This window comes from Mesoplodon mirus (assembly GCF_964341445.2).
Source record: "Mesoplodon mirus genome assembly, chromosome: 5".
Taxonomy (NCBI): domain Eukaryota; kingdom Metazoa; phylum Chordata; class Mammalia; order Artiodactyla; family Ziphiidae; genus Mesoplodon; species Mesoplodon mirus.
Genome location: NC_138980.1, coordinates 42,533,176 through 42,605,264, shown reverse-complemented (window position 1 = coordinate 42,605,264; position 72,089 = coordinate 42,533,176). Strand labels below are relative to the sequence as shown.

Genomic DNA, 72,089 nt, shown 5'->3' with positions numbered 1-72,089 from the left:
AGGTGCGTGTAACAGACCTCCCCAAGTGGAATATGGCTGGGTGTGTCCTAATCTAATCCTTGGGCATCAACATCACGTGTTCCCAGAGCCAGTCTTGAGACCATTTCCAGCTTATATTTCCCATCTCTAGCATACTCTGTGCCTGCTTACCAGTAAACACGTTTAAATGCAACACTGTCTCACTCTGGCAGTTTTCTTTGTTGTAACTCCAGGTGACTGTGAGGTGAAGCAGTGACAAAACCAAGAACCCATGTCATGAGGCTCAACACCCTCAGACACAATATTCCCCATTGTCACATAAACAACAGCGTTACACCAACAAGCACAGTTCCACAATAGTCTCAAAACAATAATGTCAAAAAGGGACACCCTGCCTTGCCCTAACTCTAGTAATCACTCAGGCAGACCCCACTGTCAGCAAACCACCCTCCCTTTGTTCTCTGGCACATACTACCCCGTGCTTTCTGCAGTGTATGCACCGACCACGTGCGGCTTCCTCACCTCAGTATCTGCCTCCACAGAGAGTTGGCGCTCTGCTGCTGAGGCTGGTGTCTACCCTTTCCTGGTGCAGGAAAATCTCTGCAGAACTCCTGACCCGTGGCCTGTGGGAAATGGTGGTCTCAGCCAGACCCTCCGCCGCTGGGGCCCCTTTGCTTCCCAAAACTCTAGAATGCAACGCGACACTGTCTCCAAATAAGACGCAGGAAACGCCCGGGATCCCTGAAGTGCACAGGCGCAGGAGGTGGTGCCTCCTCCTTAATCGGAGGACAAGCTCCGGATTTCTCAAGAGGCAGAAATGGGCGGAGCCATGTCCCCACCTGCTCTTGCAACAGCTTTCAGTGCTTTCCAGGGTCCCAGAAAGTGCTCTCTCTGTGGCTGGGAAACCTGGGGTCCGAGGTCTGGAGGCCGCCTCTCTCCCATCAGTGGAAGTTCAAGTAGGGGACAGCGATCAAGGGCTCGGTGGGGACGGCCTGTGAGGCGGACCGGAGCGACCTCAGTGCGCAGGTGAGACCTGGGGGCTGATGGATACCGTACGGAGGAGACCTCCCAGAGGACATGGAGGCCGAGTGAGAACACACAAACCTTTGTCGCCCTCACTGAGCTTCCGATGGGAAAGCAAAGTGAGGAACGGTCACATTGTGACCGGTGCTTTTCTGGAAGTGATTATAGAAGCGTGAGTGCCCTACTAGTAGGTGCTGTGGTGAACAAAGCCAAAGAAATATCCCTGTGTGCTTAAAAGCTGACATTCTAGTAGAGAAGAAAGAAGATATCTAAGTAAAATGATAACATATCTGATTGTGATTGGTCCTAAACCGAGAAAGAAAACTGGGGAGGAGTGCAGAGGGCTTGGGATCCATGTGTCTGTGGGAGCATCTGTGTGTCTGAGCCATTGACTCTGAGGATTTTGTGCCTCTGTCTGCGTGTGTCCTCCTGTATGTGCCATGACATCTGTATGATTTTGTGTGTCTGCCTGAGGAGTTACGTGTATATATCCTATGAAATCTGGAATTCTTTAATTTCACATTCTTGCCTAATTTCCCTGGTAGCACTTTCCTTACAATGTTAAATAGAACTGGTTAGAGCAGGTATCTTTGTCTTGTTTCTGACCTTACAGAGAAGGTGTTCAGGCTCACTGTGAAGTATGTTGTTACCTCTGAGCTTTTTAATGATGCCTTATTTCAGGTTGAGGAAATTCTCTTCTAGTCATAGTTTATTGCATTTTCCTTGTCAAGGGGTACTGAACTTTGTCAATAGCTTTTTGCATCTAATGAGATGATCATTTAGATTTTGACGTTTATTCTATTAATAGTTTATTAATTTTAGTAAATTTTAGGATTATTTGTTCTAGTTCTGTGAAAAATGTCATGGGTATTTTGATAGGGATTGTGTTAAATTTGTAGATTGCTTGCCATAGTATGAACATGTTAACTATATTAATTCTTCCAATCCTTTAACATGTGGTATCTTTCCATTTATTTTCATTGTCTTCAATTTCCTTCATCAGTGTCTTATCATTTTCAAACTCTAGGTCTTTAACCTCCTTGGTTAATTTTATTCTCAAGTATTTTGTTCTTTTTGATGCAATTGTAAATGGTATTGTTTTCTTAAATTCTCTTTCTGATATTTCATTATTAGTGTATGGAAATGCAACAAATTTCTGTATATTAATCTTGAATCCTGCAACTTTACAAATCTATTTCTTAGTTTTAATAGTTTTTTAGTGGAGACTTTAGGATATTCTAGGTAAAGTATATCATCAGCAAATAGTAGCAGTTTTACTTCTTCCCTTTCAGTGTGGATGCCTTTTATTTCTTTTTCTTTTCTGTGGCAAGGACTTCCAGTACTTTGTTCAATAAAAGTAGTGAGAGTAAGCATCCTTGTCTTGTTCCTGATCTTAGAGGAAAAGGTTTCAGCTTTTCACCACTGTGTTTGATATTAGCTGTGGGTTTGTCATAAATGGCCTTCATTATGTTGAGATATTTCCTTCTATACCAACTCTGGTGAAAGTTTTTATCATGAATGGATGTTGAATTTTATTAAATGCTTTTTATGCTTCCATTGAGATGATCACGTGATTTTTATCCTTCCTTCTGTTAATGTGGTGTATCAGACTGATTGATTTGCAAATATTGAACCATCCTTGCATCCCTGGAATAAATTGCATTTAATCATGGTGTTTGATCCTTTTTATACATTGTTAAATTCAGTTGCTAATATTATGTTGAGGATTTTTGTGTCTATATTCATCAGTGATATTGACCTGTAAATTTTTTTGTAATGTCTTTTTCTGATTTTGGTATCAGGGTAATGGTGCCCTCACAGAATGAATTTGGGAGTGTTCCCACCTCTTCAGTTTTTTGGAATAGTTTGAGAAGGATAGTTATTAGCTTTTCTTCATATGTTTGGTAGAATTTCCCTTTAAAGCTGTGCAGTCCTGGACTTTTGTTTAGGGGAGTTTTTTAAATTACTAATTCAATTTCACAATTAGTGATCAGTCTGTTCAGATTGTCTATTTCTTCCTGATTCAGTCTTGGAAGATTGCAAGTTTCTAGAAATTTATCCATAACTTCTGTGTTGTCCAATTTTTTGGCATATAACTGTTTGTAGTGTTCTCTTATGATATTTTTGTGTCTCTGTGATACCAGTTGTAATTTCTCTTCTTTTATTACTTAATTTTTAAAATAAATTTTTTATTTATTTTTGGCTATGTTGTGTCTTTGCTGCTGCACATGACTTTCTCTAGTTGCAACGAGCAGGGGCTACTCTTCGTTGTGCTGTGCGGGCTTCTCATTGTGGTGGCTTCTCTTGTTGCAGTGCACAGGCTCTAGGCATGTGGGCTTCAGTAGTTGTGACACGTGGGCTCAGTAGTTGTGGCTCATGGGATCTAGAATGCAGGCTCAGTAGTTGTGGCACATGGGCTCAGTTGCTCTGCAGCATGTGGGATCTTCCCAGACCAGGGATTGAACCCGTGTCCCCTGCATTGGCAGGCAGATTCTCTACCACTGCGCCACCAGGGAAGCCCTATTACTTATTTTTTGGGGGTCCCCTTTCTTTTCTTCTTGATGAGCCTGGCTAAAGGCTTATCAATTTTATTTATATTTTCAAAAAATCATCTCTTGGCTTCATTGATTTTTTTCTATTGTTCTTTTTTGTGTGTGTGTGGTACGCGGGCCTCTCACTACTGTGGCCCCTCCCACTGCAGAGCACAGGCTCCAGACATGCAGGCTCAGCAGCCATGGCTCACAGGCCTAGCCGCTTCGTGGCATGTGGGATCCTCCCAGACCGGGGCACAAACCCACGTCCCCTGCATCGGCAGGCGGACTCTCAACCACTGCGCAACCAGGGAAGCCCTCTATTGTTTTTTCTCTCTGTTTTATGTATTTCCTCTTTGATCTTTATCATTTCTCTCCTCCTGCTGACTTTGGGTTTTTTTTTTTCTAAGTCCTTTAGATGGTAGGTTAGGTTTTTTATTTGAGATTTTTCTTGTTTCTTGAGGTAAACCTATATCACTATAAATTTCCCTCTTAAAACTGTTCTTGCTGCTCCCATAGATTTTGGAAAGTTGTCTTTTTGTATGTGTGTGTGTGCCACACCACATGGCTTGTGGGATCTTAGTTCCCCAACCAGGGATCGAACCCGTGCCCCCTGCAGTGAAAGCGCGGAGTCCTAACCACTGGACCGCCAGGGAATTCCGAAGTTGTCTTTTTATTTTCATTTGTCTTGAGGTATTTTCTGATTCCCTCTTGGATTTCTTCATTGATTCATTGTTTTTTTAGTAGCATGTTGTTTAGTCTCCATGTGTTTGTGTTTTTCCCATTTTTCTTCCTGTAATTTCTAGTTTCATACCATGTGGTCAGGAAAAAATGCTTGGTATAATTTCTGTTCTCTTAAATTTGTTGAGATCTGTTTTGTGGCTAGCATGTGATCTATCCTGGAGTACATTCCATGTGCACTTAAAAGAATGTGTAGTGTCCTGTAGATATCTATTAAGTTCAATTGGTCTAATGTGTCATTTAAGACCACTGTTTCCATATTAATTTCCTCTCTGGAAGATCTGTCCATTGATGTAACTGGGGTGTTAAAGTCCCCTACTATTATTGTATGACTGTAAATTTTTCCTTTTATGACTGTTGAGATTTGCTTTATTTATTTAGGTGCTCCTATATTAGGTGCATATATGTTAACCGGTGTTATATCCTCTTCTTGTATCGAACCCTTTATCATTATATAATGCCTTCCTTTGTCTTTTGTTATAGACTTTGTTTTCAGGTCTATTTTGTCTGATATGAGTATTGCTACCCCAGCTCTCTTGTTGTCTCCATTTGCATGAAATATCTTTCTGTCCCTTCACTTTCAGTCCTCTGTGTCTTTGGATCTTAAGTGAGTCTCTCGTAAGCATCATATAGATGGGTCTTGGTTTTTTATCCAATCAGATAACATGTCTTCTGACTGAAGCCTCAGTCCATTGATGTTTAAATCATTATTTTTTTAAAATGATTATTGATTAGTATGTACTTATTGGCATTTGTTTCTTGTTTTCTGGTTGTTTTTGTACTTCTTCTCTGTTCTTTTCTTCTTCTTTTGGTTTGATGATTTTCTTTAGTGGTATACTTGTGTTCCTTTCTCTTTAGCTTTTGTGTTTTGTAGGTTTTGGGTTTGTGGTTACCATGGGGTTTATATATGTAGACTACTAACTAGATCTACTTGTTTTAAACTGATAGTCATTTAAGTTCTTTTAATCTTCATACTAGCTTATTTAAGTGGTTGATCCACAGCCTTTACTGTATATTTGTTTTTACTGCAGAGATTTTTCCTTTTCTATGAATTCTTACTTCTTATATCAGCCTTCTCTTTTCCACTTAGAGGAGATCTTTTAACATTTCTTTTAGAATCAGTCTAATATTGATGAATCTTTTAGTTTTTGCTTGTCTGAGTTCTTTATCTCTCCTTTCATTTTGAATGATAATCTTGCTGGGTAGAGTATTCTAGGTTGTAGGTTTTTTCCTTTCAGTACTTTAAATGTATCATGCTACTCCCTTCTAGCCTGCAAAGTTACTGAAGAAAAATCAGCTGTTAGCATTGCAGGGGTTCCCTTTTATGTGACTCTTTGTTTCTCTCTCTCTCTCTCTCTCTCTCTCTCTTTTTTTTTTTTTTTTGTTTTGGCCATGCTGTGTGGCATGTAGGATCCTAGTTCCCTGACCTGGGTTTGCACCCACGCCCCTTTCAGTGGCAGCATGGAGTCTTAACCACTGGACTTCCAGGGAAGTCCCCTCTTTGTTTTTCTCTTGCTGCCTTTAGAATTCTCTCTTTATCTTTAACTTTTGCCATTTTAATTATGATATGTCTTTGTGCAGGTCTGTTTGGGTTCAACTTATTTGAGACTCTTTGTGCTTCCTGTACCTGGATATCTGTTTCCTTCTTAAGGTTCAGGATATTTTCAACCACAATTTTATCAAATACATATTTGGCCAGTTTCTCCCTCTTTTCTCCTTCTGGGACTCCTATAATGCAAATTTTAGTATGCTTGTTGTTGTCTCAGAGGTCCCTTTTACTGTTCTTATTTTTTAAATTTGTTTTTCTTTTTGCTGTTCTGGATTATTTCCATTATTCTATCTTCCAGATCCCTTATCCATTCTTCTGTATCACCTGGCCTGCTGTTAATTCCTTCTAGTGTATTTTTCATTTTGGTTATTGTATTCTTTGGCTCTGACTGCTTTTTTATATTTTCTAGCTCCTTATTAAAATCGTCACTGTGTCTATCTGTCCATCTATTCTTTTTCCTTGTTCAGTTAGCATTCTTTTTTGGGGGGGGCCTTATTTGCGGCAAGTGGCCTCCTTAGTTGCGACTTACAGGCTCCTTAGTTGTGGCATGAGAACCTTAGATGTGGCATGCATGTGGGGTCTAGTTCCCTGACCAGGGATTGAACCCGGGCCCCTGTATTGGGAGCATGGAGTCTTATCCACTGTACCACCAGGGAAGTCCCCAGTTAGCATTCTTATTACTAATGCTTTGAACTCTTTAACTGGTAAATTATTCATCTCTGTTTCATTAGTTGTTTTTTCAGGGGTTTCTTTTTTGTTGTTGTTGTTCTTTTGTTTGAAACAAATTCCTCTGTCTTTTCATTTTGCTTAACTTTCTCTTTCTCTATGAAATTAGGTGAAACAGTTACTTATCCCAAGGTTAAATGTGTGTCTTGTATGGGAAGGTCCCTATACATTCTTGTGTGCCCAGTGGCTTTGGTTTGAGAGCTGGACCTGAAGTGACCACTAGTTTTATCTCATCATGTCACCTCAGGGTGTGCTGACAGCTATCACCTTGGTGGTCAATGGGGCTAGAGACGGAGGAGCTGAAACCAGAGCTGGGTGTGAGCCAGGGCTTCTCCTATGCTGAGTAGCCAACACTGCCCTATCAGGGTGGGATCAGGTCCAAAGGTGCTGGAGCAGAAACCCTCAGGGTCCAGTTCAAGTTGGTTCCATTCCCTCTAAGTGTGTGCTCTCCCTCCTCTCAATATTGGCACTTTTGCCCCAAAGGGGAGCAGTGCTGGAGCAAAAATGGGAGAAAAAATAGGTAGTTTGGACTTCATCAAATCAATGACTTTTGGGGTGTGGTGAAAATGGCAGAGTAGGAAGACCCTGAATTCACCTCCTCCCATGGGCACACCAAAATTACAAGTATTTACAGAGAAACCATTTATGAGAACAATCTGAAGACTAGCAAAAAAGATCTTCTAGGGCTTCCCTGGTGGCACAGTGGTTGAGAGTCTGCCTGCCGATGCAGGGGACACAGGTTTGTGCCCCGGTCCAGGAAGATCCCACATGCCGTGGAGTGGCTGGGCCCGTGAGCCATGGGTGCTGAGCCTGCACGTCCGGAGACTGCTCTGCAACGGGAGAGGCCACACAGTGAGAGGCCCGCGTACCAAAAAAAAAAAAAAAGATCTTCTACAAACTAAAGATATAAAGAAGAAAGCACAACACGATGGGTAGGAAGAGCAGAGATGCAGTATAGTCAAGACCCATGCCCATAGATAGATGACTCACAAACGAAGATAATTACAATTGCAGAGGTTCTTCCCAAGGAGCAAGGGTCCAATCCTCACATTGGGCTCCCCAGCCTGGGGGACCTGCACCAGGAAGAAGAGCCCCCAGAACATTTGTCTTTGAAAGTCATTGGGGCTTACTTTGGGGAGAGCTAGAGGGTTGTGGGAAAAAGAGACTCCACTCTTAAAGGGCTTACACAAAATCTTACATGCTCCAAGACCCAGGGCAGACACAGTAATTTAAAAGGAACCTGGGTCAGACCCACTTAGTGATATTGGAGAGTCTCCCAGAGAGGCAGGAGGCAACTGGGACTCATGCTGGGGACAAGGTGCTGGCAGCAGCCATTTTGGTGGGCTCATATTAGCATGAGGACACTGGTGTTGGCGAATACCATTTTGGAATCCTCCCTCTAGCTTATTAGTGCCAGGACCTGGCCCCCCATACCAGCTGGTTGGCACCAGTCCTGGCACACCCCAGGCCAAGCAGCTAGCCAAGCAGGGACACAGCCCCACCAACCAGCAGGCCAGGTGCTCTAAGACCCCCTGAGCCTCCAGCTGCCCTGAGACCTGACCCTGCCCACCAGAGGGTCCAAGACCCAGTCTCATGCACCAGTGAACTGGAAATAGTACCAGGATTCCTACAGGCTCACAGCCAGAGATTTCTGGACCTGGCTCCACCCACCAGTGGGCTGACACTAGCCCCAGGACCTGACTTCACACACTAGAGGGTGGGCACCAGCCTGGGAAACCCTGAGCCCTGGCCACACCCACCAATTGGCAGACACAAACCCCAGGACCACTGCAGCCAGCTGTGTGAAGACCTGGCCTACAATCAGCAGGCTAGTACCACTCTGGGTTTCCCTGAGCCATGGCCTCACTCACTGGAAGGCCAAGACCTGCTCTGGGACTCCCTGGACCATGCAGCCAGCTGTTTCAGGAACCAGCACCAACCACTAGCAGGCTGACACCAGCCCCAGGACCCCTCCTCTGTGCCATAGCCCTATCCACCTTCAGGCTGACACTAGCTCCAAGAACCCTGGCACTGCAGCCAGGCACCCCAGGACATGGCTCCACAAGCCAGTGGGCCAGCACTGGCCCCCAGAACCCATGGGCTCCACAGCCAGCCTTGTCATGACCTGGCCCTGCCCACCAATGGGCTAGGACCAAGACTCCACTGGATGTGCCATGACCTGGCCTCAACCGTCAGCAGCTGTCAACCTCTCTGCACAAGGCTTCCCTGGCAACCAACTAGACCATGGGCCAGCCATACCTACCAGCACGCCCATAGTAGTCATCCAACTAAAACAGAAAGACCCACACAGCCCACATGGATAGCACCCCTAGACCAGAGGGGAGTGTGCTGCTGGGCAACACAGGATGTCTTCTACATAAGGCCACTTCTCCAAGTTTGGGAAACATAAGCAACCTACCAAATTCATTGATACAAAAACAATGAATTAGGCAAAATGCAGCAATGGAGGAAAATGTTCCAAATGAAGGAGCAAGATAAAACCCCAGAAATAGAACTAAGTGAAGTTCATTTAAGCAATCTACCTGATAAAAAGTTCAAGGTAATAATCATAATGATGCTCAAAGAACTCCAGAGAAGAATAGGTGAACACAGTGAGAAGTTAGAATTTTCTAACAAAGGCAAAAAATATAAAGAATCAAAAAGAGCTGAAAATACAATAACTGGAAAAAAATACACTGGAAGGAAGGCACAGTAGTTTAGTTGACACAGAGGAACAGATCAGCAAACTGAAAGAGCAGTAGAGATTACTCAAGCTGAACAGAAAAACAAACAAAAAAAATCTTTTAAAATAAGGACAGTATAAGATACAACATACAGCATACTAACGTTCACATTATAGGGGTCCCAGAAGGAAAAGAGAGTGAAAATGGGGCAGAAATGTATTTAAAGACACAGTAGCTAAAAACATCCATAAACTGGGACAGGAAACAGACATACAAGTTCAAGAAGCACAGTGAGTCCCAAACAGGATTAACCTAAAAAGGATCACAAGACATATTGTAATTAAAATGGGAAAAATTAAAGATAAAGAGAATATTAAAAGCAGTAAGGGCAAAGCTCTAAATTGCATACAAGGCAACTCCCATAAGGCTATCGGCTGACTTTTCAGCAGAATCTCTGCAGGACAGAAGGGAGTGCCACAATATATTTAAGGTGCTGAAGAGAAAAATCTACAACCAAGAATACTATACCTGGTAAGGCTTTCATTTAAATTTCATGGAGAGATCAAAAGTTTTGTAGAGAAGAAAAATCTAAAAGGGTTTAGCACCGTGTTTTGCTGAAAGTTTTACTTTCATTTCAGGTTCATAGGATTCACTGGCAAATAACCACTCCACACTAAGTTAAGCAAAAATTTAAAGAGTTTATTGGATTAACACAAGAATAGAGTATATCAATTAAGAAAAGAATATTTTAACTAATTAAGAAAGAATAATAGAGGTTTATACATCACCAAATTGGTGGAGCACCTACATCCAGATCCAAGCAGCGCTGGGAAGTCCCTGGAAGAGCAATCTGGAGTCCCATTTGGGGAAAAGCCCCAAGCAGTGTGTCCACCCCACAGGTGAGACTTCAGTTTGTTACTCAAAGGAGTCCTGCTTCTAGCACCAGGCCGAGGGTGATAACAATAGGCCTACATGCAAATTTGCAGCTCTAGTTATTGTCATAAATGCCTTGGTCTTAACTCATAAAGTCTTGGAGTGTTCTCTGATCCCCTGGGGCTGGCCAGGCCCTCAGAGTTCAAGAAGCCCCCAGACTTACTCCCTGTCTTATCTAATGATTTACAAGGTGTGCTGGCACCACCCCTGCTGGCCTGCATGTAGCTCAGCAGTTTGGCACATAGCCAGTTTTTAGGCTTGTTGCCTGGTCAGAGAGAGACCTAGTGCCACCTCTGAAGCCTGAATAAGACTACTTTACTAGCTTCCCCAACACACCACCAAATCAACTTTACAAGAAATGTTAAAGGGACTTCTCTAAGTGGAAAAGAAAACACCACAATTAGAAATATGAAAGTTACAAAAGGAAAAATCTCATTGGCAAAGGCAAATATACAGTAAAGATAATAGATGAACTACTTATAAAGCCAGTAGGAAGCGTAAAAGACAAAAGTAGCAAAATCATCTATATTCACAGTAAGTAGTTGAGGGATACACAAAACAAAAGATATAAAGTATGATGTCAAAAACAGTAAACATTGATGGGGGTAGTAAAAATGCAGGGTTGTTAAAATGCATTTGAACTTAAGAGATCAGCAACTTAAAATAGTCTTATATGGCTACATATAAACCACATGGCAACCACAAACCAAAAATCTATAATAGATACACACACAAAAAGGATAAAGGAATTCAAACATAACACTAAAGATAGTCATCAAAGCACAAGGGGAGAGAGCAAAGGAAGAAGCAAGGAACAAAAAAGAACTACAAAAACAATCCAAAAATAAATAACAAAATGGCAATAGGTACATACCTATCAATTACTTTCAATGTAAATGGACTAAATTCTCCAATAAAGAGACATAGAATGGGTGAATGGATACAAAAACAAGACCCATATATATGCTGCTCCAAGAGACTCACTTCAGATCTAAATACACACATGAACTGAAAGAGAGGGGATGGAAAAGTATTACATGCAAATGGAAACAAACAAACAAAAAAGGGTAGCAATACTTATATCAGACAAAATAGACGTGAAAACAAAGACTGGACAAAAGACAAAGAAAGACTACGTAACAATCAAGGGATCAATTCAAGAAGATATAACAATTGTAAATATATATGCACCTGACATAGAAGAACCTAAATATATTTTTAAAATATATTAACAGACATAAAAGGAGAAAGTGACAGAAACACAAACATAGTAGGAAACTTTAACACCCACTTACATCAATGAACAGATCACCCAAAAAGAAAATCAAGGGACTTCCCTGGTGGTCCAGTGAGTAAGACTCCATGCTCCCAATGCAGGGGGCCCTGGTTCGATCCCTGGGTGGGGAACTAGATCCCACATGCATGCCGCAACTAAGACTTTGCATGTTGCAACTAAGAAGTCCGCATGCCACAACTAAGCCGCAACTAAGAAGTTCTCGTGCCACAACTAAGAAGCCTGCATGCCACAACTAAAAAAAAATCCCACATGCCATAACTAAAGATCCCGCATGCTGCAACAAAGATCCCATGTGCTGCAACTAAGGCCCAGCACAGCCAAAATAAATATTTTTAAAAGAAAAAAAAGAAAATCAATAAGGAAACTTTGGCCTTTAATGACACATTGGAGCAGATGAACTTAATAGTTATACCTAGAACGTTCTATCCAAAAGCCACAGAGGAACGTGTATACGTTCCTTTCAAGTGCACATGGAACATTCTCCAGGACACATGACAGGCTAGGCCACAAAACAAGTCTCAGTAAATTTAACAAGACTGAGATCATAGCAAGCATCTTTTCCAACCACAAAGCTATGAGACTTGAAATCAACTACAAGTAAAATAATGCAAACAACACAAACGTGGAGGCAAAACAACATGTGGGTCACTGAAGAAATCAAAGAGGAAAACAAAAAATACCTGTAGAGAAGTAAAAATGAAAACACAGAGATCCAAAATCTATGGGATGTAGCAAAAGAAGTTCTGAGAGGGAAGTTTATAGTGATAGAGGCCTACCTCAGGAAACAAGAAAAATCTCAACTAAACAACCTAACCTTACACCTAAAGGAACTAGAAAAAAGAACAAACAGAACCCAACGTTAGTAGAAGGAAAAGAATCATAAAGACCAGAGCAGAAATAAATGAAATAGAGACTAAAATAGCAATGGAAAAGATTAATGAAACTAAGAGCTGTTTTTTTGAAAAGATAAAAAGTTATTAAACCTTTAGGAAGACTCATAAAGAAAAAAAGAGAGGGACTTCCCTGGTGGCACAGTGGTTAAGAATCCACCTGCCAGTGCAGGGGACACGGGTTCAATCCCTGCCTCAGGAAGATCCCACATGCCATGGAGCAACTAAGCCCGTGCACCACAACTACTGAGCCTGCTCTCTAGATCCCCTGAGCCACAACTGCTGAGCCCACACGCCACAACGGCTGAGCCCATGTGCCACAGCTATTGAAGCCTGCACACCCTAGAGCCTGTGCACCACAACTACTGAGCTCATGTACCACAACTACTGAGCCCAAGTGCCACAACTACTGAAGCCCGCACGCCTAGAGCCCATACTCTGCAACAAGAAAAGCCACTGCAATGAGAAGCCTGTGCACCACAATGAAGAGTAGCACCTGCTTGCCACAACTAGAGAAAGCCCGCATGCAACAATGAAGACCCAACACAGCCAAAAATAAATTTAAAAAAAGAAAGAAAAGAAAAAAGAGAGGGCTCAAATCAATAAAATCAGAACTGAAAAAGAAGTTATAACCAACACGACAGAAAAAAAGTATCCTAAGAGATTACTATGAAAAATTTAAGCTAATTGTTAAAAGAAATGGACAAATTCCTAGAAATGTACATTTTCCCAAGACTGAATCAAGAATGTATGAACAGGGCCTCCCTGGTGGCGCAGTGGTTGAGAGTCCGCCTGCCGATGCAGGGGATATGGGTTCGTGCCCCGGTCTGGGAGGATCCCATATGCCGCGGAGCAGCTGGGCCCGTGAGCCATGGCCGCTGGGCCTGCGCGTCCGGAGCCTGTGCTCCGCAACGGGAGAGGCCACAACAGTGAGAGGCCCGCATACCGCAAAAAGAAAAAAAAAAAAAAAAAAAAAAAGAATGTATGAACAGACCCATTACCAGTAATAAAATTGAATCGGTGATTTTTAAAAATCCTGACAAACAAAAATCCAGGACCAGACAGCTTCACAGGTGAAGAGTTAATACCTAACCTTCTTAAACTATTTCTAAAAATTTCAGAAGAATGAATGCTTCCAAACTCATTCTATGGGGCCAGCACCACCCTGATACCAAAACCAGATCAAAGATGTCACAAAAAAGAAAATTACATGGCAATATCATTGAGGAACACAGAAGCCCGCGCACAGCAATGAAGACCCAACACGGCCAGAAATTAATTAATTAATTTTTAAAAATTCTAGGAGAGTGTTTTTTTTTTAATTTCAAAGCTTTAAATATTTTGTGCCATTCTGTTCCTGTTTGCACAATGTCTGAAAAGAAGTCCGATTAATCCAAATTTTTGTTTCTCTGTACCTAAGAAGTGTTTTCCCCTCTGGCTTCTTTCAATACATTCTTTTTGTCTTTGATTTTTCACCAGTTTGAATATGACATATAGTCGTCCCTTGGTGCCCTTGAGGGATTGGTTCCAGAATCTGCCACGGATACTGAAATCCATGAATGCTCAAGTCCCATAGTTGGCCTTCCGTATTCATGGGACGCACATCCATAAGTATGGAGGGCTGACTGTATATTTATTGAAAAAATACACATATAGGTGGACCCATACAGTTCACACCCATGTTGTTCAAGGGTCAACTGTACCTGGGTGTGCACTCCTGATGTTTTCATATTTAGTGTTCCTATATCCACAGTTTGCAGTCTGTCATTAATTTTAGGAAATTTTGGTGGTGTTTTTTTTTTCTGGGTTAATTAATTAATTAATTATTTTTTGGGGGGCTGCATTGGGTCTTTGTTGCTGAATGCGAGCTTTCTCTAGTTGCGGGAAGTGGGGGCTACTCTTTGTTGCGGTGCATGGACTTCTCATTGCGGTGGCTTCTTTTGTGGAGCGTGGGCTCTAGGCCCCCAGGCTTCAGTAGTTGTGGCACGCAGGCTCAGTAGTTGTGGTTCGCGGGCTCTAGAGCGCAGGCTCAGTTGTTGTGGTGCACTGGCTTAGTTGCTCCATTGCATGTGGGATCTTCCCGGACCAGGGCTCGAACCCATGTACCCTGCACTGGCAGGCAGTTTCTTAACCACTGCACCAACAGGGCAGTCCAAAATTTTGGTGTTTATTAATTCACTTATTTTTTCTGTTTCTTTCCATTTTTTCTTTCAGGTATCAGCATGTGTATTTTAAACATCTGTTCAAGAACATTGTCCTGGGGTTCATGGATGTTGTATTCTGTCTTTTTTGTTCTTTTTTGTCTTTGTATTAGATTCTGGTCTAATAAATAAATAGACTTTTTTGTCAGTATAGGCTTTATTAGGAACAGAATATTTGGGGCACCTTTCAAAATTCCATCTTCCTTTTCTCTTTCCCAATTTTGGAGACACTGGCTTGCCCTTTGACCTCAATGCGCTCATGGATCTAAGAAGGGTTGTTCATTTCAAGATCTTTCATTTTCTTCTAGTGACACCGAGAATGACATATTCTAAGTTCCCTAAATTCCAGACTGGAAGTTAGCAGGACACCATCAACATTGGCTGGTTGGGAATAGCTTCCTCCTGAAATTGGAGAATGGAGATTTTATATTCTTTTGGAGGAAAGCACTGCTGACGTTTTTACATATTTTATAATCATGGGCTAATTTACCATCAAGCCGTTGTGGACTTCAGTGAACTTTCAATCTGCAGCTCTTAACCTGTTCCTCAAGTGCAACAAGGACCAGGATGCACCGTTCAGGATTGACTGGAAAGAGATCTTTTGATACGTCATCTCATTAGCTGTTCTAAAAAATGCCTGGAAGCAGCCCCGAGGCACATGAGTTTAGGGATTCTTTCATTCTAAATTGTAATGCCTCTTCCTCATGTCTGAGCTCTAAGTTTCAAATAATATTTTAACCTATCAAATTAGGGGAAAAAGTGAGGAATTGTGTCTGTGACAAATATTACACAAGTTAAAAGCAACACTTCCCCCACAGGAATATTTACATTCAGGCAGCTGCCTCTGATTACATCTAATGGCCTGGAGGACTTTAGGACAGTGTGACCAGCTGGGCTTTGTTACAAGTTTGATTTCTACAGGCCTCCTGGACTCTCATGTTGGGTAATGGGACTAGAAGAAAAAGCTTCCAGTTCTTCACTGTGTTTTTATTTATTGAAACCTCATGCAGATTTGACCCTTTGCCTCATGGAGTGCTGTGAATGGTGGGGTGATAAGGAAGAGGATGAAAGAATCTTTCTCACAAGGAGTTAGTGGTCTTAAAATGATAATATTTGTTTCATTCCTATAACATTACCCAACCATTTCTCAACATGCCGTGCACCATGCTGTTAGAGAGAAATGAGATGTAATGTGAGTACAGTAAAAATGTGTAAATAATTTGCATGTGTTCATGATGTCATTAAACTTAACAAAGGAGTGGGACTTCCCTGTTGGTCCAGTGGTTAGGACTTTGCGCTTCCACTGCAGGGGGCCCAGGTTTGATCCCTGGTCGGGGAACCAAGATCCTGTATGCCGCACAGCATGGTGGAAAAAAAAACCCAAAAAACTTATGAAGGAGTAAGTATGGACAGAGAGTAAGCTTTTGATGATCATAGTTAGATAAAAGTCATAGATAAATGTTTGGAGAAGACAGACTCATACATAACCCTCCTATAGATGGAGTATAGATGTCTAGTGCTGTCATTGTCATGCATCTGACTGTACATTTATTTGGGATATTTTTAGGACTCAGTAGCTTTTGAGGATGTGGCTGTGAACTTCACCCTGGAAGAGTGGGCTTTACTGGATCCTTCACAGAAGAAACTACAGAGATGTGATGCAGGAAATCTTCTGGAACCTCGCCTCAGTAGGTAAGGACGACAACATTCCTTCTCTTTGTCAGTTTGAGAATGAGTTTTCTCACCCACCGATGTTCCAAGATGTGGAACGTGGAAGAGGAAGAATGTTGGTAAGTAAACTAGACATGGTCACAGCTCTAGGCATGGACCTAGACTCTAATAGTTTTTCTGTAACTTTTAATACTTTGGAATTATTTTTCTGGGTCTACATTTTAGGAAAAACATGGGAAGATCATGTCACTGAAGATCAGTACAAAAACCAGGAGAGAAAACTAAGTTGAGTTGCACTCACAATGAGAAGCAGTATCTCATGTGAGCATCCTAGTATGTTATGAAATTTTAAAAAGAAGTAAACACAGAAACTAACACACCATTGTAAAGCAATACTCCAATAAAGATGTTAAATAAATAAATAAATAAATAGAAGCAAACAACAAATAATCCCTGCTTTAAATGTATTTATTAGAAAATTTTCAAAAACAAAAACAAAAGAAAGAAAAATTTCCCCCAAAATACTGTCTGAAATGTGACATAGTTGTTCAGTGTTTGCAAAATATTTCTCTTGGAAACAGTATTAGTAAACCCTACATATGAATGTTACTGTTTAAATAGTCTCAAGGGTGAAGTCCTCTTGCAGAGCATTCAATATATTCAATTTCAAACAATTCAGGCGAGGGAGAAACTCTACACTATCTCTATAAATCATAATAAATATAATAAGTGTAAAATCATTAATAAAGAAATAACAGTGTGCTTCTCATTATTTACAGAAGTCATATGATTGAGGCACTCTGTGAAAATAAAGAGGGTAGTCCATGTGGAGAAAACTTCAGAAATAAGAAAACTTATTCCAAATCTCAGTCTGAACAAGAAAACTACTGGAGTAAAACCACATGAATGCGGTGCATGTGAAAAAATCTTTACATGTCATTCATCCCTTAATAGACATATGAGATGTCACACTGAACACAAACCATATGAGTATTAGAAATATGGAGAGAAGACGTATAAATGTAAGGCATGTGGGAAAGCCTTTAGTTATCTGCAGTGTTTTAAAAAACATGAAAAATCACAATGGAGAGAAAATGTATAAATGTAAAGACTGTGGGAAAGCTTTTATTATGTGTCTCAAAACCCTTCAAAGACACGTGATAACGCATACTGGAGATGCTCCTTATAAATGTAAGGAACATGGTAAAGCCCTCAGTTGTTCCAGTTACACTTCGAGTGCATGAAAGAACTCATACTGAAGAGAAACCCTATCAGTGTAAACACTCTGGAAGAGCCTATAGATATCAAACACATGACAGAACTGGCACAGTAGAGCAGTTCTATGAATGTAAGCAATGTGGTAAGGCTTATATTTCCCTTCGAGGTTTAAAAATACATGAAAGAAATCACACTGGAGAGAAACCCTACGAATGTAACAAATGTGGTAAAGCTTTCAATTCTCATCTAGGTTTCAAAATACATGAAAGAAATCACAGTGGTGAGAAACCATACGAATGTAAAAAATGTACCAAAGCATTCAGCTGCCCCAGTTCTCTTCAAAGACATGGAAGAATTCATACTGGAGAGAAACCCTATCAATGTAAGGCATGTGGGAAAGCCTACAGATGCCAGAGTTCCTTACATATACACAAGAGGACTCACAAAGGAGAGAAACCCTATGAATGTAAGCAGTGTGGGAAAGCCTTTCTTTCTCTTTCTAGCTTCTGAGCACACATGATCATTCACACTGGAGATGGACCTTATAAATGTAAGGAATATGAGAAAACATTCTTTTCTCCCAGTTCATTTCAAATACATGAAAGGAGACACACTGGACAGAAACCCTATGAATGTAAAATATGTGGTAAAGGCCTCAGTTGTTCCAGTTATGTGCAAGTACATGAAAGAATTCATTCTGGAGAGAAACCCTTTATTTTATTTATTTTTTTAAAACATTTTTATTCTTTTATTTTTGGCTGCATTGGGTCTTTGTTGCTGCGCATGGGCTTTCCCTAGTTGTGGCGAGCGGGGGCTACTCTTCGTTGCAGTGTGTGGGTTTCTCATTGCAGTGGCTTCTCTTGTGGAGCATGGGCTCTAGGTGTGTGGGCTTCAGTAGTTGTGGCTCGTGGGCTCTAGAGTGCAGGTTCAGTAGCTGTGTCACATGGGCTTAGTTGCTCCGCTCCGCAGTAGGTGGGATCTTCCTGGACCAAGGCTCAAACCTGTGTCCCCTGCATTGGCAGGTGGATTCTTAACCACTGTGCCACCAGGGAAGTCCTGAAAGAAACCCTTTAAATGTGATAAATGTGGAAAAGCCTTCATTTATCACACAAACTTTCAAAGACATATGATACTGCACACTGGAGAGAAACCATACAGATGTGAAGAATGTGGGAAAGACTTTAGTCGTCCCAGTTCATCCCAAAGGCATGAAAGGAGTCACTGGATACTCTTGAATGTAAACAACGTGGGAAAGACTTCATTTGACCCCATCCCTACATGTTAAAACTCTCATGGAAAAGAAAAAGAAATGTGGGTAACATTAGAAAACTTGCTGGAAATTAATCTATGTATAAAGCATAAGAAAAATTTCAATATGAAAGAATTATAAAAATTTAAATATGTTTGCTAAGCTTCTTTCTTAAAGGACATCATTGGACTGTGGATTTTTACCAATTATTGCTTTTATTATTTTTATTTTTATTGTATAGTTGCTGTACAATATTATGTTATAGGCGTACAATATAGTTATTCACAATTCTTAAAGGTTATACTCCATTTGTAGTTATTATAAAATATTGACTGTATTCCTTGTTTGTACCATATATCCTTGTAGCTTATTTTATACCTGCCTACCAATTACTTTTAGAAACGGTGATTGAGGTGAGGTAATTCTGTGAGTTGCCTTTCAATAGTAATACATAAGATTAATAGGTAGTTCTTTTTTGTTAAATGAGTTAATGATATTTTCTCTTTGTATTTTGAAGCCTCTTGAACTGATGGGTAAATTGAAGTGTATTTCCAATATGCAGTTAGGTTTAATTTTTTAATAACATTTTATTTGTTCTGTGTTAAGTGGCCACTGAAAAATGACAGTGTGGTATTTGTTGGGATTTTCCTACTGGCCTTGTGAAAGTTCCTTGATGTCTCTAGTTTATTAGGTATAGTCTACCCTTCTTACTGAAAAGCTCCTTTTTTAGGGTGACAGGTATAAGCATCTTTTTCCATTTTCCATACTAGTAAACAGTTGAATAAATATTTATGTGTGCCTCATTTATGAAAGAATATAGTTTCCTGTAAATTATTATTTTCATATTTGGGCCTTTGCTTTATATCTTTCCTTCTGACTATAATTTGGTGAATAGACTTTGAATTAAGAAGAGTGGCCTGTGGGAATTCCCTGGTGCTCCAATGGTTAGGACTCGGCGCTTTCACCGAGTGAACCCAGGCATGGTCCTGGGTTCAATCCCTGGTCAGGGAATTGAGATCCTACAAGCCGTGCAGCATGGCAAAGAAAAAAAAGAAGAGGGCCTGTGATGGGACAAAGAATCTGGAGTTGGAGATATCCAGAGTAATTTAAGGAACTAGATTTTCCAGAATCCATCCTCTTAATGGTTCCTTGTCAGAATTTCCCAATAGCCTTGCATGAGATTTGGAAGGCAGAAGCAAAGAAGGCATTACTCAGACTTTGTATCCAGCAGAGGGAGAGAGATATATAGGAGCTTTGAGAAAGCAGTCTTCTAGCCCATTTTCCAGATTCTTTTTCCTTCCAGTGAAGAGTGTACTCAAAACAATGACCAGCTATTTCATTTCCATTTTCTTAGAGGTATAGCTTTCCCCTGATGTCTTCACTAGTTCCACCTCAAAGATTCATGAGAGTTTGGATTTTTTTTGTAAGGCCTTATGTATCCACCAGGAAACTAATTCAGGCTTTCATGGTTGGGAGTATCTGCCCTGTCCTCTAGACTATATCTGTGGAAAGTCTAACTTGTATAGGAAACACCTTATGTTGTTAACAGTGCTAGTGAGTATGTTTTCCTGATTCACCATGACATTCACAATGGTGCAGCCAAAAAGAGCGACATGGGAGTTTGTTTCTCCGCTGCATTGTGCAGTGGCTGCCTTGACTCAGTCCTTCAGTGTGAGAATAAGCATCTTCCTCATATGGAGAAGACTGGGTGTTTTCTGTTACTTATAGCTAAATATAATCCCTCAATATGTTTTCAGTTGTGTTTGATTGTATGTGATTAAGAGTATGTACATTTTTTTGTCGAACAAATGCCAAACATATGTAAAATGAGATATATTAACAAATCCTCTCAGGAAATGAAACTTTTCTAAGCCACAGTATGCTAACAAATTTTCATTTCCTGAGAGGATATATTAATATATCTCATTTTAATTATAGGTTTTCAAATGATCTTTGCAGTTTTCTTCATTTAATCATTATACATTGAGTCAATATTATTGTTTACATATAAGTTCAGGTATTTTTTTCCCTCGGGCAAATTTTATTTTTTATTCTTTTATAGTTAATTTTATCATGAAACTAATTTCTCATTCATTCTTAATACCAAAAACATAGATCATGGTTTTTTTTGGTGTCATCCTTCCATTGATCCTCAGGATCATACTTAAAGTCAAAGAGGTGGGTGTAATGAATTCTAATAAGCAGAATGACCACAAGTACACATGACTGTGGGGTGTAACATAAAAGGTTGCTAGGACTTTTGAAGGATTTTGGCTCATATTGGATGATTCGATTGCTATTCAAGGTACCAAGATGTTTTTGTGTATTGAGTGCTATGAGGAGGTAAACTTATTTTGTCATTGGTAATCGTAAACCTTTCTAGAACACAAAAACAATGTTGTGGAACTAAACTTAATTCATGAGAAGCCCTAATTAATCATATTAGTAAGAAGAGGGATATATTAGTCATTTCTATAATTTGGAATTGTCACTTTTATCATTTTTAGAGACATGGTTACAAAACACCCTTATTCTTGTCTTGATTTGTCATGGTCACTGTGTACCTATCTCTTCAACAGGATAAGACTGGACCTGGCAGTGAATGCAGGCCAACTCCTGGTCCTATGGAACAGCTTCTGCCTTTCCTACTTGTTATCTAAATATTGATGTGTTTCCCACAGTGTATTACACACCATTTACTATAAAGCACCTCAGTTAAAACACATGAATTCTCTTCTTAGTATACCACATAATATTTTTAATATCTCCTTTATGACTCAACTAAGACCTATAAGTTTAGTTAAATTGTGAGAGAACATAAACCTAGCAAGTGAGAAAGACAGGACCTCTGTTCCAATCACATCTTTCTTTCTCAGAGAGTGTACTCTTTTTTTATTTTCCTATACTAAGGAAATTTTACTTTTTGAATTTATTTTATTGAAGTATAGTTAATTTACAATGTGTTAATTCCTGCTGTACTGGAAAGTTATTCGCATATATACATATATATGTATACACACACAGCCATTCTTTTTCATATTCTTTTCCATTATAGTTTATCACAGGTTATTGAATATAGTTCCCTGTGCTATACAGTAGGTCCTTGTTGTTTATCTATTCTATATATAATAGTTGGCATCTGCTAATCCCAAACTCCAATCCTGCCCTTCTCACTGACCCCCTCCCCCTTGGCAACCACAAGCCTGTTCTCTGTATCTGTGAGTCTGTTTCTGTTTCGTAGACAAGTGCATTTGTCATATTTTAGATTCTACATATAAGTGATATCATATGGTATTTTTCTTTCAGAGACTATACTTTTTTTTTTTTTTTTCTTTTTCTTTTTTTTGCGGTATGCGGGCCTCTCACTGTTGTGGCCTCTCCCGTTGCGGAGCACAGGCTCCGGATGCGCAGGCCCAGCGGCCATGGCTCACGGGCCCAGCCGCTCCGCGGCATATGGGATCCTCCCAGACCGGGGCACGAACCCGTATCCCCTGCATCGGCAGGCGGACTCTCAACCACTGCGCCACCAGGGAGGCCCCAGAGACTATACTTTTGATGCTAATGTTTCAACATCCCTCATTGCCATGCAGTTTAGAGTCAAGGTACCTCATTTAGCACAGGTAATCAAGGCACTGTATGATTTGGTTAAAGCTGTGTGAGACAAACAACTTCTTGCGGTCCTGTTGCTTATATTTTTGTGGAAAAGAGAGATGGTTAACAAATGGTAAAGCTTTGGTTTATAAGATGGAAATAAGGGCTTTGAAGGAAAGTGAAAAATGACATGTGATATAAAAGGCTGAGGTGTATACGTATCTCTTCTATCCTGGTAGGATGCTCAGTGAATGAAGATGTCATTACTAATCACTTATGTTTCTGCCGTGTAATACACATTAAACACTCTTCAGGAACTGCTTGAGTGTGGAAGTAGAGGGGGCAACATAAAACATCCTGCTTTCCTTGACTAACATAAAGATTCCCCATAAAGATAAAGATATGGATGTGGTTCATTTTCATTTTTGCAGTCATTACAAATTTTGTTTGTATAATATGTGGTCATGAGTGTGGACATTGTTATCTGGGACTGAAGACTTCCTGTTGATTTGGGCACAGATATTTCCACCATTCAGTCTAGGTTAGGGTTAGGGTTAGGGTTGTGTTTAATATCATTTGAGAGGATTTTCTTTTTTTTTTTTTTTTGCGTTGCGGAGCACAGGCTCCCGACGCACAGGCTCAGCAGCCATGGCTCATGGGCCCAGCCGCTCTGTGGCATGTGGGGTCCTCCCGGACCGGGACACGAACCCGTGTCCCCTGCATCCGCAGGCGGACTCTCAACCACTGCGCCACCAGGGAAGCCCTGAGAGGATTTTAATTTTTATATAAATATTCAAAATATTGTACTATTTGGCACTTTCATTTTACTGCTGTACAGACTAACACAGTGTATACCCCATTAAGCTGTGGAGTTCTTCTCAATTGGAGAAAGAGTTATATTTATCTACACCATTGTAGCCCATCCTGAGTTTATTCTATGAGTAGGTTTCCACTGTACTTCTCAGTGGAAACACCAAAAAGAGCTGTGCTTCTTTAGAGGAAATCATTCAAGGTATAATTGAAATGACCTGCAGAGAGAGAGAGCATATCATTTTAAGTAATACCCTAAATGAGTCTAAAAGGAGAAGTGGGAAATTTTCAATGTCTTTCCCTTGCACGGGTGGCTCGGGTTCTTTTGTTTCAGTGATCCACAATCCATAGCCTGTTTTGCTGTTCACAGGTGGGAAACAACAGTAACAGCTTCGAGGTTTAAAACAGTGAAGGAAATTCAATCTTTTCCTTTTTTAAAAAAAAATGTTACCTTATGTATTGAAGAGGTTTCATTAAAATGGGTACCACAAGAGTGTTCTTTTTGGGGTGATGGATATTTTCCATCTTTTGATGACAGTATTACTATACATTTGTGAAAACTCAACAAGTATACTTAAAATTATATAACAAACGTTTTCATATGCTAGGAGAATGTTGAACTCTCCTGAACTTTGATTATGTGTTCAACTCTTTTTTTCCACCACTGTGGGATCTTTCTTAGGAAGCATTGAAGGACATGGGCCACAAGAGGCCTTTCTTACAACCCTGTCTTAATTGAAAAAACACCCTCTAGGGCTACACCTGCTGTCGCCTCATGCATATAACTAGGAGTGAAGTGGGAGGGTTCCCAGATCTCTTTTGAGTTTAAATTGGGTTCCTCGGACAGATCTATTGAAATACTGTGGTTCTGAAACATAAAGGTGTATCCCAAGTGGGATCTTCCTGGGGACATCCTCATTTGTGTGCATCAGCATCATTTCCTTCATGGCCATCCATAGACCATTTCCCCTGCTCAAGCCTACTCTGTGCTTACTTACGTGGAAACATCTTTAGAAATTCACACACGTCTCACTCTGGAATATTCTTCTGAGGCAACACCAGGGAGCTGTGAGTTGCAAGGGTGACAGAAGCAATTGGCAGAACCCATGTCACAGGCACATTCCATCAGCCACTGAGACCACAGGCATCACATGTTTATCAGATCTGCTTGCTTACTTATTCGTTCAACACTAAAAAGTAACTGGCCTCAAAGTGGGAAACAAGTAGCTGTAGTATTTTTCGAAATAACACTCAACATTATCTCCCCACATTGCTTTATTATAGAGGCTTTAGCAGCCTACTATTATGCATCCAAGAGTCTTTAAACCATCCATGGTGGACATAAGTTACCTAAGGCATTCTTATGCCAGAAACTATTCTTAGCTGTTACTGCACACAAATACAGACCCCACTGCTGGCAGCTGAGAGTCTTTGTGTAATGGAGGACCTCCCAGGGCCTGAGCTGATGATCCCTTAAAGTCAGCTTCCCATTTGGCATTGGGTCATAAATTCAGGGCCCCTCAGGCTTTCTAACCAGAGGCCTTCTCTTTGAACATAATTGGTATTTACAGAATAGAGCCAAACATGGTGCTGCTGGCATATCCCATCCAGAGGAGGAAGTGTGTTGCCCTGTTCTCTGATGGATGCCATCTGTTTTGAAGTAGGTCACTTCTTTTCTAGACACATTGGCCATTTGGGGAGTCACTTGGGATCACATTAGTGACCAGGTAGTTCACATACTTTATATAGAGTGTACCGTCACCACACCTGACGGGGGCCACTGCAGAGATGCTGCATTTTGTCTCTAGGTCAAACAGGCCATCAGAGATGGAAGATTGGACCCAAGCATCAGATGGATTAGTCAAACTCCAGGCAGTCATGCTAGCAGTAGAGAATTCCCTTGCCAAGAATCAAACTCATCTGCACATTGTTACAGATCCTTTGGCCATTGCCACCTGTTTGATTACACCAATAACAACTCCTTATCCAAGGTTTCCCCCTTTGGCATAAAGAACTCTGAGATTAACTTGCCTCACAAAATCCATGTACAAATCAGTGCCATCCTTACGCTTCACATATTAAACCCTAATCTGCAGAGGCTCATTTCACTGTTCAGGGTAATAAATTTACTCAACTTTAAGACCACATACTTGTGCCTGAGCTCTAATGGTATTAAATTTGACCTGTGAGTAAATGGTAATCTATAACCATTTAGTGGCCTCTAATCTTTTTTTTTTTTCGGCTGCATTGCACAGCATGCGAGATCTTAGTTCCCCAACCAGGAATCGAACCCATGGCCCCTGCAGTGGAAGTGCAGAGTCTTAACCACTGGATCACCAGGGAAGTCCCAAGTGGCCTCTAATCTAAAGGTTAGGCAAGCCTCCCTGGTGGCGCAGTGGTTGAGAGTCCGCCTGCCGATGCAGGGGACGCGGGTTCATGCCCCAGTCTGGGAGGATCCCACATGCCGCGGAGCGGCTGGGCCCCGTGAGCCATGGCCGCTGAGCCTGCGTGTCCGGAGCCTGTGCTCCGCAACGGGAGAGGCCACAACAGTGAGAGGCCCGTTTAACGCAAAAAATAAATAAATAAATAAATAAATAAATAAAATAAAATAAAATAAAGGTTAGGCAAAATTCAAGGGACTTCCCTCCTCTACCACAGCTAACTTAATGACTGACCAATGCACCTGAGGTGAAAAAACATACCACTGGTAATATAACTGATGGACTTACTTTACAGAGGAAGGAAGGGGTCCCTACAGCTTTTGACAAACAGACTTTATAAGGCCCCTCATGCTCTCTGTTGGCTACTTGTTATGTTCTCACCATGGCCCAAGACACAAGGAGCCACCAAGACACACTAGAAATTATTGATATTATCAACTGAATTCTGGGACTACACAACACTGGGCTCTTGAAAAAGGCATTCAGAGGACCTCTCATAATGACCTCAGGTTTTAACACTCATAGTGGCCTAATGGCTTACTTATACCTTGCTTTCTTCTTTTTCTTTTTTCTTTTTTCTTTTTTTTTTTTTTTTGCCACACTGCAGCATGTGGGATCTTAGTTCCCCGACCAGGGATGGAACCCGTGCCCCCTGCAGTGGAAGCATGGAGTCCTAACCACTGGACCACCATGAAGTCCCACCTTTCTTTCTTTCTTTTTTAATTTTTGGCTGCATTGGGTCTTCTTTGCCGCGTGTGGGCTTTCTCTAGTTGCGGCGAGCAGGGGCTACTCTTTGTTGCAGTGCACGGGCTTCTCATTGCAGTGGCTCTCTTGTTGCAGAGCACAGGCTCTAGGCATGTGGGATCAGTAATTGTGGCACACGGGCTCAGTAGTTGTGGCTCGTGGGCTCTAGAGCGCAGGCTCAGTAGTTGTGGTGCATGAGCTTAGTTGCTCCGCAGCATGTGGGATCTTCCTGGACCAGGGCTTGAACCCATGTCCCCTGCGTTGGCAGGCGGATTCTTAACCACTGTGCCACCAGGGAAGCCCCCACCTTGCTTTCCTATAGATAGGTCTTCCTCCTGTTGGAGCCATTAATTAGATTCAATCACCAGTCTTTGGAGCCTATTACTTTGTTCTGGTCATGAGGCTTACGGGCACCTTATAAGTAGAATCCCTTCTATACTAGACATTTCTGTCAGAATGGTCATCTCTGCAGGTCTTTGGTTTATTGTCATAGTGCACTCTGGACACCACTGTTATATCCAACTCCCTGGTCCCCCTCCTACCATCACCCGTAGTCTGTGCAACCTGTGTGTCAATATTTCATTTTGGGCACCCTCCTTCAAAACCCTCCTGGCCCACCCAACACAAATGTGCTGTTTTTCTACCATTTGCACTCACATGCTCATTATCATAGGAGACACAGACACCGAACTGTGCACACATGATGTCATTCAACAAGCACATCATTAATGCCAATCATGAAGTGTCCAAGACACTCAAAATACATGTAGCAGACAGCTAATGTCTTAGATGTTTTCCATGAAGAACAACTCCCTGACAGCCATGGTAGCTGATGTCCACATGGCTTTGAACTATTTATTAGCCAGCCAGGAAGAGTTCTGTTCCTGTAAAAGAGCTGTTTGCTGCATGTGGGTAGGCTACACTGTCAAGGTGCCACCTATTACATGACAAATGAGACAACAAATTAAAAAATGAAATTTTGAAAATATATGAACATAATTCTGGGGTCATACTGACACATCCCTGTATCTCTACTACACCCTGCGATGACTAGATTCAATTTTTTTTTTTGAGGCTTCGTCATCCTTTTTTTTTTTTTTCTAGCCACGCCACACGGCTTGTGGGATCTTAGTTCCCCAACCAGGAATCAAACCCAGGCTCTCAGCAGTGAGAGCACAGAGACCTAACCACTGGACCGCCAGGGAATTCCCAGGCTTTGTCCTCTTAATTGTAATATGTACTTGTGCCTTACACATGGCTTTTCAATTAATATTCTAATTTATTTAAGTGAGATGTTTCATCATTCAGTCAGTAAACCTCAGGAGTAGACTTTAATAAAAGACATTGGCCTCAATATCTAATATTGGAGTCTTAATTGCTTCAGATACCTGCTCACCCTGCCTGGCTCACAGTGAGTTAAATATTTACAGAGGTTGACACAGGAGCCTTTTATTTTTGTGGCAGCAGGTAGGAGGGCCAAACACTGAAAACCTGCAGCTTCTACCCCTACATGCATTAAAGGGCCAGCCCATTCTCCTTTGCACAAGCCATCTGAACCCACTTACCCTTGCCCTACTCTCCTTTGAAAGTACTCGAGTAATAAACGTTTTTCTGTTTTCTGATGAATGTGACAATGTTACTATGGACAACAGATCCCAGTTCAGGTTGGGTGTTAATCCTGCCCCCAACTACTGCAGTGGTAACACAGAAAGTAACCAATGGATAATGTCTTTTGGGTGACAAACAGGTGTTCAGTGTAGGGAATTTTTATAAGATGAGGAGAGAGGGCTTCCCTGGTGGCGCAGTGGTTGAGAGTCTGCCTGCCAATGCAGGGGACACAGGTTCGTGCCCCGGTCTGGGAAGATCCCACATGCCACGGAGCGGCTGGGCCCGTGAGCCATGGCCGCTGAGCCTGCGCGTCCGGAGCCTGTGCTCCGCAACGGGAGAGGCCACAACAGTGAGAGGCCCGCGTACCGCAAAAAAAAAAAAAAAAAAAAAAAAGATGAGGAGAGAAACCCAAATAGAAAGATCCCAGTGATAATGTTTTATCATTGGTCACAAAAGAAAAACTTTGAAACCACCCGCATGGGCACTAGCAGTAGAATCAATAAGTGAAAATGATTTAGTCTCAAAAGGGAAAAATATAGAGCAACAGAGGTGAGTAGATGGATTCTGTTCATCCTTCTCATTTTTAGAACAAAAAAATACTGAACAAACTAGAAATCCACACCCCTTCTTAGATCCATAAGATTTTTTTTTTTTTTGGCTATGCCGCATGGCATGTGGGGTCTTAGTTCCCTGACAGGGATCGAACCCATGCCCCCAGCAGTGGAAGCGTGGAGTCCTAACCACTGGACCACCAGGGAATTCCCTCCATAAGATACTTGAGGTTATATGGTAAACCAGTGCCCCCCAAACGAGAGTTGGACGAGTGTAGAGAATTACTGAAAGTGGAAGCCACTGGAGCCAGCAACTTCTAGGAACTCATAAAGTATAATAGAAGAATTGCTGGATACACAGTATAGACTAGCTTGAGAGTTAAAAGCTCTAAGAAGGGCTTCCCTGGTGGCATAGTGGTTGAGAGTCTGCCTGCCGATGCAGGGGACATGGGTTCGTGCCCCGGTCCGGGAAGATCCCACATGCTGCAGAGCGGCTGGGCCCGTGAGCCATGGCCGCTGAGCTTGCGCGTCCAGAGCCTGTGCTCCACGACGGGAGAGGCCACAGCTTGAAAAAAAAACCTCTAAGAGGAGCCAGTCTTCTGGAGCCCCCAAAAATTCATTAGTTTTTCCTACAGTGGCCCAAGCAAGTTCTCAGTGGGAAGATTGGGAAAAATTGACTCATGCTCCATGCAGGAAATGGGGGAAAACGTTTTGATACACACACAAAGCATTCTGTTCTCTGTAACTGAGGTCATCCCTCAAGGAAAACTAATTTGCCGAAGTCTTATCTGACTGGGGAAAGAGCAGCCAAACAACTTCCTGACCCTTCAGGTTTTTGATCTAACAAAAGGTGAGGAATAAAAGCCAAGAACCTCTCTGACATACATAGCCCAGGGATTCTCTCCCCGCAAAACATTACAGGTTTAATCATAGCATGAGAACATTTTCCCATCACACACCTGACCACCATATCAACAGCATTCCAGTATAAAAAGAGTGGATTAAAACAAATACCAGACATAGGCTCTATCTATAAATGAATTTCTAGGGATACCCAAACACAGTAGCAGAGAAAAATACAAGGATACTAGAGGATATTGAAGCCCCTGACACTTACCACTACAGCAAATATTAAACATAGTCTAATTCTGGAGTTCCCTGGAGGCCTAGTGGTTAGGACTCGGCGCTCTCACTGCCGTGGCCTGGGTTCAATCCCTGGTTGGGGAACATCCTGCAAACACAAAACAGTCTACTTTGTAGTCAAGGAAACATGAAACATCACACTAAAGGCCTATTTACCTCAGCTCTTATTGTGAAAACTCATAATATTTGGAATTTATTTATTTTTGGCTGCATTGGGTCTTCTTTGCTGCACGCAGGCCTTCTCTAGCTGCGGCGAGCGGGGGCTACTCTTCGTTGCGGTGCGCGGGCTTCTTATTGCGGTGGCCTCTCTTGTTGCGGAGCACGGGCTCTAGGCGCGCAGGCTTCAGTGGTTGTGGCTCGCGGGCTCTAGAGTTCAGGGTCAGTAGCTGTGGCGCACGGGCTTAGTTGCTCCGTGGCATGTGGGATCTTCCCGGACCAGGGCTCGAACCCGTGTCCCCTGCATTGGCAGGAGGATTCTTAACCACTGCACCACCAGGGAAGTCCTGGAATTTATATAACATATGTGCTTCCTGGTTTCACTTCTTGGCTAAAGTTGTTTTGGTTTAATTTTTCCATAAGCAAGCATTTTGAATATCTTCCATAGTCTCGTGGTCCCTGGTCAGGTATTAGCCAACGGGAATTTCAAGCAGAAAAGAGGTAAATGTTGGATTTGAGAGCAGGAGAGATAGATATCTTTCCATGTACATGCACATTTGAAGAGAACATAAAGTAGGTTTTTTTTTAATTGGAGTATAATTGCTTTACAATGTTGTGTTAACTTCTGCTGTACAATGAAGTGAATCAGCTATATGGATACCTATATCCCCTCCTTCTTGGACCTCCCTCCCCACCCCCATCCCACCCATCTAGGTCATCACGGGGCACGGAGCTGAGCTTCCTGTGCTTTATAGCTTGTTCCCACTAGCTATCTATTTTATTCATGGTAGTGTATATATGTCCATCCTAATCTCCCAAAAAAAAATCTACATAAGGAACAGTTCTCACAAAACACCAAATGGAAATTGGCAGAAGAGATCTTTTTTTTTTTTTTTTTTTTGCCACACCGTGTGGCTTGCAGGTTCTTAGTTCCCTGACCAGGGATCGAACCCGGCTCCTGCAGTGATAGTACCGAGTCCTAACCACTGCACTGCCAGGGAATTCCCCAGAAGATCTCATACAACTAAACCTGTAAAAAGATCCCCACATAGGGACTTTCCTGGCGTTCCAGTGCTTAAGATTCCTGGCTTCCATTGCAGGGGGCACAGGTTCTATCCCTCATCGGGGAACTAAGATCCCGCATGCCACGTGGCATGTACAAAAAAAAAGTCCCCACATAACCGAGTAGGAAGGGGAAAAAAATAGGCATCAGGATAGGACTGGCTCCCCTAGGAGGGAATCTGTGAAGGCGGGAGGGTCCACACAGGCAGGGCCTCACCATGTGAAACCCCATTGCCTGCTGGGAGGTCCACCAGCACAGAGAGAGGGGCTGGAGGAGCCTGAACTCTGCTCACAAGGCGTGTGCGTGCTGGCTTGCCAGCAATCAGAGTGGAGAGGTTGGCTCTGAGGGCTGCACTTCCCAGCCCAAAACCCTTGCCGCTTGGCCTGCTAGTAAGCACGATGGCTGGGGGATGGGCCCTGGGAGAGGACTCAGTCTAGCTGCTCGGGGAACAGCGTGGAGGGCCAGGGGTGTGGTCTGGAGCCCGTTGTCAGCTTGCACGTGGCAGGGGCGGGGCTGGCATAGGAGCCCATTATCAGCTGTCCAAGGCAGTGGTGGGTCTGGGAACTTCCTGGCGGTCCAGTGGGTAAGACTGGGGGCCCCGGGTTTGATCCCTGGTTGGGGAACTAAAATCCCACAAGCCGAGAGGGACAGTCCAAAAAAAAAAAAGAAAAAAAAGAAAAAAAAGGCAGTGGTGAGTCCAGCAGTAGCAGTAGAGGACTTTGTTGGCCGCACACCAGGTGGTGGGTGGCAGTGTCACAGGATCACATGTCTCCAGGAGGGAGCGCTCTGGTTCCATCCACCTTACACCACAGCTTGGAGCTGCATCTGGGGCAGACAGGTCCTGGGAGAGCCCTACCACAGAAGCAGCCCAGGTCCCAGGTGGCAGCACAACCACTTCCTGAAGCCACAACACCCTGGTCCCAAGCACCAGCCTAGCACTAGGTCCGGGACAGACAATGGAGAAAGGGATGTGATGTTGGGCTGCTTCTGGGCAGAACTGCAGAGGTGTTCATGGGTGATGCATAGGTTCTCTGTGACCACACGGGCCTCACTTGCTTTAGTGTTCATCTCCTCGGGAACAGAGCACACATTTAAGGGCAACAGAGCCTTATTGAACCCAACCCTTATGGCTTCTACTCCAACTGCTAAGCAGACCCCACCCCCAACAGGGCTTTGACAGCACTTAGCAAAGAGGAGGCCCAACCCAACATCCAGTGCAGGTGCTGGTCGCCACAACACCTGTCACACCCCCTAACAAGGGGATAACCGTCAGCACACTCTGAGGAAAGACATGACTGGCATCCGTACCAAAAACAGCCCTCAAACCAAAAATATTGGACTTACACAATCTACACGGGGACTCTCCCACATAAAATCAGTTCTTTGAGACCACAGTAGGTAACTGTTTCTCCTAAATTCATAGAAGCAGAGAAAGGTAAGTAAAATGAAAAAGCAGAGGAACTACTCCCAATTAAAAGAACAAGAGAGGGCTTCCCTGCTGGCGCAGTGTTTGAGAATCTGCCTGCCAATGCAGGGGACACGGGTTCGAGCCCTGGTCTGGGAAGATCCCACATGCCACAGAGCAAATAAGCCCATGCCGCACAACTACTGGGCCTGCGCTCTAGAGCCTGCGAGCCACAACTACTGAAGCCCGCGTGACTAGAGCCCGTGCTCCGCAACAAGAGAAACCACCGCAGTGAGAAGCCCACGCACCGCAACAAAGAGTAGCCCCTGCTCGCCACAACTAGAGAAAGCCCATGTGCAGCAACAAAGACCCAACACAGCCAAAAATAAATAAATAAAATAAATTTATTAAAAAAAAAGAACAAGAGAAATCCCCTAAAAGAACAAATAATGGGGCTTCCCTGGTGGCGCAGTGGTTGAGAGTCCGCCTGCCGATGCAGGGGACGCCGGTTCGCGCCCCGGTCTGGGAAGATCCCACATGCCGCGGAGCGGCTGGGCCCGTGAGCCACGGCCGCTGAGCCTGCACGTCCGGAGCCTGTGCTCCGCAACGGGAGAGGCCACGGCAGTGAGAGGCCTGCGTACCACAATAAATAAATAAATAAATAAAGAACTCTGAGAATAATTTGCCTCACCATACCCAAGTACAAATCAATGCCACTGCTTATACAGCACATACTAAACCTCAGTCTGCAGAGGCTCATATCATTGCACCTGAGATCTGATGGTATTAACCTTGGCCCTGTGAGTCCCTGTAATCCATAACCATGTAGAGACTTCTAAAGTTTAAGCAAAAGTCAAAGGACTTCTCTCTTCTGCCATGGCTAACTTAGTGACCAACCAATGATGCACTTCATGTGAACAAACACAACACTGATAATATAATCAAGGGACATACTTTCCTGACCAAGGAAAGGGTCCCTACAGCTGATGGCAAACAGACTTTTTTTTTTTTTAAGGAAATGGAGATCCATTGTTTTTTTGTTTTGTTTTGTTTTTATAAATTTATTTTATTTATTTACTTTTGGCTGTGTTGGGTCTTCATTGCTGCATGTGGGCTTTCTCTAGTTGCAGCGAGCGGGGGCTACTCTTCATTGCGGTGCACGGGCTTCTAATTGCGGTGGCTTCTCTTGTTGCGGAGCGCGGGCTCTAGGCACGCGGGCTTCTGTAGTTGTGGTGCGTGGGCTCAGTAGTTTTGGCTCACGGGCTCCAGAGGGCAGGCTCAGTAGTTGTGGCACACAGGCTTAGTTGCTCCGCAGCTGTGGGATCTTCCCGGACCAGGGCTCAAAACCATGTCCCCTGCATTGGCAGGCGGATTCTTAACCACTGCGCCACCAGGGAAGTCAGAAAGTCAAACAGACTTTCTAGGGCCCCTCACTCCCTCTACTGACTACTTGCTATGCTCTGACTATGGTAGATACTTGTATAGAGTAATTACTCATTCTATCATACGTGAACCTACTGAAACCGAAATGAAATGACTCACCAAGACACTCTATATATTATTGATATTATCAACTGAATTATGAAAAACAAAACACTGGGTTCTTGAAAAAGGCATTCAGTAGACCTTGTACCTCTCTTACAACCCTAGTATACAACCCTCATAGGTTATCTTAATGCCCACTTAAACCTTGCTTTCTTAGAGTTAGGTCTTCCTGCTGCTTGAGGCATTACTTAGATTCACTCCCCCAGTCTTTGGGGCCAATAACTTGGTCTGATCATCAGGCTTACTGGCACCTTATAAGTAGAGGCCTTTCTATACCAGACATTTCTGTCAGACTGGTCACTCATGCAGGTCTTCAGTTGACTGTCATGGTGCACCCTGGCCACCACTGTTTTATCCCACTCCCTGCTCTTCCTCCTAACATCACCTGTAATCTGTGTACCCTGCATGTCAGTATTTCATTTTGGGCACCCTCCTTCAAAATCCCTCCAGCTCATCCAACACAAATGTGCTGTTTTCCTACCATTTGCACTCAGGTGCTTGTTGTAGTGAAAGTCACTAGCACTGACCTGGTCACACATGATGTCATTCAACAAACACACCATTAATGCCAACCACGAAATGTCCAAAACACTGTAACTGTAGGTGGCAGACAGCTAATACTTCAGATGTTTTCCTTGAAGGAAAACTCCTTGGCAGTCATGGTAGCTGATGACCACTTGGCTTTTGACTATTAGCCATCAGAGAGAGTTCTGTTCCCCTAAAAGGGTTGCTGGCTGCACGTGGGTAGGCTCCACTAGCAAGGTGCCCCAGGAACACAACAAATGAGACAACAAATTAAGATAAGTAATTGCAAAATGAAGCAACCAACAAGAGGTTAATCTCCAAAATACACAAACAGCTCATGCAGCTCTATATCAAAAAAAAAAAACAACCAAAAAATGGGCAGAAGATCTAAATCCAAAGAAGACATACAGATGGCCAAGAAGCACATGAAGAGATCCTCAACATCACTAATCATTAGAGAAATGCAAATCAAAACTACAATGAGGTATCACCTCACACGGGTCAGAATGGCCATCACCAAAAAGTCTACAAACAGTAAATGCTGGAGAGGGTGTGGAGAAAAGGGAACTGTCCTACACTGTTGGTGGGAATGTAAATTAGTACAACCACTATGGAGAACAGTATGGAGGTTCCTTAAAAAACTGGAGATAGAAGTACCGTATTATCCAGCAATCCCACTCCTGGGCATATATCCTGAGGAAACTGTACTTCAGAATGATACATGCACCCCAGTGTTCATTGCAGCACTATCTACAATAGCCAAGACATGGAAGCAACCTAGATGTCCATTGACAGAGGAATGGAAGAAGATGTGGTGTATATATATATATATATATATATATATATATATATACAATAGAATATTAATCAGCCATAAAAAAGAATGAAATAATGCTATTTGAAGCAACATGGATTGACCTAGAGATTATCATACTAAGTGAAGTAAACCAGACAAAAACAAACATCATATGATATCGTTTATATGTGAAATCTTTAAAAAGTGATACAAATGAACTTATTTGCAAAACAGAAAGACTCACAGACTTTGAAAACAAATTTATGGTTACTAAAGTGGAAATGGGGGGTGGGGAAGAGATAAATTAGGGGTTTGGGATTAACAAATACACACTACTATATATAAAATAATCAACAAGGACCTACTGTATAGCACAGGGAACTCTACTCAATATTCTGTAATAGCTTATATGGGAAAATAATCTGAAAAATAATGGATATATGTATATGTATAAATGAATCACTTTGCTGACACCTGAAACTAACACAACATTGTAAATCAACTGTACTCTAATGTAAAATAAAAAAATTTTTTAAAGGGCAAAAAATAAAATAAGTAATTACATTACTAAAACATTTGAACAGAATTCTGGAAGTATACTGACACTTTCCTAGCTCTCTCCAACACCCTGGGATGACTGAATTCAAATATTTTCTTCAGGCATTGTCATCTGAATTATGTTGCTTGTGCTACATATTTCTCCAGCAAAGATGGGTCTATTTGGGATCAGCAGAGAACCACAATTCAGGGTCTGGAACTATGGCAAGCCATAGACAAGTCCCCACACAGCAAGGAAAGAACACTTTCAGAGGGAGGGAAAGGAAGGTGGGAGGGCTGTAGGAAACAAAGAGTCCATGGCTTTTCATTGAATGAGTCCTTGCCAGCAACCAAGAGGAGTCTTTTTTTTTTCCTGTTGGGCTTGGCTATGTCCTAGAGTGTGAGAACTCCCCCTTCTGGTCTCTCAACTCTATTTTAATTGTGGTTTCTATTTGTTAATTTTTTACAGAGATGTGTCATCATTCAGTCAGTAAACCTAAGGAGTAAACATTAGGAAAGACACTGACTTCATTTTTCATATCTGACTCAATCCGCTTGAGACAACTGCTCACCCTGCCTGGCCCACAATGGGTAAACAAGTTAGGAAGGTTGACACATGCCCCTGTCTTTTTTGTGTCAGCAGGTAGTATGGTCCAAACTTGAAAACCTACAGCCTCTACCCCTGTACACATTAAAGGGCCAACCCATTCTCCTTTGCTCAAGCCACCTCAAACCACTTACCCTACATTCCTTAGAAAGTACCTTTGTGTAATAATTTTTTAAAAATTTTCTTGATGCATGTGGCGACAGCAGTCTTAACATCTGATTCATTTTAGGTAGGGGGTTGATCCTGCCTCCAAAGGGCAGTGATAAAACAGAACGTGGTTACGATGGAACATGTCTTTGGGGTTATAAACACACATTCAGGGTAGGGGATTTTTATAAGACGAGGAAAAGAAATCCAAATACAGACATCCACGTATGATAATGTTTTTAGATGCATTGGTCACAAAAGAAAACCTTTGAAGCTTCTTACATGGGCTCTAGCAGTAGAATAAGTAAAAATGCTGTAGTCTCACAAGTGAGCAACACAAGTGAATGGATGGTTTCTGTTCCAATATATAAAAACTCAGAGTGGGGGCTTCCCTGGTGGCGCAGTGGTTGAGAGTCTGCCTACCGATGCAGGGGACACGGGTTCGTGCCCCGGTCCGGGAGGATCCCACGTGCTGCGGAGCGGCTGGGCCCGTGAGCCATGGCCGCTGAGCCTGTGCGTCCGGAGCCTGTGCTCCGCAACGGGAGAGGCCACGACAGTGAGAGGACCGCGTACCAAAAAAAAAAAAAAAAAAAAAAAAAAAAAAAAAAAAAAACCTCAGAGTGATCATTCTTGTCTTCACAACAAGAAAATACCTGATGAACCTGAAAAGCAATACCTGTTCTTAGATTTAAGAGAGATTTGAGATTACATGGCATAACAATGCTCCCAAAAATGAGAGACAGGTGAATATAGAGAATAACCACTTACCTGGAGGAGAAACAACTGGAGTCCACAAACTCTAGGAGCACAGAAAATGTTAACAATGAATTTACTGGAAACCCAGATTGGACTCGCTTGAGAGTTAAAAGCTTTAGTGAGTTCAGTCTTAAGGAACCCCACAAACTCATCAGTTTCTCCTGCAGGATCCAAAGCAGGTTCTCACCTTGAAGACTGGAAAAAATGACCTCATTCTTCATGCAGAAAATGATAAACACACAAAGCATTCTGTTCTCTGTAACTTAGACCATTCCTTAAAGAAAACTTATTTGCTAAAACCTTATCTTATTGGGGAAAGAGGACAACTCCCAGACCCTTCAAATTTCCTCTCTACAAAAGATGAGGAATAAATCTTTTGCTAAGAAACTGTTCTGAAGTTTACAGTCAAGGGATTTTGTCCCACCAAAACATTACAAGTTTAATCATAACATAAAAGAACATTTTCCCACCCAAATACCTTACCACCATATCAACAGGGCTCCAGTATAAAAAGAGTGAATTGAAACAGAGAGTTGCTAGACACAGGCTACTTAAGATAGGCTTTCTAGGGATATCCAAACAGGACACTTGTATGCAGTATAAGTAGTAGTAAAAGGGAAGTTTATAGTGATAAACATCTATATTAAGAAAGAAGGATATCAAATTAACAACCTAACACCTCAGAGAACTAGAAAAAGAACAACAAACTAAACTCAAAGTACAAAACAAATCCTCTGAAAACTGCAAAACATGGTAAAAGAAATCAAAAAATGTATAAATAAATGGGAAAACTCCCAATTTCATGGTTCAGAAGACTTCACATTGTTGAGTTGCTGCTACTCCACAAAATGATCTAGAGATTCAACACGATACCTATCATAATCCCAGCTGTAACCTTTATAGATATTGGCAAGCTGTTTCATAAATTTATGTGGAATTTCAAGGGAACTAGAATAGCCAGACCAATCTTGAGAAAGATAAACAGGAAATTTCCTGGTGGTCCCATGGTTAGGACTCCGAGATTCCATTGCCAAGGGCCTGGGTTCAATACCTCGTCAGGGAAATAAGATCCCACAAGCTGCTCAGTGCGCCCCCCCCCAAAAAAGAAAGAAAAACAAAGTAGTAGTATTAATATTTCCTGACATCAAAGTGTTACCGAGCCCGAGCTCTCGCTCCACTCGCCGCACGACAGCCAATGAATCGGAGACGAGGTGTTGAGACAAGGAACACGACTCTATTTGGAAAGACGGCTGATGGAGAAGATGGCAGACCAAAGTCTCAATATAACCATTTTATTGGGGTTTGGATGCCAGTTTCTTTTATAACACAGAGAGGGGGAGGAGATGAGGAAGTAAAGTAAAAAGGCCATAAGTTTTGCAAATATCACCTGGAATGGCCAGCCTCGGAGGGTATGTGTTAATTTCTTCTTTCCTGTAGCCATCCACAGGTGGACAGGTTCCAGATGTTTCCCTGAACAAAGGCACTTTGGTTCAACATTCAGGCAGAGGGGCAGGGTTCCCCAAGGCAGGCCATTATGTATAGACAGTATCTTTTTAGTGAACAAAAGCAGCGGAAAACAAAGGTTAAAGTAAAAGAAATAGATCCAACGTGTAGTCAGATTTGGCTATCCCGTTACAAAAGCATTATACTAAGCAAAAGTAATCAAGATAGTGTGAAACTGGGCTTCCCTGGTGGCGCAGTGGTTGAGAGTCCGCCTGCCGATGCAGGGGACACGGGTTCGTGCCCCAGTCCGGGAAGATCCCACATGCCGTGGAGCGGCTAGGCCTGTGAGCCATGGCCGCTGAGCCTGCGAGTCCGGAGCCTGTGCTCCGCAACGGGAGAGGCCACAAGAGTGAGAGGCCCGTGTACCGCAAAAAAAAAAAAAAAAAAAAAAAGATAGTGTGAAACTGACACAAGCCTAGACCATACAGATTTATGGAACAGATTGAGAACTGAGAAATAAGCCCCTGTATCTTTGGTCAACTGATCTTTGACAAAGGTACCGAAAATGGGGAAAGAATATTCTTTTCATAAATTGGTGCTGGGCCAACTAGATAGACATATGCAAAGAAAGAGGCTGTACTGTTACATCATACCATAATCAATAATTTACCAAAAAAGATCAAAGACCTAAACATAAAACAATATAATACCAATAAAGATGTTAAAAAAATAAATAAAATACTTAGGTAAAACATAGGGAAAACTTTCTGACCTTGGATTTGGCAAAATACTGTTAGATATGACACCAAGAGCAATAATAGGTAGGAAATAGGAAATAATAGGTAGGAATAGGAAAAATAGGTAAATTGGACTTCATCAAATTAATGACTTTTGTGCTTCAAAGGACACCATTGAGGAATTCCCTGGTCATCCAGTGGTTAGGACTCTGATCTTCCACTGCAGGGAGCACAGGTTTGATCCCTGGTTGGGGAACTAAGATCTGCATGCCGCTCGGCCAAAAAAAAAAAAAAGGACACCATCCAGAAAGTGAAAACACCCTTAGGAATCTTTGTGTGCTATTGCTGAGGCTATTAAATTGTGTCGCCAGGATGAAAAACAACATGGCAGTTCATCAAATATTTGGAACTGAGTTACCATTTGATCTAGCAACTCTACTTCTGGGTAAGTACTCAAAAGAATTAAAAGCAGGAACTCAAACAGATATATGTCCACTCGTGTGTCTATTAGCATTATTCACAATAGCCAAAAGGTGGAAGTAACCCAAATGTCCATCAGCAGGTGAGTGGATCAAAAAAACTTGGCACTGGGGCTTCCCTGGTGGCACAGTGGTTAAGAATCCACCTGCCAAATGCAGGGGACATGGGTTCAAGCCCTGGTCCAGGAAGATCCCACATGCCACGGAGCAACTAAGCCCGTGCGCCACAACTACTGAGCCTGCGCTCTAGAGCCGATGAACCACAACTGCTGAGCCCAAGTGCCACAGCTACTGCAGCCCGCACGCCTAGAGCCCATGCTCTGCAACAAGTGACGCCACCACATTGAGAAGCCTGTGCACCTCAACGAAGACCCAACACAGCCTAAATAAAGAAAGTAAAAATTTTTTTAAACTAAAAAAAAAAAAGTTGGCACTTAACATTCAATGGAGTATTAGCTTTAAAAAGAAAGCAAATTCAGACATGCTACAACATGGATGAACCTTACGAACATTATGCTAAGTGAAATCAGCCTGTCAAAAAAGGTTAAACCCTGTATGATTCCATTTGTATGAGGACCTAGAGTCGTCAGATTTATAGAAATAAAAAGTAGAGTGGTTGTTACCAGGGGCTGGGGTAACGGGATAATGAAGAGGACTTTTTTTCTAATGGGAAAAGAGTTTCAGTTTTGCAAGATGAAAATAGTTGGAGATTAGTTTCACAATGTCAATTTACTTCCCACTACTGAACTATACAGTTTTAAAATGTTGAAAATGTAAACTTTATGGCATGTGTACATTACCAGAATTAAAAGTAAAAATTTTAAAGCAGGAGAATGGAAACACAACCCACAGAATGGAGGAAAATTTTGCAAGTTGTATATCTGATAAGAAACTTGTCTCGAAAATATCTAAATACCTCATATAACTTAATTATAAAAAGTCAAATGAGTCAATTTAAAAGTGGCAAAGGATTGAATACACATTTTTCCAAGGAAGATATACAAAGATGGCCGAGAGTATGTGAAAAGGTGCTGGACATCATTAGTTATCAAGGAAATGAAAATCAAAACCCCGGGGAGATACCACTTCAAAACCACTAAGGGGCTTCCCTGTTGGCACAGTGGTTGAGAATCCACCTGCCAATGCAGGAGACACGGGCTCGAGCCCTGGTCCGGGAAGATCCCACAAGCCCTTGCGCCACAACTACTGAAGCCCGTGCACCTAGAGCCTGTGCTCCACAACAAGAGAAGCCACCACAATGAGAAGCCCACGCACTGCAACGAAGAGTAGCCCCCTCTCGCCACAACTAGAGAAAGCCCGCGTGCAGCAACGAAGACCCAACGCAGCCAAAAATAAATAAATAAATAAATTTATTAAAAACAAAACAAACAAAAAAACCACTAGGATGGCTGGAATCAAAAAGTGAGATAACAAATGTCAGGGGTATGGGGGGAAATTTGACCCTCATAAACTGATGGTGTGAATATAAACTGGTGTAGCCACTCTGTAAAGCAGTCTTGGAGTTCCTCAAAAATTAAACCTAGCATTATCATATGATCCATTAGTTCCTCTCCTAGGTATATGCCCAAGAAAAATACATGTTGGAACAAAAACTTGTACATGAAATTTATAGCAATGTTATTCATAGTAGCCAGAAGGTGAAAACATACCAAATATCCATGAACAGACGAATATATAAACAAAACATGTTTTATCCATCCAATGGAATATATTTCAGCCATAAAAATGAATGAACAATTGATACCTGCTACAACACGGTTGTCCCTTTTTTAAAAATTATGCTACATCAATGAAGTCAGTCACAAAAACCATAGATACTAGGATTCTTTTCATATGAAAACCCTGAAAAGGGAAATTTATAGAGACAGAACGTAAATTAGGCGTTGCCTAAGGCTGGGGTTTGGAGGAGGAAGATGGGACGATTGGGGATGGCAGATAAAGGGGAGACAGTTTTCTTTTTGATGTGACCAAAATGTTCAAAAATTGTGGTGATGATTGCATTTATCTATAAATATACCAAAAACCACTGAATTATACACTTTAAAGTGGTGCAGTGTATAGTATGTACATTATATCATAATAAAGCTGTTGAAATAAGTAAATAAATGCATTAAGCACTTTGCAATGCAAGAGTTCTGCAATCCAGTCTCTTCAGCGTCTTGGAGTTTCCAGGTTAACACATCCATCACCTCACATTGTTTGTGTGTATGTGTGGTGAGAATTCTTAATCCACTGTCTTAACAAATGTACAATATAGTATATGTAGATCAGAAAATCATCACATTGTAATCTTCAAATATAGACAATTTTATTAATCAATTATACCTCAACAAATCTGGGGGTGGGGGAAGAGGTTCCAGGTGCATCTCAAATTTACATAACGATTTATTGTTTTCTTACATTAGTGAAATAGGAATCAGTTGTCTTAGGGATATTATAGTCGCTTACATTTCAAGTTCTCTAGGGACAAAGGCAAAAACTAATCTAAAATAAATGTCCTTACCTGAGAATTTAATGAATACATCTCACACCCTGTGCTTAGACTGAAAAGAGTCCTTGAGCCCAACTAGGACTGTAGGGTTCAAATTTCCCACCAGAGCCAAGTGCTTGGGATTCCGTCTCTTAAGTACCAAATGAGTGGGGTTGGACCACTGATGGATGGAAGAAAGCTCAGTGCTGTCAAGGATCAAAGATTTAAATGGATGGAATTCCCTGGTGGTCCAGTGGTTAGGACTCCATACTTTCACTGCTGAGGGTGCAGGTTCAATCCCTGGTCAGGGAACTAAGATCCTGCAAGCTGTGCAGTGCAGCCAAATTTTAAAAAAATAAAAAATAACTTAAAACTGAAGATTAAGATGAAGCCAAATTCTTTATTACAGATGATGAGGTCACATTTCAGTTTCTGTGTTTCTGAAAAAGGGTCACAGTTCCATGAGTGGCCTCCCAGCCTTACACCAAACCCTTGAGAAATAAAATACTGCCTGCCTGCCATGTCAGTAAACAAAGGATGTTACATTTATCAGCAACTGCAGTGAGCCGGGGAGCCCTGAGGGAACTCAGGAAGGAAACAAAGAATACCTACCATCTAGCAGCCATCAGACTGCAGCCACTCCCAACAGTGGTGAGCCCTGAAGAAACTCAGGATGTGAAAACATAGGATACTGTAGCTGAGGTACACATCAAAGGAATGATTTCAGTGAGTCCAGACTCTTGCATCTTCCCATAGATAGAAAAGTGCTAAATTCCTTAACTTGAGATATCTAGTTTTCTCTTATTAACAGTAATCTTTTGTTCCTACTACCTGCCCTTTGTTGCAAAACTCCTGTATATCCTAGCTACCCCCTCACCTCCTCAGAGCAATCTTCTCAGGGTTGCTTAAGATGCTGCCTCCCAGGCTTGGAGTCCTCAGTATGTCTGCCGAATAAAACATAACTCTCAACTTTTAGGTGGTGAATATTTTTTTAGTCGACACACTTGGCCCCTAGAGAACACAAGACCCTCTTTTCCAGTGTGGCCAGGGGTTGGGTTGCACCCTGCAGGTTTGCAAACCCATTAACTGCCCAGTCTCAAGACCAAAGAAAGAGCCCGGAATCAGCCGTAGAGAAATTAATGGTTTAAGGGATAGGGGATCTTACATGTCCGAAGCAGAAGGCTCCTGGAGCTACACCCCACTGTAGACAGCAGATGTCAGGCAGAACGGTCTTCGTTGGGTGGGAGTTACCAGTAATGGAGGAAACTGACCTCAGACTGGCTCATCAGTTACCAGGAAACCTCACCACCCCTTTGATAAGCTGTGAAAGTGGAGATAGTCTGATGTGAAGATTAGAACAATCAGTAGCCGGGGGCAAGTACCTAAGCATTTACTGATTAGGCTCTAAGATTAAGAGAGAGGATCAGTCATGTGAATAGGGTGTAGGTGAAGCAGGGCCTGGTAGAGCAGGGGATGTACAGAGAGCGAGAGAACAGCCATCTTGGGTGGCCTGATCATACACCTGCCTGGGCTACCCTCATGCTCTGTGCTTAGCTGCTCCATTGGGAAACTCAGTCAGAAATTCCCTGCGCTCATGTGTTCATATAGAGCTGGGCGAAAAAGTTCTGTTTCAACGCAAAGGAATCAGGCTGGGTCAGGTTTCCGCCCCACCCGCTGCCCTCAGCACGGGTCGGGACAGGGGCGGGGCGGAAGCTAGTTTCCAAGAGTCACACGTCCTCCCGCCCAGCTGTCACTCAAGCACTGGGGGACGCGGCCTTGCAAACTGTCCAATCAGGGGCGCCGCTTGGGCAGGTGGGTGGGGCGACGCACTGCTCTAGCTCGGGCGTTTTCACTCCCTCAGGCCAGGCTAGCGATCCGGTTTCCTATCCTTCAATGACGGGGGTGGCAGTGCCTCGGAGTCTGTCGCGCTGTGACCTGCGGTGGTCATGGGAGTCGTAGGAAGGATTCAGAGAGACCCAGGAAACCTAGAAATGGTGAGTGTGGGTTACCAGGGAGCGGAGGTGGAGCGGGAGGGAAGGAGGCGTTGGTTGGAATTGACCCGAACCAGCTGTGATGGTACCGGGCCTCCCCGCTGTCAACTCCGGAGTCTTGAGGACGCGAGTGGCGCCGCTCGGACCTCGGTCCCCTCCGTCCGGCAGCGTGGGGGCGGGGCCGGCAGCCGAGGCCCCGGTGTCCTGTCCCGTCACTGCAAGCCGCGGCTTCGGCCCCGGCCCCGCAGCCCCACGTCCGCCCCAGATTGTGTGGTGACCACCGGGAGGGTCATCAGGGGACCCTCGTGACGCGGGCTCTGTGGTTCGTGCGTGAGAGGAGCTGTGGTCTGGGGGGTCCCCAGTCCTTACTTTCTCCCAGGGGGCACCCGTTTTCTCTTTGAGTTTTCCAATTATTTGGGTAACAGAGTCTCAAATCCACGACCCTGTCCCTTCAACCTAGCTCTTTCTAGGGCTGGTAATAAATCCCTAAATTTTCACAATCCACCCCAAATTCCCAAAGCCATCTTTCCTTCTCTGATTCGCAGCATCATTATCAACCATTTGTCCTCCGTGGTACATTTCAAACAGACCCAGTATTTTAACTATTTATCATTTTCCCCCAGAGCCCTGGATGGCCCTTTTTTTTTTTTTTTCAGTTTACTTTTGTCTGTAGGTGTTTTCCATGAGAAGAAAGCAAAGAATAACCTCCTGGAATTAGGTTGTTCAAAATCCTTGTGCCTCTCCTCCCAGCCTCATTCCTGGGCACAGACATCCTGGGCACAGACATGGGTGGAGGTTCCTCTTTAAAACTTTCCTGGGTGATATGTGCCGTCAGCATTGGCCCTCCCTGGGATTGTCACCTTTAAAAGATTTATTCATGTATTTAAACATCATTTTTCAATCAGATAGAATGTATTTAATCAATACAGCTTCAAAGACAGTAGTATAAAATATTTTCAAAGAGGCAAAAGTGGTGAATTTCAGAAAAAATAAAATATTCCAGAATTACATTCCATTTACAAATTCTTGTTTTGCTTTTTTTCTTCCCCCAGGTGTGTGTAGTAAGTTTCTGAGGACTATTCTTTACTTTTGGGTGATTTCAAGTGAAATTCTCAGATTGTGTGGTGTCTGCTGCGACTTGCAGACCAAGTGTTCAAGTGCGATTAAATATTTTCAAACCAGGTCCTTGCTTTGGGAATAATCATTAACTGACATCTTTTCTTCTGAAACGAGTAGATATTTTGTGTTTTCTGGTTGAACTAGTAACAGTGGCTTACAATTTTCTTATCTCCTTTCCACATAAATGATGGGTTTAAATTATTTTGCTGGATTGTTCAAACACCAGATTTGTGTCAGTTAAAACATCAACCATGTTCCAAAGCAACTCCAGTGCCGAGCAGAGGCCTATAGTCAGTGATCCACGCTTCTTTGAGCCTGTAAAGAGGACTTGCAGGTCCAGTTGTTCTTCCTGGGGAGCCTCCCCTGCAGGTGTCCTACATGCTTACACCCATCATAGAAGGAGACTTATGCTGAGAGAGGCTACAGAGCCCTGGAAAGCTGGGGGTGCACCTGGAAGGAGGTGGGATTGATTCCCTTTCTGAGGTTGTAGTTGTGGTTCCATAGGCCTAGACATTTCTAGACGTCACGTGTGAGTTGTACATCCACAGTGTAGGTGCACTCAGTATAATTTGTGCACACTGAGAGAGTGTTACGATCACATCCTCAGTCTTGTGGACAAAGGGTTTATGAATTTGGGTCAGAACTTTAAACTGAATCAGGCTGAGAGTCTCCTGACTTGTGAGACTGGAACCTAGTGGAGGCAGCACTTCCATGCTTACAGGACGCGGGAGGGCGTGTCAGCTCCCAGAATTCATTCATGTGGCTCCTCAGCTGTCCCTACCCTCCTTCTCCAGCGACTAACTCACTCTAGGGGTTATATCTTAGACCCCAAGTCTGGGAATTTGGTCATCTTTCTGAAAGTGGGTTTTTCTTCTGAACTGTAGCTAGAAGGCTGCTGATCTGTGTTGATTCCAGTATTTGTGTTTCTTTTGTTGTTGTTGGAATCATTTATTACTTCCGTGACAATTTTTGATCCAAAAATGGTATTTGAGTACCACATTAAAACACTGTGATTTTTAATGGTGGTTTATAGCAGAGCAAACGGTTTTATTTTATACAATTTTAAAAACTATACAATTTCTCCTTTTAAGGTGAGTTCCCTCATTCAAGTTCTCCAGGTTTATTGCAGTCGTGTGTGTGTGTGTGTGTGTGTGTGTGTGTGTGTGTAAAAGGTGCCTCTGTTTTGTTCTGGGGTTGGTCCAAAACCAGGTAGAGTTCCAATGCGTGCAAAGCTTTAAAATTCTACCTTAAGGAGGTTTAATAAGCCAATATCAATTTCCAAGTACTTTGCAAAAATTGTTAAATTTTTCACATAAACACTGGAATCCTCAAAATCACACAGTCATTTCAAATATGTGTTTCTTTCTTTTTTTTTTTTTTTTTTTTTCCATTTTTTTTATCACTGAAGTATCACATCAGCTAACAGTAATGGGAAGAAGAATGTGCTTTTGTTTGAGAAGTTTTGAAAGAATCACATTGGAAAATAAGAAAGCAAAAATATTAAGGAAGAATGAGGTCAGTAGAAATGATGAGTAATTGTCTCCAAAAATCATCTCCTACATAAAAGAAATGAGAACAATTGTCAAAATCATCTTTTTATGAACTCTGGAAATTAAAAGTTTGCAGCATTGGAAAATGATTATTCAAGAAAATCAGCTGCATCTGAATATTTCAAGACAAAAAAGACCTAAGTGAATTAACAATCAAATGCAAGGCATGAACCTTGTATAGCTACTAACCCTAAAATAAACATATATATAAAATGAGATTTTGGAGACTATTGGGAAATTTTAATATAGATTGAGCATAAATTATATATATATATATTTTTTAACATCTTTACTGGAGTATAATTGTTTTACAATGTTGTGTTATTTTCTGCTGTATAGCAAAGTGAATCAGCTATACGTATGCATACATTCCCATATCCCCTACCTCTTGCGTCTCCCTCCCACCCTCCTTATCCCACCCCTATAGGTGGTCACAAAGCACAGAGCTGATCTCCCTGTGCTATGTGGCTGCTTCCCACTAGTTATCTATTTTACATTTGGTACTGTATATATGTCAATGCCACTCTCTCACTTTGTCCCAGCTTACCCTTCCCCCACTTGTGTCCTCAAGTCCATTCTTTACGTCTGCATCTTTATTCCTGTCCTGGCCCTAGGTCCTTCAGAACTTTTTTTTTTTTTTTAGATTCGATATATATGTGTTAGCATATGGTATTTGTTCTTCTCTTTCTGACTGACTCTAGGTCCATCTACCTCACTACAAATCACTCAATTTCATTGCTTTTTATGGCTGAGTAATATTCCATTGTATATATGTGCCACGTCTTCTTTATTGATTCATCTATTGATGAACACTTAGGTTGCTTCCATGTCCTGGCTACTGTAAATAGTGCTTCAATGAACACTGTGGTACATGACTCTTTGAATTATAGTTTTCTCAGGGTATATGCCCAGTAGTGGGATTACTGGGTCATATGGTAGTTCTACTTTTAGTTTTTTAAGGAACCTCCATACTGTTTTAGTTTTTTAAGGAACCTCCATACTGTTTCTTTGAGATTTTTCTTGTTTCTTGAGGTAGGACTGTATTGCTATAAACTTCCCTCTTAGAACTGCTTTTGCTGCATCCCATAGGTTTTGGGTCATTGTGTTTTCATTGTCATTTGTCTCTAGGTATTTTTTATTTCCTCTTTGATTTCTTCAGTAATCTCTTGGTTATTTAATAGTGTATTGTTTAGACTCCTTGTGTTTGTATTTTTTATAGATTTTTTTCCTGTAATTGATATCTAGTCTCATAGCATTGTGGTCGGAAAAGACACTTGATACGATTTCAATTTTCTTAAATTTACCAAGGCTTGATTTGTGACCCAAGATATGATTTATCCTGGAGAATGTGCCATGAGCACTTGAGAAGAAAGTGTATTCTGTTGTTTTTGGATGGAATGTCCTATAAATATCAATTAAATCTAGAATTAAATCTATCTGATCTATTGTGTCATTTAAAGCTTGTGTTTCCTTATTAATTTTCTGTTTGGATGATCTGTCCATTGGTGTAAGTGAGGTGTTAAAGTCCCCCACTATTATTGTGTTACTGTCGATTTCCTCTTTTATAGCTGTTAGCAGTTGCCCTATGTATTGAGGTGCTCCTATGTTGGGTGCATATATATTTACAATTGTTATATATTCTTCTTGGATTGATCCCTTGATCATTATGTAGTGTCCTTCTTTGTCTCTTGCAATAGTCTTTATTTTAAAGTCTATTTTGTCTGATGGTCGTTGAGTGGAGCTGGGTCTTAGTGTTGAGATGGAGATCTCTGGGAGAGCTCTTCCTGATAGATATTATGTGGGGGCCGGGAGGTCCCTGGTGGTCCAATGTCCTGAACTTGGCTCTCCCACCTCAGAGGCTCAGGCCTGACACCCGGCCAGAGCACCAAGACCCTGTTAGCCATACGGAGATGAATTAAGGAAAAGCTTGAGGGTAGATTTAGGGAAATCTTCCATTATTCCTGTTGCTAGAGGATCTACATTTCATCTGGAAAGGACATAAACCTGGTAATCTCACTTCAGGCCTAGCCCATCCACCTTTTTTCCCTTTGTGCTTAGTGTGTTTCTCTTGCTCATACCAGGCCCTGTGCAGAGGTCTTGCCCCCAGCCTTTCAGACCAGAGTTCCTTGTGAAATGGCTGAGCCAACACTTCAGCTCGGGACGTGCGCTGAAGTTCCTCACAGGACACTCAACTCAAGTTGGCAGCAGGCCGTGTGCAGAGACCAAGGATAAATTATATTAAGGATGGACTAATTTTTTTTTTTAATTTTTTGCCTTATAACAATTTTAATCAGTTATACATATACATATGTTTCCATATCACCTCCCTTTTGCGTCTCCCTCCCACCCTCCCTATCCCACCCCTCCAGGCGGTCACAAGGCACCGAGCTGATCTCCCTGTGCTATGCGGCTGCTTCCCACTAGCTATCTACCTTACGTTTGGTAGTGTATATATGTCCATGCCGCTCTTTCACTTTGTCACAGCTTACCCTTCCCCCTCCCCATATCCTCAAGTCCATTCTCTAGTAGGTCTGTGTCTTTATTCCTGTCTTACCCCTATGTTCTTCATGACATTTTTTTTCTTAAATTCCATATATATGTGTTAGCATACAGTATTTGTCTTTCTCTTTCTGACTTACTTCACTCTGTATGACAGACTCTAGGTCTATCCACCTCATTACAAATAGCTCAATTTCATTTCTTTTTATGGCTGAGTAATATTCCATTGTATATATGTGCCACATCTTCTTTATCCATTCATCCGATGATGGACACTTAGGTTGTTTCTATCTCCGGGCTATTGTAAATAGGGCTGCTATGAACATTTTGGTACATGTCTCTTTTTGAATTATGGTTTTCTCAGGGTATATGCCCAGTAGTGGGATTGCTGGGTCATATGGTAGTTCTATTTGTAGTTTTTTAAGGAACCTCCATACCGTTCTCCATAGTGGCTGTACCAATTCACATTCCCACCAGCAGTGCAAGAGTGTTCCCTTTTTTCCACACCCTCTCCAGCATTTATTGTTTCTAGATTTTTTGATGATGGCCATTCTGACTGGTGTGAGATGATATCTCATTGTAGTTTTGATTTGCATTTCTCTAATGAGTAAAGATGTTGAGCATCCTTTCATGTGTTTGTTGGCAGTCTGTATATCTTCTGTGGAGAAATGTCTATTTAGGTCTTCTGCCCATTTTTGGATTGGGTTGTTTGTTTTTTTGTTATTGAGCTGCATGAGCTGCTTATAAATTTTGGAGATTAATCCTTTGTCAGTTGCTTCATTTGCAAATATTTTCTCCCATTCTGAGGGTTGTCTTTTGGTCTTGTTTATGGTTTCCTTTGCTGTGCAAAAGCTTTTAAGTTTCATTAGGTCCCATGTGTTTATTTTTGTCTTTATTTCCATTTCTCTAGGAGGTGGGTCAAAAAGGATCTTGCTGTGATTTATGTCATAGAGTGTTCTGCCTATGTGTTCCTCTAAGAGTTTGATAGTGTCTGGCCTTACATTTAGGTCTTTAATCCATTTTGAGCTTATTTTTGTGTATGGTGTTAGGGAGTGATCTAATCTCATACTTTTACATGTCCCTATCCAGTTTTCCCAGCACCACTTATTGAAGAGACTGTCCTTTCTCCACTGTACATTCCTGCCTCCTTTATCAAAGATAAGGTGACCATATGTCCGTGGGTTTAACTCTGGGCTTTCTATCCTGTTCCATTGATCTATCTTTCTGTTTTTGTGCCAGTACCATACTGTCTTGATTACTGTAGCTTTGTAGTATAGTCTGAAGTCAGGGAGCCTGATTCCTCCAGCTCCATTTTTCGTTCTCAAGATTGCTTTGGCTATTCGGGGTCTTTTGTGTTTCCATACAAATTGTGAAATGTTTTGTTCTAGTTCTGTGAAAAATGCCAGTGGTAGTTTGATAGGGATTGCATTGAATCTGTAGATTGCTTTGGGTAGTAGAGTCATTTTCACAATGTTGATTCTTCCAATCCAAGAACATGGTACATCTCTCCATCTATTTGTATCATCTTTAATTTCTTTCATCAGTGTCTTATAATTTTCTGCATACAGGTCTTTTGTCTCCTTAGGTAGGTTTATTCCTAGATATTTTATTCTTTTTGTTGCAATGGTAAATGGGAGTGTTTCCTTGATTTCACTTTCAGATTTTTCATCATTAGTATATAGGAATGCCAGAGATTTCTGTGCATTAATTTTGTATCCTGCAACTTTACCAAATTCATTGATTAACTCTAGTAGTTTTCTGGTAGCATCTTTAGGATTCTCTATGTATAGTATCATGTCATCTGCAAACAGTGACAGCTTTACTTCTTCTTTTCCGATTTGGATTCCTTTTATTTCCTTTTCTTCTCTGATTGCTGTGGCTAAAACTTCCAAAACTAGGTTGAATAAGAGTGGTGAGAGTGGGCAGCCTTGTCTTGTTCCTGATCTTAGTGGAAATGGTTTCAGTTTTTCACCATTGAGGACGATGCTGGCTGTGGGTTTGTCATATATGGCCTTTATTATGTTGAGGAAAGTTCCCTCTATGCCTACTTTCTGCAGGGTTTTTATCATAAATGGGTGTTGAATTTTGTCGAAAGCTTTCTCTGCATCTATTGAGATGATCATATGGTTTTTCTCCTTCAATTTGTTAATATGGTGTATCACGTTGATTGATTTGCGTATATTGAAGAATCCTTGCATTCCGGGAATAAACCCCACTTGATCATGGTGTATGATCCTTTTAATGTGCTGTTGGATTCTGTTTGCTAGTATTTTGTTGAGGATTTTTGCATCTATGTTCATCAGTGATATTGGCCTGTAGTTTTCTTTCTTTGTGACATCCTTGTCTGGTTTTGGTATCAAGGTGATGGTGGCCTCGTAGAATGAGTTTGGGAGTGTTCCTCCCTCTGCTATATTTTGGAAGAGTTTGAGAAGGATAGGTGTTAGCTCTTCTCTAAATGCTTGATAGAATTCGCCTGTGAAGCCATCTGGTCCTGGGCTTTTGTTTGTTGGAAGATTTTTTATCACAGTCTCAATTTCAGTGCTTGTGATTGGTCTGTTCATATTTTCTATTTCTTCCTGATTCAGTCTTGACAGGTTGTGCATTTCTAAGAATTTGTCCATTTCTTCCAGGTTGTCCATTTTATTGGCATAGAGTTGCTTATAGTAATCTCTCATGATCTTTTGTATTTCTGCAGTGTCAGTTGTTACTTCTCCTTTTTCATTTCTAATTCTATTGATTTGAGTCTTCTCCCTTTTTTTCTTGATGAGTCTGGCTAATGGTTTATCAATTTTGTTTATCTTCTCAAAGAACCAGCTTTTAGTTTTATTGATCTTTGCTATCGTTTCCTTCATTTCTTTTTCATTTATTTCTGATCTGATTTTTATGATTTCTTTCCTTCTGCTAACTTTGGGATGTTTTTGTTCTTCTTTCTCTAATTGCTTTAGGTGCAAGGTTAGGTTGTTTATTCGAGATGTTTCCTGTTTCTTAAGGTGGGATTGTATTGCTATAAACTTCCCTCTTAGAACTGCTTTTGCTGCATCCCATAGGTTTTGGGTCGTCGTGTCTCCATTGTCATTTGTTTCTAGGTATTTTTTAATTTCCTCTTTGATTTCTTCAGTGATCACTTCGTTATTAAGTAGTGTATTGTTTAGCCTCCATGTGTTTGTATTTTTTACAGATCTTTTCCTGTAATTGATATCTAGTCTCATAGCATTGTGGTCGGAAAAGATACTTGATACAATTTCAATTTTCTTAAATTTACCAAGGCTTGATTTGTGACCCAAGATATGATCTATCCTGGAGAATGTTCCATGAGCACTTGAGAAAAATGTGTATTCTGTTGTTTTTGGATGGAATGTCCTATAAATATCAATTAAGTCCATCTTGTTTAATGTATCATTCAAAGCTTGTGTTTCCTTATTTATTTTCATTTTGGATGATCTGTCCATTGGTGAAAGTGGGGTGTTAAAGTCCCCTACTATGAGTGTGTTACTGTTGATTTCTCCTTTTATGGCTGTTAGTATTTGCCTTATGTATTGAGGTGCTCCTATGTTTGGTGCATAAATATTTACAATTGTTATATCTTCTTCTTGGATGGATCCCTTGATCATTATGTAGTGTCCTTCTTTGTCTCTTCTAGTAGTCTTTACTTTAAAGTCTATTTTGTCTGATATGAGAATTGCTACTCCAGCTTTCTTTTGGTTTCCATTTGCATGGAATATCTTTTTCCATCCCCTTACTTTCAGTCTGTATGTGTCTCTAGGTCTGAAGTGGGTCTCTTGTAGACAGCATATATATGGGTCTTGTTTTTGTATCCATTCAGCCAATCTGTGTCTTTTGGTGGGAGCATTTAGTCCATTTACATTTAAGGTAATTATTGATATGTATGTTCCTGTTCCCATTTTCTTAATTGTTTTGGGTTCGTTATTGTAGGTCTTTTACTTCTGTTGTGTTTCTTGCCTAGAGAAGTTCCTTTAGCATTTGTTGTAAAGCTGGTTTGGTGGTGCTGAACTCTCTCAGCTTTTGCTTGTCTGTAAATGTTTTAATTTCTCCATCAAATCTGAATGAGATCCTTGCTGGGTAGAGTAATCTTGGTTGCAGGTTTTTCTCCTTCATCACTTTAATTATGTCCTGCCACTCCCTTCTGGCTTGTAGAGTTTCTGCTGAGAGATCAGCTGTTATCCTGATGGGGATTCCCTTGTGTGTTATTTGTTGTTTTTGCCTTGCTGCTTTTAATATGATTTCTTTGTGTTTAATTTTTGACAGTTTGATTAATATGTGTCTTGGCGTATTTCTCCTTGGATTTATTCTGTATGGGACTCTCTGTGCCTCCTGGACTTGATTAACTATTTCCTTTCCCATATTAGGGAAGTTTTCAACTATAATCTCTTCAAATATTTTCTCAGTCCCTTTCTTTTTCTCTTCTTCTTCTGGAACCCCTATAATTCGAATGTTGGTGCGTTTAATGTTGTCCCAGAGGTCTCTGAGACTGTCCTCTGTTCTTTTCATTCTTTTTTCTTTATTTTGCTCTGCTGCAGTTATTTCCACTATTTTATCTTCCACCTCACTTATCCGTTCTTCTGCCTCAGTTATTCTGCTATTGATCCCATCTAGAGTATTTTTTATTTCATGTATTGTGTTTTTAATCGATGCTTGATTCATCTTTAGTTCTTCTAGGTCCTTGTTAACTGTTTCTTGCATTTTGTCTATTCTATTTCCAAGATTTTGGATCTGGGAAATAGAATCTTGGATCATCTTTACCATCATTATTCTGAATTCTTTTTCAGGTAGACTGCCTATTACCTCTTCATTTGTTAGATCTGGTGGGTTTTTATCTTGCTCCTTCTCCTGCTGTGTGTTTTTCTGTCTTCTCATTTTGCTTATGTTACTGTGTTTGGGGTCTCCTTTTTGCAGGCTGCAGGTTCGTAGTTCCCGTTGTTTTTGGTGTCTGTCCCCAGTGGCTAAGGTTGGTTTAGTGGGTTGTGTAGGCTTCCTGGTGGAGGGGACTAGTGCCTGTGTTCTGGTGGATGAGGCTGGATCTTGTCTTTCTGGTGGGCAGGTCCACGTCTGGTGGTGTGTTTTGGGCTGTCTGCAGACTTTTTATGAGTTTAGGCCACCTCTCTGCTAATGGGTGGCGTTGTGTTCCTGTCTTGCTAGTTGTTTGGCTTAGGGTGTCCAGCACTGTAGCTTGCTGGTCGTTGAGTGAAGCTGGGTGCTGGTGTTGAGATGGAGATCTCTGGAAGATTTTTGCCGTTTGATATTATGTGGAGCTGGGAGGTCTCTTGTGGACCAGTGTCCTGAAGTTGGCTCTCCCACCTCAGAGGCACAGCACTGACTCCGGGCTCCTCAATTTGGGATGATGTGTTGTCTATTCATGTATTCCACAGATGCAGGGTACATCAAGTTGATTGTGGAGCTTTAATCCGCTGCTTCTGAGGCTGCTGGGAGAGGTTTCCCTTTCTCTTCTTTGTTCTCACAGCTCCTGGGTCTCAGCTTTGGATTTGGCCCCGCCTCTGCGTGTAGGTCGCCGGAGGGCGTCTGTTCTTCGCTCAGGCAGGACAGGGTTAAAGGAGCAGCCTCTTCGGGGACTCTGGCTCACTCAGGCCGGGCGGGAGGGAGGGGCACGGAGTGCGGGGCGAGCCTGCAGCGGCAGAGGTCGGCGTGACGTTGCACCAGCCCGAGGCGCACCGTGCGTTCTCCCCGGGAAGCCGCCCCTGGATCCCGGGACCCCGGCAGTGGCGGGCTGCACAGGCTCCCGGAAGGGCGGTGTGGGCAGTGACCTGCGCTCGCACACAGGCTTCTTGGCGGCGGCAGCAGCAGCCCCAGCGTCCCACGCCCGTCTCTGGGCTCCGCGCTTTCAGTCGCGACTCGCGCCCGTCTGTGGAGCCCCTTTAAGCAGCGCTCTTAATCCCCTCTCCTCGCGCACCAGGAAACCAAGAGGGAAGAAAAAGTCTCTTGCCTCTTCGGCAGCTCCAGAGTTTTCCCGGACTCCCTCCCGGCTAGCTGTGGCACATTAGCCCCCTTCAGGCTGAGTTCTCGCCGCCAGCCCCAGTCCTCTCCCTGCGCTCTGACCGAAGCCCGAGCCTCAGCTTCCAGCGCTGCGCGCCCCAGCGGGCGAGCAGACAAGCCTCTCGGGCTGGTGAGTGCCGCTCGGCACCGATCCTCTGTGTGGGGATCTCTCCGCTTTGCCCTACCCAGGTATGTGGGGGGTTTCTTGCCTTTTGGGAGGTCTGGGGTCTTCTGCCAGCGTTCAGTAGGTGTTCTGTAGGAGTTGTTCCACGTGTAGCTGTATTTCTGGTGTCAAATATGTGTTTCTTTCTTTGCATTTCTTTCTCAGCTGAAGATTGCAGTTCTTTGACTCTAGTTTCCATTAGCTTTGGGGCTTTTAGTGTGTAAGTTGATTGAGAGATACGATGTGAGTAAAGCAAGAAAATTGTGGAAGCAATTAGAATTTTGTTCCATTTAGGCAAAAGAACTTCAACATGAGATGGGTGTATTTAAGTGCTCAGGTGCTTTTTCCATTAAAAAAATTATTTATATATTATACAATTTTTAAAGGTTATACTCCATTTACAGTTATTAAGTATTTATCTTTCTCTGACTTATTTCACTTAGCGTAATGCCCTCCTGTCCCTAGGGAACTTTGACATTTAAAAGGCCATGCTGGGCTTCCCCTGGTGGCACAGTGGTTGAGAGTCCGCCTGCTGATGCAGGGGACACAGGTTCGTACCCCGGTTCGGGAAGATCCCACATGCCGCAGAGCAGCTGGGCCCGTGAGCCATGGCCGCTGAGCCTGCACGTCCGGAGCCTGTGCTCCGCAACGGGAGAGGCCACAGCAGTGAGAGGCCCACATACTGCAATAAATAAATAGATAGATAGATAGATAAATAGATAGATAGGTAGGCCATGCTCTTCTTAAAGCAAATGAAGTCTTATTTTAATGGATGTGAGGAAAAAACAATTGAATTTATATTTCTGTTGATATAAAGAAAACACCTCAAAGCTTATATACATCTTTTAAATTCCTAGTCTATTTCAGGGTTTAATTGCAAACCCCTAATATTTTACATTATGCCACTCATTCCTGAAAATATCCCCAGCGTGAAATGTAGTGGAGGGACAAACTATAATGTTCTTGTCCTTTTAGTTAGAAAGGGATTTGTAAGTCTTTGACGGTGTGCAGTTTTATATCTGTTAGCATTTAAAGGATTAAATCTTGGAGTGGTTTCCTATGTAGAAAAGTTAAAATTAATTTTAAAAAGCAAAAATTAATTTAAAATAATGATTAAGCATGGGAAAATATGACATATATCAGTTTCTCTCCTGATTTTAAATAAATCATGCACATGAGGGTTAAAAAATATTCCTAAAATAAGAAACTTAAGAAGACTCCCTACCTACATATCCTCCTCCACTCCTGTACTCTTACTCCACCCACTCTCACATTACCAGTTTTTGATTACTTCTTGATCATCCTATTAATGTTTCTTTATATAAAAACAAGCTAAGGGCTTCCCTGGTGGCGCAGTGGTTGAGAGTCCGCCTGCCGATGCAGGGGACACGAGTTCGTGCCCCGGTCTGGGAAGATCCCACATGCCGCGGAGCAGCTGGGCCCGTGAGCCATGGCCGCTGAGCCTGTGCGCCCGGAGCCTGTGCGCCCGGAGCCTGTGCTCCGCAACGGGAGAGGCCAGAACAGTGAGAGGCCCGCATACCGCAAAAAAAAAAAAAAAATACAAGCTAGTGCGAATGCGTGTTTCTCTTACCTGGGTTCGTCCTTTTTTTTTTTTTTTTTTTTTTGCGGTACGCGGGCCTCTCACTGCTGTGGCCTCTCCCGTTGCAGAGCAACAGGCTCCCGACGCGCAAGCTCGGCGGCCATGGCTCACGGGCCCAGCCGCTCCGCGGCATGTGGGATCTCCCTGGACTGGGGCACAAACCCGTGTCCCCTGCGACGGCAGGCGGACTCTCAACCGCTGCGCCACCAGGGAAGCCCTGGGTTTGTTCTTATAATGAGTAGTCAGGATCCACATATTTGATGTTTGACTACTGAAAGATAAGCCTTTTCCCCTAGTGCTTCTTATCAGGACAGGCTGATAAGAAAGCCTGGAAGCTCCTGCTCTGTGAGCTGCTGTTTGCTGGGGTCTCCTCCTGTGCGCTGTGCTGCCCTGTGTGGCATTGCTGGTCCACCAAACCTGGGCTCTATATACAGAGGCAGTTTTGGTAATTCCTTGTCTTTTGGGAGCAGGAGCATGGCACTGGGGCCCTCCTTATAGTGGTCCTGAGTCCATGGCGTGGATGGAACCTATTTGTGTTTGGAGTGAAGGTATGACTGAGGCTGGGTTCACCCAGACCTTGGGGCAGGGGTGGGATCTTCGGGGGGTACTCGGATGATTATACCCTGTGAATGAGGTGAGCCCCTTGGATGGTCACTCCGAAAAGAACAATTATTCCAGAGAGAAAGAGAAGAGAGAGTAAAGGTAGCCAGTAGGTGCCAGGCTGAGTCCACTCCTAATACCAGAGGGCTCACCAGGACCCTTAAGTACCTCTGCTGCTGCTGCCCCTGCCTCTACTGCAACAAAGATCCTGACCCTCTGAGTTATGGTGGACAAAACCCATAGCCTCACGGTGGCACAGCAGAGGGATTAATTTAAAACAATTTAAGCCTAGGGTGCTTAATTTCTATAAAGTAACCAGTTATCATGAAGGAGGCCCCTGGGCACTGGGGTGAGGCTCTCTGGAGGAAAAAAATTATCAATACAAGAGAAGAGAGGACACCCTCTCCCCCAGAGTATATCCAGTGACCTAAAATACAAAACAGGGAAGGACTGGAGGGAGGGAACAAGAGAAGAAAGGTACTGAAACAAAGGAACACAATTTCACTCAATTGTAAATCCAAAGTATGCCAAAAAAATTTGCATAGCAAAAAGATAGAAGGGGACTGCTTGGCTTTTGGTCCTCTATAATATGGGTTTGATTTAATATTAACATCTCCTGTACTGCACTAATTCACAAAACTTCATGTAATTAATCAAACTAGGTTTCAAATTACAGGTATACCTGGGGATCCCACTAAATTTAAACAATTTACCTCATCATCTTAGGAAGAATTACTGAATATAATATAAAGGACAAATAGGTATAGTTTGCCTTCAGCAGCAGAACTCTCATGTTGCCTAAATTTCTCATAGTCATATCGCCCATTGTCCCAAAATATCCCATAGTGAGCAGGGAAGCTCTGAACCCATGGTTCATTAAGTAAAATTAAATTAAGTCTTCTACTTCCAAATTGGCTAGACAAAATGAGACCCCAGAGAGAGACCTTAGCTATCAGTTAAATTAGTTAATATGGCCTGATATAAATTAAACAAGGCCTTGAATTTTTTTTTTTTTTTTTTTTTTTTTTTTTGCGGTACGCGGGCCTCTCACTGTTGTGGCCTCTCCCGTTGCGGAGCACAGGCTCCGGAGGCGCAGGCTCAGCGGCCATGGCTCACGGGCCCAGCTGCTCCACGGCATGTTGGGATCCTCCTGGACCGGGGCATGAACCCGTGTCCCCTGCATTGGCAGGCGGACTCTCAACCACTGCGCCACCAGGGAAGCCCAAGGCCTTGAATTATTGAAAACCATTATAAGAAATGTATTTAGGGAAAAGTGATTACTGCCAATTTTCTTCTTTTAATAGCCTTATTTGGTCTGCCCTTAAACCTGGAAAGGATGAATGACACCTCATAGTGGATTACAGCAACCCGAGCTGTGGTTGCATCAAATTAACCCCTGTTCCTAGTCTCCAGCATTATGGAAATTACTTACTCCATCCAGTCAGCGGCTGGTAAATATCCTGCTCTCACAGATTTGATAAGTCTGTTCTGTTCAGTGCCTATTTCAACACCCTCTCAGCTGCAGTTGCCTTCACCTCTGAAGGGACATGATACACCTTTACCTTGTTACCCTCAGGGAACCTCAGCAGCTTGGCCATCCCACAGTCTCTGCAGGAAGATCTGAACTGCATGCACTTTGTTCCAGGAGCACAGGTATGACATCACACTAACGACATCCTCCTCTGAGGACATTCATTTCTCATTCATTCAGAACATATAATTATTGAAAAAAGGAGCTTGCGAAAAGTGTATGGGCCATTGACCCCACACATATGTAAGGCCCTTGGTTAAGTTCCTGAATGTTTTTTGGTAATTAGACAGCTGCTCCCTCCCTGACAATGTGAAGAAATATCTGTAATCCCTCTCAGCACCTACAAGATCTACCAGGTTCTTTTGGTGTTGGGGAGACAGCATATTCCTTATTTATGAATTTTACTTGAGCCCATTTTTACTATTACTTGGAAATTGGCCCCTACCTTGAGGGCACCCCTACTACAGAAGGCTCTGGACTGTGTTTAAATGGCCATACAACAGGCACTCCTGTTAGTTCCTTTGGAGTCTCCCTCAGTATAGAGGCTAATGCCTCCTGGAATTACCCGTGATGGCCTTAAGTCGTCTATAGGTTTCTGGTGCAAGGAACTGCCTTAGAACTTCAATTATCACCATGTACCGGGCTCTCTTGAAAATAGAGGCTCTCACAAGTGCTGAGCATGCGATCCTCTGCTGAGCTGCCCATTATGCCTTTAACCTTGGAAATAGCACCCCATCGGGTCAGCATGCCTACCAACACCTCCATGTGACATGATGGAGTCAAACCCGTCCTGGCCTATGCCTCCTGCAGGAGGGTGGCCTCTTCCCTATTCAGTCCCTTGAAAGTTGCTTTGGTGTTGGAAAAGGTCACCACTTCCCCAGATGGAGGCTTCCCTGGGATTGACGGAATGCACAGCTTTTGGGTGTGCATAGACTTTAAGGATGACAATATGCATTCCTACATGATGAGCTCCGTGGAGAGTTGCTGCTCTTCATCCCTTAATTGTGATATCCCCGATGAATGACCAAACCCCAGGGTCACACTAACCAAACATCAAGCAGTCATCTTACTACTGACCAAAATTGGCCTCATCTACTTGTATTCAAAGACTTTTGGACAGTTGTCTAAGAGTTGCCCCTTTGTGGTAAAAGAACTTCAGGAATCTCTGAACTCAGGAGATACCAAAAATATAAATCAAGGTAAATCTCGTCTAACATGCCCTAGGTCCAGAACACACGGTCTTGCCAGGACAATCCTCATCCATGTTGGAGTTCTAGACACTATTGATAGTAACCATGGCACTTCTCAGAATATGCAGTGCAGTTCTCTTCAACATGACATTCAGTGGAAGTTTCACTTCTCTTACTGGTCTCAGGCTCATGGAGCACCATACTGCCTATTGAATAAGTTCAAATCAGTTGAATGAAAGGTGTCCTGTTTCAGTCATCAGTCAGTCAAATCAGGGGTGAATTGTAATTCGTTTGTCTTCATCTTTTTTTTTCTAATACACTTCAGTTGTTTTAGGGTAGTTTTAGGTTTACAGGAAAATGGATCAGAAAGTATAGAAAATTCCCACATAACCCCTCTGCATCCACAGTTTGCACTACTTTTTACTTCTTGTTTAACTGGTACATTTGTTAAAATTGCTCAGCAAATACTGATACAGTAAATTGCATGGTTTACATTAGTATTGACTCTGTGTTATAAGATCTGTGGGTTTGGCAAATGTTTAATGACCTGTGTCCTTCATTTCTGTATCACATACAGTAGTTTCACTTCCCTAAACATCTTTTATGCCCCACCTATTCATTCATCCCTCCCTCCAACCCTCAAATCCTTCACAGCCTGAGATCTTTTTACTGGCCCATAGTTTTGTCTTTTCCAGGGTGTCATTCACTTGGAATCATACAGTGTGTAGCCTTGTGAGATTGGCTTCTTTCACTTAGCAGTATACTTTTAAGGTTCCTCCATGTGTTTTCATGGCTTGATACCTCATTTCCTTTTATCTCTGAACAGTATTTCATTGTAAGGATATACCACTGCTTTATCCATTTGACTCTTGAAAGATATCTTGCTTAACTCTTAACCCTTGCCAAGTATGAATAAAGTGCCTACAAACATTCATATGTAGGGTTTTGTGAAAATGTGAGATCGTGAGGTCAACTCATTTAGGTCAATACCAACAAGTGTGATGGTTGGATCTTAGTATGAGAAGTAAGAGTGTATTTAGTTTCGACAGAAAATTCCTGTCTTCCAATACAGGCATATCAAATTTCATTCCCACCAACAATGAATAAGGATTATCTATAGCTTCACGTCTTCACCAATGGGTGGTGTTCTGAGTGTTTCAAAATTCTTGGCATTTAATAATATGTAGTGATGGCTTATTGTTTTATTTGTAATCCCCCAGTGATGTATGTTGAGCATGTTTTCAAATTCCTTATTTTCCATCTGTCTTTCTTTGGTGAGTTGTCTGTTCACATCTTTTGCCCATTTTTATTTGGAGTATTTGTAATCTTATTGTTGTGCCCTAAGAGTTCTTTAGATGTTTTGGGTATCAGTTATTTATCAGATAAGTGTTTTACAAAGGATTTTCTCCTGGTGTGTGACTTGCCTTTTCATTCTCTAAACACTTTTTCCAGAGCGGGAGTTTTTCATTTTAATGAAGTGAAACTTAGCATTTTTTCTCTTTTGTGGATTTTTGTGTGTGTGTCTTATTGAAAAATTTATTACCGAACCCAAGGTCACCTATAGTTTCTCATATGTTATCTTCTAGAAGGTTTTTGCTTTTTCATTTTACATTTAGATATATAATTTGTTTAAAGTTAATTTTTGTGAAAGGTGTGTGTGTCGACTTTCATTTTGTTTATGCTCACGTGTGTTTCTATGTGAATATCCATTATTACAGCACTGTTGAAAAGACTTGACTTTTTCTGTTGAATTGCCTTTACTCCTTTGTCAAAGATCAGTTGACTGTATTTATGTGTGTCTATAGGAAAGCAATTGACTTGTGTATCCTTCAACCTTACTATACACTGTTACTTATTCCAGGGGTTATCTCTGTTGTTGTGGATGCTATCAGATGTTTTGCATACACAATCATGTCATAAGGAACAAAGACAGTTTTATTTGTTGTTTCCCACTCTGTATACCTTTTATTTCTTTTTCTTACCTTACTGCATTGGCTAGGGCTTCCAGTACATTGTTTCATAGCAGCAGTGAAAGGAAACTTCCTTGCCCTATTCCCATCTTAACAGTAAAGCATCCAGCTTCTCACGACTCAGTATGATCTTACCTACAGGTGTTGTGTAGTTGTTCTTTTTTAAGAAGAGAGCCTTCGCCTCAATTTCTAGTTCTAGTTTGTTATCATAAATGGATGTTGGATGGTGTCAAATCTTTTTTCATGGTTATTTCCTCCTCCTTTTATTTCTGATTTAGTAATTTCTGTTTTTCTTCTTTTCTCAGTTGTCTTGATTAGATGTTTATCATTTTTATTAAATTAATATTTTCAAAGGACTAGCTTTGGGATTTGAAAACTAAGAGTTTTGGGTTTTTTTTTAAAGAACCATACTTTATTCTTTCTTTTTTTTAAATTTATTTATTTTATTTATTTATTGTTGGCTGTGTTGGGTCTTCATTGCTGCGTGTGGGCTTCTCTAGTTGCAGCAAGTGGGGGCTGCTCCTCGTTGCGGTGCACAGGCTTCTCATTGCAGTGGCCTCTCTTGTTGTGGAGCATGGACTTTAGGCGCGCGGGCTTCATTAGTTGTGGCACACGGGCCCAGTAATTGTGGCTCGTGGGCTCTAGAGCGCAGGCTCAGTAGTTGTGGTGCACGGGCTTAGTCGCTCCATGGCATATGGGATCCACCCGGACCAGGGCTCGAACCCATGTCCCCTGCATTGGCAGGCAGATTCTTAACCACTGCACCACCAGGGAAGTCCCAAGAGAGTGTTTTTCTTTCTTTCAAAACTTTAAATACAGAGATACCTCAGAGATTGGGGGTTCTGTTCAGGACCACCACAATAAAGTGAGTCACACTTATTTTTTGGTTTCCCAGTGCATATAAAAGTTATGTTTATACTATATTGTAGCCTATTAAATATGCAATAGCATTATGTCTAAAAAAACAATCTACAAAGCTCAATTTTAAAACTTTATTGCTAAAAAGTGTTAACTGTCATCTGGCAATGTAGGGTTGCCACAAACTTTTAATATGTAAAATACACAAAATCTGCAAAGTACAATACAGTGAAGCACAATGAAATGAAGTATGCCTGCCTGTACAGTATTTCACTCCACTCTCTTCTTCCTTGTGTTGTTTCTGAAAACAAGTCTGATTTAATTCAAGTCTTTTTTTCACTATGCAAATCAAAGCTACAATTAGGTACCACCTGACAGTGGTCAGAATGACCATCATTAAAGAGTCTACAAATAACAAATGCTGGAAAGGGTGTGGAGAAAAGGGAACCCTCCTACACTGTTGGTGGGAATGTAAGTTGGTGCAGCCACTATGGAAAACAGTACGGAGTTTCCTTAAAAAGCTAAAAATAGAGTTGCCATATGAGCCAGCAATTCCAGTCCTGGACATATAGACAAAACTATAATTAGAAAAGATACATACACCCCTATGTTCATAGCAGCACTATTCACAATAGCCAAGCCACTATTCACAATCTAAATGTCCATCAATAGATGAATGAAGAAGATTGGTGTATATATATACATATATATATAAATATATATACACACACACACAAAAAAAAAAACAGGAATACTACTCAGTCATAAAAAAGAATAAAATAATGCCATGTGCAGCAACATGGATGGACCTAAACATTATCATACTAAGTGAAGTAAGTCAGAACGAGAAAGACAAATACCATATGATATCACTTATATGTGGAATCTAAAATATGACACAAATGAACTTATCTATGAAACAGAAACAGACTCACAGATATAGAGAACAGACTAGTGGTTGCCAGGAGGGAGTGGGGGACGGATGGATTGGGAGTTTGGGATTAGCAGATGCAAACTATTATATATAGAATGGATAAACAACAAGGTCCTACTGTATAGCACGGAAGTATAGTCAATATCCTGTAATAAACCATAATGGAAAGGAATATGAAAAAGAATATATATGTATAACTGATTCACTTTGCTGTACAGCAGAAATTAACACAACATTGTAGGGACTTCCCTGGTGGTCCAGTGGGTAAGACTCTGAGCTCCCAATGCAGGGGTCTTGGGTTTGATCCCTTGTCAGGGAACTAGATCCTGCATGCATGCCACAGCTAAAACCCGGTGCAGCCTAAATAAGTAAATAAATGTAATAAATAAATAAATATATATACATATATATATATATATTTTAACCACAACATTGGGCTTCCCTGGTGGCACAGTGGTTGGTGGCACAGTGGTTGAGAATCTGCCTGCTAATGCAGGGCACATGGGTTCGAGCCCTGGTCTGGGAAGGATCCCACATGCCACGGAGCAACTAGGCCTGTGAGCCACAACTACTGAGCCTGCGTGTCTGGAACCTGTGCTCCACAACAAGAGAGGCAGCAATAGTGAGAGGCCCATGCACTGCAATAAAGAGTGGCCCACGCTTGCCACAACTAGAGAAAGCCCTCGCACAGAAATGAAGACCCAACACAGCAAAAATAAATAAATAAAATTTTAAAACAAAGGACTAGTCTTTAAAAAAAAAACCCACAACATTGTAAATCAACTATACTTCAATAAAATAAAAAAATTTTTAATCTTTTTTTCTCTATAACTAAGGTGTTTCTTCTGCTAGCTCTTTTCAATATATTCTTTTTCTTCAGTTTGAATATGATATACTTGAGTGTGCTTTTTTTAAAATTAATTTTATTTATTTTTTGGCTGCATTGGGTCTTTGTTGCTCTGTGCGGGCTTTCTCTAGCTGTGGCGAGTGGGGGCTACTCTTCGTTGCGGTGCATGGGCTTCTCATTGCGGTGGCTTCTCTAGTTGCAGAGCACGGGCTCTAGGCGCTCGGGCTTCAGTTGTTGTGGTGCACGGGCTTAGTTGCTCTGCAGCATATGGGATCTTCCTGGACCAGGGCCTGAACCCGTGTCCCCTGCACTGGCAGGCTGATTCTTAACCACTGCGTCGTGGGTGTACATTTTTTAGCGTTTTCATTTTGTGTTCTCTGAGCTTCCTGGATCTGTGGTTTGCCATCAATGATTAATTTTTGAAAAATCTCAGTGATTATTATTTCAGTTATTTCTTCTGTTCCTTTCTGTCTTTCTTTTCCTTCAGGTATTTCCATTGTGTGTATTTTAAACATTCTGTCATTGTCCTACAGTTCATGGATATTGTGTTCTGCATTGTTTGTCATTTTTGTCTTTGAACTAGCTTCTGGTGAAATAGATTGTTTTCAGTATAGGCCTTGTATCTTTATTTTCTGTTTCCGAATTTTGAAACCAGTGGTTTCCTGTGACTTCAGAGCTCTGATGGAACTAAGAAGAGTTGTTGATTTCAAGTGTTTTCACTTTTTTCTATGAGGGTGGGAATGATGGCATCCAAAACCAGAAACCAGAGTTCTCTGACTCCAGTTTTTGTTGACTGGCTGCTGACAACCTTAAAGTCTCATCCCCCCTCATTTCTCTTTGACCCACATCTATACAAAGTGATAAGAGTGCCTTGGTGCTCCTTCCTTTGGCAGGAGCAAAACAGTCAGTCCTCATAAGATCCTGTTCTTGTGTGTGAACCCTCACCCAAACCCACCCCCTAACCTCAATTAAAAAAAAAAAAGTCCAGGCACCTTTCCTTTCTCTCTCAAGCCATTTCATGACAGCTGGAGAAGTATGACTTACTTTCCCCAGAGACCTCAATTATGGAAGTAAACCCTTTCATTCACTATTGGTAGTATGTGGTGTCATCAACTAAGGAATTCGTATGTTCAGTGATCAAGCCATCATACTTCTGTATACCAGATAGGAGCTTGGGAATTAGAGAAATTGGGAGAACAGCCTCTAGAATGGCTGATTAGGAAACACTTCTTCCTGCTGTTTGAAAATGGAGATTTTAGAGTCGTTTGGAGGAAAGCACTGCTGAATCCTTCATATATTTTATGGGCAAATTAGCCATGAATCCATTATGATTTTCAGTGAACACACTTGCAGTCTGCAGCTGTTCCTCAAGGTCAGCAAGGCACAGGGACCAGTGTTCTGGTTCTTCCATAAAGAGCTCTTCTGGCATATTACCACACTTTGTGTGCCTCTAAGCAGCCCCAAGGCACACAAGTATAGGAACTTTGTGGTCTAAGTTGTGACATCTTCTTCCTAGTATCTGAACTCTAAGTTCCAAATAACTTTCTAGTCCATCAAACCGGAGAGAGAAAGGGAAAACTGAGCCTGTGGTAAGTATTACACAAGTTAAAAGCAATACTTCCCGACAAGGATATTTTCATTCCACCAGCTACATCATACCACACTACTTCTAAAGGCCTGGAGTACTTAGGGATGAAATAGCCAGCTGGACCTTATTAAAAGCTGGATTTCTACAGGTGTTCTGGATTCTCGTGTTTGGTGATAGGAATAGAAGTAAAAGCTTTTAGTTTTCACTATGTTTTTATTTAGTAAAGTCTTATGCAAATTTGACCCTTTGGCTCATGATGTGCTGTAAATGGTGGGTAATAAGAAGGGCGAGGGAAGAGTTTTCCTCACAAGGAATCCATGATCTTAAAATGATATTTGTTTCATGTGTGTAGCGTTTCTGTCATTTCCCAACATGCTCTGGACCCTGCAATTAGAGAAAAATAAGATGTGACGAGATCACAATAAAACTATGTAAATAATTTGCATGTTTTCACAATGCTGTTAAACTTATGAGGAAGTGTGGACAGAGAGTAAGTTTCTGATGACCAAGTCATAGAATAAATGTTTGGAGATGACAGAATCATACGTAACCTTCGTATAAATGGTGTACAGATGTCCAGTGCTGTTAGTCTCACACACCCTACTATACACATATTTGGGATATTTTAGGACTCAGTGACCTTTGAGGATGTGGCTGTGAACTTCACCCTGGAGGAGTGGGCTTTACTGGATCCTTCACAGAAGAAACTCTACAGAGATGTGATGCGGGAAACGTTGAGGAACCTGGCCTCAGTAGGTGAGGATGACAACTTACCTTTACTTTGTCAATTAGAGAACACATGTTTCTTGCTCATTAACATTGTTCCAAGATGTTGAATGTGGAAATGCAGGATGTTGCTAAATAAACTAGGCATGGTCACAGCTGACAATGGACTTAGATAGTTTTTCTATAACTTCTAATATCTTGGAATCATTTTTCTTGGTCTGCAATTTAGGAGAAAAATGGGAAGATCATGACATTGAAGATCAGTACAAAAACCAGGGGAGAAAAGTAAGGTAAGTCACACTCACAATATAAAATAGTGCCTCATGTGAGTATCCTTTTATGTTATGCAATTTTAAAAGAAGGAAATAAAAGAAATAATGCATGCTCCAAATTTAGTTATTCTTAGAAAATTTTCACCAAAATTACTTTCTTATGTGACATAGATGTTCAGTGTTTGCAAAATAGTTCAACACTGTAAATAACTCTATATGAATGTCACTGTTTTGATGATTGCAAGAGCATTTCTTATATTCAACTTGAAACAATTCAGACAAGGCATAAAACCTACACTATTGCTATAAGTGATAAAAATGTACTTCAAATATCCTACTATTGAGTATAAAATTGTTAACAAAGACCTCATTGATAATATACTCCTTGTTTTTTTACAGAAGTCATGTAGTAGAGAGACTCTGTGAAAGTAAAGAGGGTAGTCAGTGTGGAGAAAACTTCAGCCTTATTCCAAATCTCAATCTGAACAAGAAAACTACTGGAGTGAAACCACGTGAATGCAGTACATGTGGAAAAGTCTTTACACGTCATTCATCCCTTAAGAGACACATGAGCTGTCACACTGAACGTAAACCATATGAGTATCAGAAACATGGAGAGAAGCCATATAAATGTAAGAAATGTGGTAAAGCCTTTAGCTATCTCCAGTTTTTGGAGGCACATGAAAAAAATCACAATCGAGAGAAAAAATATAAATGTAAGGAATGTGGAAAAGCGTTCCATTCCCGCGCATCCTTTCAAACACATGAAAGGATTCACACAGGAGAAAAACCCTATGAATGTAAGCAATGTGGGGAAGCTTTCATGTGGAGCACAGCGTTTCGAAGACACATGGTAACACACACTGGAGATGCTCCATATACATGTAAGGAATGCGGGAAAGCTTTTAATTGTTCCTCTTCATTGCGAACACATGAAACAACTCACAGTGAAGAGAAACCCTATCAGTGTAAACAATGTGGAAAATTCCTTAGATATTATCATACTTTTCGAACACATGAAAGGACTCATACAGGGGAGAAACCCTATGAATGTAAGCAGTGTGGTAAAGCCTTCAGTTGTCCCAGTTCTTTTCGAAAACATGAAAGAATTCATACTGGGGAAAAGCCTTATGAATGTAAAGAATGTGGAAGAGCCTTCAGAGGTCTCTCAAGCCTTCGAGCACACATGATCACTCACACTGGAGATGGACCTTATAAATGTAAGGAATGTGAGAGAGCCTTCATTTCTCCTAGTTCTTTTCGAATACATCAAAGGATTCACACTGGAGAGAAACCCTATGAATGTAAACAATGTGGTAAAGCCTTCAGTTACTATAATTCCTTACAATCACACAGAAGGACTCATACTGGAGAGAAACCCTATGAATGCAAGGAATGTGGGAAGGCCCTCTCCCATCACCAAACCTTAAAAATACACATGAGACTGCACACTGGAGAGAAGCCCTATGAATGTAAACAATGTGGTAAAGCCTTCAGATATTACCCTTCCTTTCACAAACACAAACAAATTCATACTGGAGGGAAACCCTTTGAATGTGAACAATGTGGTAAAGCCTTCAGTTATTACAATTCCTTACAGTCACACGGAAGAACTCATACTGGAGAGAAACCCTATGAATGCAAGGAATGTGGGAAAGCCCTCTCCCATCACCAGACCTTAAGAGTACACATGAGACTGCACACTGGAGAGAAACCCTATGAATGTGAACAATGTGGTAGAGCTTTCAGATATTACACTTCCTTCCAAAAGCACAAAAGAGTTCATACTGAGAAGAAATTCTGTGAATAAGGAATATGGAAAAGCCTTTAGTTGATCAACTTCACTTTGAAAACATGAAAGAAGCCACACTGGAGAGAAAGCCTGTCAGTGTAAACAAGGCGGGAAAGCCTTCAGGTATTTTCAGAGTTTGAAAACGCATGAAAGGACTTCCATAGAAGAGAAACCTTGTAAGCAATGTGGTAGACCCTGCAGAGATTACACTTCATTAGAAATGTGCAAAAGAACTCATAGTGAAGAGAAACCCTGTGACTGTAAGGAATGTGGAAAAGCCTTCAGATGTTATCAGAGTTTTTTTTTTTGAAGGTGTGAAAAAGATCAGAGTAGAGGGAATGTGGTAAACCCCTCATTTGTCACAAACCATTTGAAGACGTGTGAGAACACACACTGGATAGACACCATATAAATGTAAAGAATGTTGGAAAGCCTTGTCATCCCAGTTCTGAAAGGATGAAAGGACTCACTGGACAAAAACTCTTGAGTTAAACAGCCTGGGAAAGATTTCAGTGAGCCCACATCTTTACATGTGAAAAAGAATATAAATGTAAGTAACATGAGAAAGCTTTATGGAAACTAATCTATGTACAACGTTCCAGAAAATAGGAAAGAGTTGTTATTAAAGTTGTAAATATAAGTCATATGTTTCCACAGCAGTACATAAGATTAATAGGTAGTGCTTTTTCTTTAAATCAGTTAATAATGTTTTCTCTTTCCTGTTTGAAATCTGTTGGATCATAGGTGAATTGAAGCATATTTCTAATAATGCAATTAGGTTAACATTGTTTTATACTGTTTCATTTGTTCTGTGTTAAGGGGCCACTGAAAAATGAGTTTGGTATTTGGATTTTCCTAATGGCTTTGTGGCAGTTCTTGGATATCCTAGTCCAGTATATATATTTATCTTTCTTACCGACAAAGCTCCTTTTGGGGGGTGAAGAGTATAAGAGCCTTTTTCCATTTTCCATACTAATAAACAGTTGAATAAATATTTATGTATGCCTCACTTATAAAAGAATATAGTTTCCATGTGAATTATTATTTTCATATTTCAGTCTTTGCTTTATGTCCTTCCTTCTGACTATAATTTGGTGAATAGACTTTGAATTAAGAAGAGAGGCCTGATGGGGCAACAAAATCTAGAGCTGGAGTTATTCCCCCTGTAGGTAATGTTAGGAATGAGATTTTCCAGAACTCATCCCCTTTGTGGTTCCTTGTTAGTATCCACCAATTGTCTGACTTGCATGAGATTTGGAAGGCAGAAGTGAGGAAGGCAGTAGTCAGATTTCACATACAGAGAGAGACAGACAGATGCACAGGAGCTTAGGTATACCATCTTCCAGCCCATTTCCATATTTTTTGCCCTTCCAGTCAAGAGTATCCTCAAAACCACAAATAACTGTATGATATCAATTTTTCTGAGAGCTCTGGTTTCAACTGATGTCTTCCCAAGATCCACGTCAAAAATCCAGCTTCTCCAGGGTCTCTTGTGTCCACCAGGAAACTAATCAGATTGTCATGATTGGGAGTATTCTTTGATTTCCCCTCTTCTCTAGATTATATCCATATAAGGTCTGATTTGTGTAGGAAACACCTTGTGCTGTTAACAGTCCTAGTGAGTATGTTTTCCTGATTCACCATGACATCTGCAATGGTGTAATCAGAAAGAATGACATGGGAGGTTTTTCTCTACTGCAGTGTTCACTGGCTGCCTTCACTTGGTCTTTCCATGTGAGAATAAGCACCTTTCTCCTGTCAGGAGACTGAGTTTTTCTTGTTTCTTGGAGCTCAATGTAATACCTCAGTGTTTTCAATTTTGTTTGATTGTATGTGATTAAACTATGTATATTTTTTTGTTACAGGAATGCTTCTATAGTTCTTTAATAGAAATATGTTATTAACTGTTTTCTAAGCTGTCCAATGCTAACAAATATTATTATGTATTTCATTTCCTGACAGGATATATTAAAATATCCCCTTATAATTATGTATTTTCAGATAAACTTTCCAATTTTCTTTCACTTAATCATTTATATCTTAAGTCAATTTTATGTACATACAAGTTCAGGTATGTTTTCTTCAGGTAAATTCTATTTTTTATTCTTTTGTAGTTACGATATTTATTATGAAATTAATTTCTCATTTATTCTTAGTACCAGATACTTAAATCATGTTGTTGTTTTTTTAAGCACCCTCTTGTCAGTGACCTACAGGATGGTGCTTGTAGTCAAAGAGAGGAGTGTAATGAATTCTAATAAGAATGAGCACAAACCATTAAGTGATGTGAGGTATAATAGTACAGGATGCTCAGAAGGACTTCTTCTTATAGGAGTTATATACTTCTTCTTATAGGCTTGTGTTAGAGGATTTGACTGCTACCCAAGAAAGCAAGATGTTTTTCTGTATTGGATGCCGTGAGGAGGGTAACTTTATTCTTTCGTTGGTTATCATAATCCTTGTTTTCTAGAAGGCAAAAACAGTGTAGTGGAGCTAAACTTAATTCATAAGAAGCCCCAGTTACATTAGAAAGAAGAGGGGTATACTGGTCATTTTTATTATTTGGAGCTTTATCTTTTATCA

The 72,089-nt window shown here is 41.6% G+C and overlaps 1 protein-coding gene across 1 annotated transcript; it reads left to right on the top strand.

Moving 5' to 3' along the window:
- Nucleotides 1-17,425: 17,425 nt before the first annotated feature.
- LOC309805307 (uncharacterized protein) lies at nt 17,426-70,508 on the top strand (the record flags this gene model as incomplete). The annotated part of the gene is made up of 7 exons (XM_082623238.1): nt 17,426-17,909; nt 43,952-44,079; nt 44,177-44,261; nt 59,375-59,451; nt 67,346-67,472; nt 67,672-67,732; nt 68,114-70,508. 7 exons carry the CDS (start codon nt 17,426-17,428, stop codon nt 69,522-69,524), a joined length of 2,373 nt encoding a protein of 790 aa, XP_082479364.1. The 3' UTR covers nt 69,525-70,508.
- Nucleotides 70,509-72,089: the final 1,581 nt, after the last annotated feature.